Source organism: Diceros bicornis, chromosome 12, assembly GCF_020826845.1.
Source record: "Diceros bicornis minor isolate mBicDic1 chromosome 12, mDicBic1.mat.cur, whole genome shotgun sequence".
Taxonomy (NCBI): domain Eukaryota; kingdom Metazoa; phylum Chordata; class Mammalia; order Perissodactyla; family Rhinocerotidae; genus Diceros; species Diceros bicornis.
This window is the reverse complement of record NC_080751.1, coordinates 22,749,400-22,821,317: the sequence shown is the minus strand read 5'-3', so window position 1 is coordinate 22,821,317 and position 71,918 is coordinate 22,749,400. Positions and strand designations below refer to the sequence as shown.

Below are 71,918 nucleotides of genomic sequence, written 5' to 3'. Positions count from 1 at the left end.
GGGATCCTGCAGCTTGATTCCTGCCGCTACTCACTGCTAACCAGGTGTGTGGCCTTCGGAGAAGTCACTTACCTTTCTGTGCTGTTTCCACTTGTCATTTTCTAATTTTTGTGGAAATAAGATCATAGTCTCAGAAAATTTTGAAATGTGACTTTTGCAGTTTACTAAAAATTCTGCAGGCAGAAGGGAGGGAAATAGCCACCAACCCAAAGTGATAACTACTTTTTCTGGGTTTTTTTTTTTTTTTTTTTTGGTGAGGAAGATCAGCCTTGAGCTAACATCCATGCTAATCCTCCTCTTTTTGCTGAGGAAGACCAGCTCTGAGCTAACATCTATTGCCAATCCTCCTCCTTTTTTCCCCCAAAGCCCCAGTAGATAGTTGTATGTCATAGCTGTACATCCTTCTAGTCGCTGCATGTGGGACGCGGCCTCAGCATGGCCGGAGAAGCGGTGCATCGGTGCGCGCCCGGGATCCGAACCCCGGGCGCCAGTAGCGGAGCGCACGCACTTAACCGCTAAGCCACGGGGCCGGCACTAAATTTAATTTTAAAAGGGGGTCATGATTGTTAGAGAATTGCAAATTAAAACAACAATGAGATACCATGACACACCTATTACAAAATAGTTAAAATCCAAAACACTGACAACACCAAATGCTGGTGAGGATGTGGAGCAGCAGGAACTCTCATTCATCAGTGGTGGGAATGTGGGTGGTACAGCCACTTTGGAAGACAGTTTGATGGTTTTTTACAAACCAAACCTACTCTTACCATATAATCCAACGTTCGTGCCCCTTGGTATTTACCTAAATGAGTTGAAAAGTTACGTCCACACAAAAATTACACACAGATGTTTATAGCAGCTTTATTCATAATTGCCCCAACTTGGAAGCAACCAAGATGTCCTTCAGTGGGCGAACGGATAAATAAACTGTGGTACATCCAGACAGTGGAATATTATTCAGCTCTAAAAAGAAATGAGCTAACAAGTCATGAGAAGACATGGAGGAATCTTAAATGCATATTATTAAGTGAAAGAAGCCAATCTGAAAATGCTACATACTGTATGATTCTAATTGTATGGTGTTTGGGAAAAGGCAAAACCATGGAGATAGTAAAAAGATCAGTGGTTGCTAGCGGTTAGCAGGGAGGGAGAGATGAATAGGTGGAGCACGAAGGATTTTTAGAGGAGTGAAACTATTGTGTATAATGCTACAATGGTGGGTACACGTCATTATACATTTGTCAAAACCCATAGAATGTACACCAAGAATGAACCCTAGTGGAAACTATGGACTTTGGGTGATTATGATGAGTCAACGTAAGTTCATCGATTGTAACCAATGTACCACTCTGGTGGGGGATGTTGACAGTGGGGGAGGCTGTACATGAGTGGGGACAGTGGGTATACGGGAACTCTCTGTACCTTCCACTCAATTTTTCTGTAAACCTAAAACTGCTCTAAAAAATAAAGTCCATTTAAAAAGGGAGGGTGTCATGATATTCATTCAGAGTTTTTAACTTTTCGAATATCTGACATAAAGTTCTTTCAATTATGGTGTGTGTGGGGGGCTTACTTATTCCCGTCATTACCATGTCTTGCGATACTCTTTTAAAATACTATTTTAGTATAGTATAAATACTATATATTTATATAGTATAAAATGCTAGTGTCTAAATGTACCATGATTTAATTATTTTCCAAATTTTGCATATTTATTTCCTTTGTGTGTGGACGTGTGTTGCTATTATAAATAATACTGCATTTATAGCTAATACTTACTGAGTCTTCACTGTGTGCCCAGCATTCTGTAAGCACTTTACAAGCATTAACAAATATTTAATCCATATAACAGTGCTAAAACCTCTGACAATGCCCATGTGCGTAGATGGGGAAATTGAGGCCCAGCGAGGTTGAACAGCAGAGTCAGGGTTTGAACCATACAGTCTGGCTCTAGCACCTGTGCTCAAATCCGGCGTGCTAGGTTCAAATGTGTTATTCCTTCTATTCTAGAAGAGGACTTTCCAGATGAAAAGAACATGAACATTCTTCTCGTGGCACTTAATACACGTGTTCAAGCTGCTCTCCAGAGAGTGGCACAATTCACCGTCCTTCTGCAAGTTCATCCCAAGCAAGGCCCACATCGAATGTCGTTATTTGTTCATATTTTCTAATCTGATAGCTTGAAAAATGAGATTTCACTATAGTTTGAATTTTCATTTCTTTGATTTCAAGTGCAGCTAAGCATTTTTCTTAGGTCTACTAGCCAGTTGTATTTTTCTGTTTCAGCAAATAATCCGATGTGTCATTTGTCTTTATTTTCCGTTAAGATTTGAATGTTTTTCTTGGAGACTTGAGTAATTCTTTATACATTAAGACTAGCAAACTTTTGCCTGTTATATTTATTGCAATTATTTTTCTCAGCGTATGAACAGTTTCATTTTATTCAAGACATTGTTTCACGTTCAGTCATTTTTTTTTTTTTTGTGGAGTAAAATCTATTGATTTTCCCCTCGCTGTGCTTGCTTTATTCCATTACTCCTTAGAAAGCATTGGGCCAAAAAGGGACAGTTTTCCCCTGCGGGCAGGGCTTGTGAAGCAGGTCTGATCCTCCTCTGGATCCACAGGTCCTCCAAGACTCCACACTAACCTCACACACAACCCGCCTCCAGAGGTTTCCGCGCCCCAGAGAAGCCCGTGCTTCTGGCAGTGATGGTGAGCTGTAGGCTCCCTTGTAAGCCAGGTGTTTGTGAGTTGGGAACTGCCTATGTTCTAGAAGGGTTTTAACACAGATATTTGAAATGAAAAGGCATTTCCATCCTCTGAGGACCTGGATAGGCATGAAGGCCAGTTACTCCCCTAACTACAGGAGAGGCTGGGAGAGACGGCCTGACCTCATCAGCGGTCTTCTCATTCCCTCAAGTGATTTCTGCCTCCCACTCGTGTTGGATGGGATTTCCCGAACCTAGGGAGGGAGTCCAGACGCTGGGCAGCCAAAAATTCGACAAATGTCCCTTGAGAACAGAGGTCAGCCCCTCAGTCTCTGAGGCTGTGCTCACCGACCGGAGGTGGAAGGTATTTAAGGGGCGACAGTGGGCCTCCAATTCGGAGTAACAGGGTCTCCAGGAGGCAGCAAAGGGGGCTGGCACAGGAAGCTTTATCCTGGTGATTTCTAATCAGGGACAATTTTGGCAATGCCTCAGGACATTTTGGGTTGTCACAACTCAGCTACTGGCAGCTAGTGGGTAGAGGCCACGGATACTGTTACACCCTGCAATGCACAGTACGCCCCCCCCCCCAAACAAAGAGTTATCTGAACCAAAATGTCAACAGTGCTGAGGTTGAGAAACTTGCTGTACCCAGAGGTCCTCACAGGTCACGTCAGCTCACCAGGCATGTCTGCTCACAGAGGACAACAGCCAGGCACTTGGCCAGAATTCAGGGCCCAACTCCACTCCTGTGCTGGCCAGGACAGGAGAAATGAACAGTGTTTGGAAAGGGCAAAGTAGGCCCCCCATCCTGAGTGACTGGAGCTCCTGGGCAGGTTACGATGACTGAGACTCAGGAACGAGACTGGATAGGGATTTGCTGCTAACTTAACCAAATATGGGATGCTGGAACAGGCCATGCTAGAGAGGCTGGGGTTGGCTGGGACCAGAGGTGGGGGCCTGTACCTTCATCTCTGAGGAGAGAGACAAGGGGTAAGGACCCAGGTGGGACTGCTGGCTTCCAGTCAGACCTTAAAACCCACCACCGTTCAGTCCTTGAGTCTGATCTCAGTTAAAGTGGAATCTCCTTAAACACATCATGGCGGGCGGGGCCTGGAGAACAAATCGAGATCTCTAGAGGGGCAGGAATTTGTATAATTGGGAAACAAGACAAATACCTATTTATTTTCATAATGCAACAGGCAGAAATTAGAGATCAGCCTAATCCTCTTGTTTGGTGGGACATTGCTTAAAAAGTATAGAGAAGCCTGGTATGGACTTAATTTCTCCAGGTTCTCTCTGGTTTCTGATCGATACCCAGACGGTGCTAATTTTAATGGCACACCTTACGTTTATAAGATGCTTTTTCAAAAACTCTTTCAGGTGCTTAGCAGTGTTTTGCTTCTCAGCATCCCCGTGAGGTGGTTGTTAGCATTCCCATTTGACAGGCAAGGAAACCAAGGTGTGGAAGGCCAGGCGGCTCCCCCACAGCCGCAAGGCTGGCGGGTGACTGCTCTCTGCCACGTGGGCCCCCATGCTCTCCTTCTACAGGCAACATTTATGTCAGTTCCAAAGGACTTTTTAGAATACTCAGGCACTGTGGCCTGGGCACTTTTCCTTTTCTGTTGTTCCACTTTGTGGTCCGCCCTCTCCTACTTGGGTTTGGCACGCTTTCCCCTTCAGGGAAAAACAACCTCTTAGCAGCCGTCTACTTATAATTTGTCTCACGTGGCCAGGAGCTCCTTAGCAGCTGCTGCTCTTTGTGAAAAGCTGGATTAGACCAAAGCAGCAGTTTGCCTTAGACACAAAGATTCAAATGTGGGGAGAAAGCCCCAGAAATTGGCTTCCATTTAAGGAATTGTAGACTGTCCCAAACTTCATTTTACTAAATTGATGCTAATTGCTATTGGGAACATCTGTTTGTTTCATTTTTTTCTTTTTGAGATATATTTCTTGTAATCCTAGGTTTATTGTTAAACTAATGTATAATTATTGTTTGAAATTATTAATAATCCATTAAAGACTGTTCAAGGGGCAAGTATTTTAGCATTGGAAAATATCTATATATGTCTTAAGAGTTTATTATTCTGAAAGAGAGTGCTGAAAATATGGATGGTTTTGGTTAAAGTGGGATGTGGGAATTTGGGAATTTGGGAATTCAGAGGTGGTGAGGTTCCTGGTACTGATGGGTGGAGGGCACAAGGAGGTTGGATGATAGGAATCGGGAAGTGGAGGGAAGTGTCACTGCATGGCTTGAGTCTCAAAAGAGATATTCATTTACTTTTACTTTCTTTGGGGAAAAAACACTGAAATTTAGATGTATTTAGACTATTTCCTATTTTTTTTATTCATATTTTACTTTTATTCAATGAAATCTATCAATCTTTTCCTTTATGGTTTTGGGTGATGCTTTAGGGTGATCAACCAGCCCAATTTGCCTGACTCTGTCCCAGTTTCAGCACTGAAAGTCCCACCTTCTGGGTAACCTCTCTGTCCTAGGCAAATCGGGGCAGTTGGTCACCCGAGAAGCCGTGGATTCTCTCTTGCTTCAACAATTACAAATAGCCTCCCAAACAGTTCTCCCCTTTCATTCTCGTCTCTTTCCTCACTCTTGAATTCATTCTGAAGCCCAGCTCTGATTGTTCCACTGCTTATTATCTGCACTACAAAAGAACAAACCTCACAGACTGGTAGGAACCTACATCTTCAATCCTAGTTCCCATTACTCCCTTCAGGTACCCAACGTTCTAGCCAAATTGATTTAAATATAATTCCCCAAACACTCCCCACCCCAGGCATCTGTTCAAGGTCTTTTCCTTGCCTGAATTGTCTCTCCTTCTCAGCCTGCCTATATCCATTCTTTCTTTCAGACCCTTCTTTGATGCAACCTGGTCCAGGAAGGCTTTTGTGATCTGAAGTCTTCCTCCTTAGATATTCTTAGCACTTCGAGCTCCTCTGCTATTTTGTTAATTATAACAAAATAGCAAGTGACAGAACATCTGACACCAACTGGCTCAAACAAACAATTAAGCAAAAACCAGTCCATGGGTAGATCTACACTCAGGGATGGTTGGATTGTAAGAACTGAACCAAACCATCTAGATTCTCTATCTTTTCTTCCATCTCTCACCTCCAGGTGACCTCTTTCCTCAGGCAGGCTCACCCTTCGTGGCTGTAAGACAGCACCAGCAGCTTCGTGGCCTTCCTTATTCCAAGGAGTGGGAAAAGAGTGAGAGTCATTGTTCCAACACCCCCAGAAGTCCCGAGATGCCCTCTGATTGGACCACCTCATTCCATCCCTGTGGCCAGGAGGACGTGTAGGGTCATGCGGATGCGCAGGTGGTGGTCGTGCACTGCACAACTCTGGGAGGCGCCATTCACATAGACTGCGCTATTAGCTCTGGGACCGAGGAAGTCCTTTCACCTCTCTGGGTCTTAATTTCTTCATTAGTCAGGCAAGGGTGGCAGATCCCTGAGGTCCCTTCTAGTCCTACAGCTCTACCATTCCATCATTCTGTGACTCAGTTGAAATAGTATTTTATTGGCTTGGCTATGTTTCAATGAAGAGCTCATGCAGAGTCTCTTAAGCTCTATTTGGTCTATGGTCATCCTCTTCCAGAAAAGCAAGTGGGTGTGAGGTCTTTTTTAAAAGAAGAAGCAGAGAAGCCCAAAGAAATTAAGATATGAAAATAGTACATTGTGAAAATTCTCAGTTCCACATGGCCACTGGTTGTATTCTATTTTGGGCAACGAGTGATGATGTGGCCACCATTTAATGAGTGTTCCTTATGTGCTTGGTGTTAGATGTTCTATGTGCATTATCTGATCTAGTTTCTCCTGGTGACCCCCATGGAATAGGTACTACTGTATTTGTTGTTCCCATTTTATAGATGAAGAAAAAATAAGGTCTGGAAAGGTTATGGAAGTTGCCCAAGGCCACACATTTATTGCATGGTAGCATCTGGATTCAAACCTATGTTTGCTGGGCTCCAAATTTTTGCTCTGAATCAATATGCCAAATCACCATCTGTCAGAGTCTATACTGGAGCTCATAGATTCTCAACCAGGGCTCCTATCCCTAGGGAGGAATACTTCCATGTGTGCAAGAACATGGGTGTTTTTAAAGGAGGATTCAAGCTGACAACATAATTTTATATTTGGAAAGTGTATTTTTACACCAAAAGTACAGAAAATAAAATTCAACGAAATATTCTTGGCAAATGGATATACAGAGATGAGAGGTACTTCTTGACATATCATAATCTTGGGTGAGGAGTAACCTTGAGATTTTTATCTTGACCTAAAGAAGATACAGTTTTTTAAAAGTTAAGAAACACAGATCTATACAGTCACTGCCAGGTTTTATTTCAACCACTGTATGTGTTTGCCTTCAGTCTCTATTTCGCTGCCCAGGGCTGTGTGTGCTCTACTAACCTTTCACAGGGAGGCCTGGTCTACCAGGACAACCGGAGGGAGATTTCAGGGGAGGCTGGCCTCTGGAGGCAGCAGTATGTGGCCTGTGATGCAGGCAGCCTCTCCTTCCAGCTTGGTTTCCTGGTCTTCGTCCAACCCTGGGGTGACAGGAAGCACACAATGCAAAAATGATCAAAGAGACCTACCTCTGAGTCCCTGCAGGAGACAAGAGCTTTTTCATCTGAAAATGTCACATTAAGGAAGGAAGACCATGCAAGTCAATGGGTGACTGTTCCCGTAGCAAAGAGGAACCAAGGTAGTCCACGTCCCGGGCACGGGGCACCACTTCTTGGTAGTGATAGAATCACGGATAATGTTCTTGTATTTCGGCTCACTGGTCAATGGGTGGTTCACTGACCTCTTTATTTGCAGGCCTAGATTTTTCTGCATAAAAGTGGAGACTGTATTCTGGCCTTGGCTTGACCTGGTGCTTGCTACCCGTAAATCCCACCTGATTCTGTCTATGAACTTGGTGGGAGTCGTGAGTGTGGCCACCAGATACCTTTAGTCCTCCTCCTGGCACATTGGGAGGATTGTCCTTCCCTGCTCCTTGAAGTCGGGTGTGGCTCCATCACTTGTCTTGGTGAGTGAAAGTGAACAGAACCGAGGTGTGTCAGACAGGTGTGCCAGACAGGAGCTTTAACAGCCAGGGCACGACTGATCAATCTTTCTCACTCTGGCAAAGCAACTGGCAACACCTGAGATGGGGTGGCTCCGTCAGCTTGGGACTCTGAGTGAATGTTACGAGCAGAGCCCCGCCTGCTGACCTCTGAAGGACAAGAGGCATGAGTGAGAAATAAACCTTTGTTCCTTTAGGCCACTGGGACATGGAGATTCTTTGTCACCACAGCATAATCTAGTGAATCCTGACCGATACAAACTCCTACTCACTCCAAGACTGGTAACACCACACACCTCAGTAATTAATTATACACTATTTTCCTTTAATTTGCCGTTATTTCATGCATTTTAGGCTTGCCTCTACAACTGAATTGCCCAGTTGTTTGAAACCAAGCCTCACATCTTACACTTCTACGTCCTTCACGATAGTTGAGTGTAATGGTTAAGTGTACTAGCTTTAGAGTCAAGCAGAACTGGGTCCAAATCCCAGATCTACTCAGTGTGACCTTGAGTATGTGATGTAACCCGGCTAAGCCTCAGATTCCTTATCTCTAAAATGGGGATAACAAGGTCTTCCTAGAATTATTGGGTGATTGGGAGCTATTTTGTCTCGGGTGCTTTGCAAGGGGCCTGGCATGCAGCAAGAGCTTAATGATTTAATTATGATGGTGCTGAACACACAGGAGGGGCTGAAATGCTGCCTGACTGGTGCCTCCTTATGATTAGCAGGGCATTCTACCTTTGGGTCAGGATCCATAGCAACTTATAAGTCCTCCCTTACAACTGACAAGTCCTCAAATATTTGGAGACAGCTCTCGTGCACACCCTCAGTCATATTCTTTTAATATAATGGCATCAATCAAAGCCACAAGGAGCTACTACTTCATACCTACTAGGATAGCCACAATCAAAAAGGTAATAACAAGTGTTGATGAGGATGTGGAGAAATTGGAACCCTCATACACCGCTATGGGAATGTAAAATAGTGCAGTAGTTTTGGCAAATAGTCAGACAGTTCCTTAATAAGTTAAACAAAGAGTTACTATATGACCCAACAATTCAACTCCTAGGTACATTCATGCAAGAATTATTCATAACAGCCAAGAAGTATAAACAACTCAAATGTCCATCAACTGATGGATGTTTAAACGAAAGGTGGTATCTCTGTACAATCGAATATTATTTGACCATAAAACATAATGAAGTACTGACACATGCTACAATGTGGATAAACCTTGAAAACATTATGCTAAGTGAAAGAAGCCAGACACAAAAGATCACATATTGTATGATTCCATTTATATGAAATGTCCAGAATAGGCAGGTCCATAGAGACAGAAAGTCAATTGCTGGGGGTTGGGGGTAATGGCTAAAGGGTGTGGGGTTTCTTCATGGGGTGATGACAATGTTCTGTGAAATTAGTGTGATGGTTGCAGAACTCTGTGAATATACTAAAAGCCACTACACTGTATACTTAAAAGGGTGAATTATATAGTACGCAAACTTTATCTCAATTAAAAAAATAACATCCTCATCAGCAGCAGCACAGGTGGGCACCTATCTGTGTGGAAGGCTTTTCTACCTGCCTGACATTTAGTTATTCATGTGGCACATATCTTAGAAGCTTGCAACAGAAGGTAGCAATGAATTCTGCAGACATGGGTGACGGGGTAAACGGCACTTCTCCAGAAGAACCTGCCTGTCAGAAAGGGCAGCTTAGAGCCTCTCAGAAAAGGTCTGGGGGGAGCAGCCCAGTCCTGACTTCAACTGAAAGTCTATGCAAACACACTCATCGCTCGGCCAGAAGGTTCTGAAGCCAGTTTCTTGTGTGGGCTAAAAGAAGGGCAGGTGGGCTGTTGGAAGTGGGGGGATGGCAGGAAGGGCAAAGCCAAACTAGCTGACACATTAGCCACACTGAGGTTGTCTCTGCAAGTCAATGGCGATCACTCGCTGAATAAGCCAGGTAGTGTTCAGTGGCGGACTCACCCCCACTCTGCATATTTCACAGTGCTATACCCCAGGGTGGCAGACAATGCCGGTTGCCAGCAGTTCTCAAAGTGTGCTCCCTGGTCACCAGCATCAACTGGGAAACTGGTGGGGGAGGAGGGGAAGGGACAAAATCGGAGTATTAACAAGCTCTCCAGGTGATTCTGAGGCATGCTTAAGTTCAAAACCACTGGCTTATGTACCATCTGTTCTCATCTTCTTCCTCACCAACAGAGCCCTGGTTTTGTTTGGGGTGACAGATGTATGGACTGTCTTGCAGCTGGCGTGACCACGACACATAGTTCTGCCTACTGAGATGCAAATTAAAGTCACTGAGTGGGGTTTCTGAGAAAGCCGTGCTGGCCTGTGGCTTTTCCCATTGTCCTTCCTCCTTTTCCTCCCTGGACTGTGGACAAAATGCTGGAGGGCGTACAGCCATCTTGAGAGTGGGAATACGAGGCCACATGCTCAGGGTGGGGGAGCAGATAGACGGAAGGAGCCAGGGCCGCCAAGAACATGAGGGGTCACTGCACCTGCCCTCACCGCATACCTCTAGGCTAGACTTGTGAGGCTGGGAAATTTAAACCCCTCATTGTATAAGCCACTATTTCCCAGGTTCCTGTTATGTGCAACTGAACCCAATCTCTAACTGGTGTAGCTGGGGACAGGGAGTTCTGAAAACACAGGTTTGTCCTGGTTGGAGAAGAAGTGTGAGACTTCTCTCTTGTTGAGACCAAGCACCTGAGCCGTCCTCGTCTAGGTGAGGTGTCAAGGCTAAGAGCTGGATTTCTGGCTTCAGTTCCTCTGTGGGGCTGGGGGGGAAGTGGGCAAGCCCTGCGCAGGGGTTATCCCTGGTGCCCAGCGCCCCGTCCTTCTGTCTCGGCCTTGGCCGCTTTCCCCTACGTCCTGGCAGTTGGCAACTCTCTCACGTGACAAGAAGTGTGGCCCTGGCTGTTCCAGGGTCAGTTCAGTGGCTCAATAGTAATCATCCAGGACAGTGGCTTTTTCTTTTGATTAATTAATTCATTCAATAAAGATTTGTTGAACAACTGCCAGGTGCCAGTGTCGAGGTGGGGGAAAATCCCCTTTCTACCCGTCTTATTTTCTTAGGGCTCGACTAATAATAAAATTGACAAAAGAGTAACAGGAGAAAAACCCAGTTTAATATGTACGTATTGGAGACCATAGAGAAACGATGCTCAGGGAATGAACAAAGCAGGTAGTATACATATCTTTTACAAAAAGAAACAATAAAATTGTGAGGAATGACAGGACAAAGAAACTTAGATTTGAGGGACATAATTAGTGAGGAATTTAAGCGGCTTGAGGTAGTAAATTAGCAAAGTTTGTTTACGCAGGCTTCTCGGCTCTGAATTCCCCAGCTCTGGTGAGAAGGATACAGGGAGAGCATGTTTCTCATGGGAGATTTATTTCCTGCTTTCAGGGGAAACAGACAGGAGGGTCAGAATGCCCTTTTTGCTTCTCAAGTAACTTTAATGCAAAATAATCAATATGCTATTGTGGGGTATTTTGGGGTGGCCAGCCCTGGGCCCCAACACCAGGCACTGTGCTAGGTGCTGAGGAATTAAACAGGGTGCTTCTCTCAGGAAGCTCACATTTGTGTGTGTGTGTGTGTGTGTGAATAAACAGGTCAGAAATAAGTCCATAAAGTGTGAGGTGCCAATATGTGCTCTGAAGAACAATAAAGCAGGCAAAGAGAATGGGGTGATGAAGGTGGGGATGCATTTAGAAGGAGGGTGGTCAGAGAATGACTGTCTGATGAGGTGACATCTGAACAGAGAACTGAAGGAAATGAGGGAACAAGCCAGGCATCTGGGCTGAGAGCATCTCAGCAAAGCAGAACAGCCAGGGCAGAGGCTCTGAGGCTGGAATGTGCTGGAAAGATTCAAGGATCAGCAAGGATGCCAGAGACTGCCATGGAGGGATAGGGAGTGTAAAAGGATGAGATGAGAGAGGCAGCAGGGAGCCAGGTCACGTTGGGCTTTATGGACGAGGGTAATGACTTGGAATTTTATTCTTGGAGAGGCAGAAAGCCATTAGAGCGCTTTGAGCAGATGAGCAATGAGACCTGACTTAGGAATAGGATCATCCAACTACTGACATCCTCTGCTTTGCCGTTCTCAGTGTATTGGCTTAGCTCTTAGACTTGTGTCCTCATGGTCACAGGACGGCTGCCACAGCTCCAAGTGTTATATGTAAATACCACTCATATTTAGGCTGCTGAGAGCAGCAGATAAAACCACCAGATAACAGTATAGATTAATGTCACTACGAATTCACTGACCCCGACCTTATCCAGTCCCTCAGCATCGCTTAGAAAACCACCTCTGTTTCTCTGGCAAGATTTTTCCCTTTCTCCACAGCAGCTATTTCCAATCATCTTCATTCTCTTCAAACCTCCAACACAACTTCCTCTCCTCTCCCTCTCGGTCGATGGCCAACCCCTTACTTCACAGAGAAGTCAGAAACCAACAGATGGAAATCCGTCGACTGCCACCAAACCTGTAATTATGATCATGTATGCATCTTCCCATGTCTGTCTCCTTCCCTCAGTGAGAGAGGTGACCCCCCCACTGGTGTAAAGGCAGTCCATCCTGCACTCGCCCTCACCCCATCCTCCCCAGCACATTCTCAGGGACACACTTATTGGTTACCTCCTCTTTGTCTCCTGTGTTTTCAACTTCTCCTTCCTCTACTGGCTCCTTTCCATTGTCTCCTGTCTTAAAGAGAAGCAAACATATGCAAAGTGAAAGAACCTAGACACAGAAGGTCACAAAATGCGGGACCCCGTTTATGTGAAATATTCAGAATATGTGAATCCGTAGAAACAGAAAGCAGATTAGAGGTTGCCAGGGGCTGAGGGGAGCGGGGAATGGGAAGTGACTCCATATTGGTTAAGGCGTCTCCTCTGTGAGTGATGAAATGTTTGGAACTAGATAGAGGTGATGGTTGCACAACATTGTGAATGTACTCAATGCCACTGAATTGTATACTTTAAAATGGTTAATTTTATGTTACATGAATTTCACCCCAATAAAAGAAAAGGAAAAGAAAGAAACAAAAGAAGACTGAATCTCACATTACCTTCAGACACCTCAAACCCAACACGTTTAAAACTCCTCACATCCACCGGCCCCTCTGTCCTCTATTTCAGTCAATGGCGTCTAGACCACCATGTGTCTCTTTGTGGGTTGTGCTGAGCACAGACGTCCTCAGCTGGTAGGGAGTCACAGGCCCTCACCTTGGCAAGGGCTGCACCTCCCCTGAGGGCCCTTTTCCTAGCTCTCACAAAGGTATCTGTACTAGTCAGGGTTTTCCAGAGAAACAGAACCAACAGAATGTTGAAATGTTGAAATATGAATGTTGAAATATGTAGAAAGAGATTTATCATAAGGAATTGGCTCACATGATCATGGAGGCTGAGAAGTCCCAAGATCTGCAGTCAGCAAGCTGGAGACCCAGGAGAGCCAGTCCTGTAGTTGCAGTCTGAGTCTGAAGGCCTGAGAACCAAGAGAGCTGATGGTGCAAGTTCCAGTCTGAAAGCCGGCAGGCTCAAGACCCAAGAAGAACCAATGGTTCAGTGCCAGTTGCCTTTTCCAAAGGTAGGAAAAGACTAATGACCCAGCTCAATCAGTCAGAGAGGAAGAGTTCCCTCTTCCTTGCTGGAGGGTCAGACTTTTTGTTTGATTTGGGCCTTCACCTGATTGGATGAGGCCCACCCAAATTAGGGAGAGCAATCTGCTTTACTCAGTCTACCAGTTCAAATGTCAATCTCATCCAAAAACACCCTCACAGACACACTCAAAACAACATTTGACCAGACATCTGGGCACCCCATGGCCCAGAGAAGTTGCATAAAATTAATCATCACCGTACCTTATGGCCTAGCAGTGGGCTGGAAGTGAAACTGAATGACCCCACCATTCCCCTGCCAGTAAAAAACCTGGGCCTCATCCTAGACCTTTCTGTGAGCACACAGAATCACCCTCCCCCCACGCACTGTCCAGTCAGTTACTAAGTCCTGTCCATTCTCTCTGTCCTCCTCTCTCCAACTCCAACACCACCACCCTGGCCCAGGCTGCCATCCTCTCTCACCTGTGGCAGTGGGGAACACTGGTTGCCCATCCTCCTGCTTCTAAGACTAACACCCATGCCCCCTAACCCATTTACTCTCACCTCGGGTGACAGGCGTCCATTGGGTGGAGCTAAACAATGACAAGACCATAATAAGTGCTGGGCTTCAGCCTCTTCTTCCCCTCCTCATCCTGGACCAGAGTGAGGCAGCAATTCTGCAGAGGAGACCCAAACTGATGCTTGGGTGGGCTGTCTCCAGGTTGAGACTGAGGGAGCAACTGGCTGGGAGGGCTAGGAAGCCCACTTGGCTCTCATGACCAAGGCACGTTCTCTAACAGCTTGATCAGGAGTAAAGGGGATGTCCTACCTCCACCAGGAGGCCTCCTGCGTCTGTCTCTCAAACTGCTTCAGAACAAGGATGGAGAAAAGAAGGGCACCAGGCTTTAACTCTCTAAACCCCGGCAGCCTGGACCACTGCTCCGGACTTCTAACAGGTTTTGATTTCCGTCAGGCATTTACCGACAGCTTGCTGTGGCCCAGGCATGTTCTATTCCTTCCTGTACCTACTGGGGACACGGTAAGGAATAAAGGGTGGGGAGACCAAGTCCCTGCTCTCATCGAGTCTGCTTTGTAGTGGCTAAAAGGGCAATAAACGTATTTTTCAAAACGGGTCCATAGTACACTGGTGAAGACTGTAAGTACTGTAAAGAAAATAAAGCAGGAGAAGGGTGTAGAATAATGAAGGGGGTGGGTTGGGTGGGGATGTATTAGACAGAAAGATCAGGAAAGGCTCCTTTCGGGGAGGTGACATTTGAGCAGAGTCACAAATAACACAATAACACGAGGGAGTGAGTCATGTAGATATCTGAGGGAAGATCTTTCCAGCCAGGGGAGAGCATTCCAGAGAGCAGGAGGGAGGCTGCTGGGGATTGAGAAGCCCAACCCTGGGGCAGGTGGCCCTCATATGCGCTCCTGCCACACCCCCTGTGTCCCTAGCAGAGCACACGTGTACTAGTTAACACATGTAGGTTCACTTGTCTGCCTCCCCTCCAGACAGTAACTCTGAGGCCGGGGGCCCTGCTTGCCAGGCTAACAGGTTAGTTCTATATCCCCCGAGCCCGGCACAATGTCGGGGCTCAGTAACTACTGACACTGAATGTGCAATTACGGTCATAGCTATCTGGTAATTGAGCACTTAGGCGGGCCTGGCTGTGCACTCAAGGTTCTACTGGTATTTTCTCAATATTCCTAAGAGCGAAGTAGGTAGCTTTGTCGTCCCCGGTGTATACGGCCACAGGGGCCCCATCATGCTTTCTCTGTAGGCACAGAGAGTTTAAGTCACTCACCATGGCTATACAGTTGGAAATGTATAAAAAGTGTCTAAAAAGGGGTTACGTGGGGCCAGCCCGGTGGCATAATGGTTAATTTCGTGCACTCCGCTTTGGTGGCCTGGGGTTCACAGGTTCAGATCCCAGGCACAGACCTATGCACCGCTCATCAAGCCATGCTATGGCAGGCATCCCACTTATAAAGTAGAGGAAGACGGTCACGGATGTTAGCTCAGGGCCAATCTTCCTCAGCAAGAGGAGGAGGATTGGCAACAGATGTTAGCTCAGGACTAATCTTCCTCACCAACAAAAAGGGGGTTAGGCTTTGAACCCAGCCAGGCCGAGCACTTGGCCATCACAGCGGACGGCCTCTGCCATTTCTAACACGAGGTGGTGCTGGAAAAGTGCAGCCAGGCGCTCAGCCCAGATGCAGGGAGCACGGCCCCAGCTCGGTGTGATTCCTAAGATGGGCTTCTGACCAGAGGCTCCCAGAATGGCAGGGTCAGGAGGGACCTTTAGAAGATCCACCCCAACCCTCACATACCAGCACACTGAGCCGCAGGGCTGGGAGGATTTCCAGGCTGCCTTGCCGTTTGCTCTTTCCGGCTCCCTAGCCTAAGCTAAAACTTGACAGTGAGGACTGCAAAAGCCATCTGATCAGAGGCCTGGCACTGCCCGGCTGAGGAAACATGTTGCTATAAAGATGGTTATGTAAAGAGGATGCGGTTCACGGCCCAGCACTGCCCACGCCCAGCTGGAGCCCTGCCTCGGTGACCTCAGCGTCCTGGCCACACTGGCGAGCCTGGCAGGCTTGCTCGCTCTTTGCCTTAGCATTGTCGTTCCGCTTGCTGTGATGCCAACTGGCTCCCGTGTGCCCACCACTCCCTGCGCCCTTGGCAGTTTCTCTGGTGCTCCTGGTGGTGCCAGGCACTAGGCCGTGGTACAGAAGACCCAGAGTCATTGCAGTGAGAGAGGCTGCGTCCAGCCCTATTGTTTGACAGAAGTGGAAACTGATCCCAGAGAGACGCTGTGACTTGCCCAAGGTCCCAAGGCTAGTTGGTGGCAAAGCCTAAGCAAGATCCCCGTCTGTGGTTTCTTCCTCCTTGTCTGACTGCTGCCTCCTATCCAGCTCCCTTCTCCAGTGACCCTCCATGCTGCTTGCCTCTCCGGACCTGGGAGCCATCCCCCTGTGCTTGCCAAGGTCCCAGCACTAGTCCCGCCCACCGTCACTCACGCCCAACCCCAGCAGCAACCTCCTCAATGCCTCTCAGCCTCCACTCCTGCCCCTCCAATCCATTCTCCACCCTGAAGCCAGAGTGACCTTTCCGAAAACCAAGTCAGGTTATGCCACTGCCCTATTAAAAGCCCCCATGACTCCAGCTCACCCTGTGGAGGGATCCACTTAGCGTGGCATCTGGCCCTCCCCAGCCCAGTCCTGACCTGACTCAGCAGGTTTGTTCCCAGCACATCCCTTAGGCACACCTGACATTCCAAGCCGCACAGCTCACCTAACTCAAAGCTCCTGTGAGAATTAAAGAATCTGATTGTGCACAGTAAGAGCCCAGTAAACATTAGCTGCCCTGTAGGCTGGGCACTTCCCCACCAGCTGGCCTCTAGAGCCCACCTGCGCCAGCTGATGGGAGAGCCCTGTTCTGCTCTCTGAGCCAGGAAACGTGCCCTTAGCTGTGACCCCCGCCAGGCTCTCACTCCCCAGGTCCAGGTTACACACCCCAAGAGAAGGGGTACAATGAAAACACCTGCCCTGCCCACTATTTCTCAGGAATTTTTTTTTTTGGTAGAAAAAAATTGGGGTAGTGCCTATGGAATGACCACACAATTTATTATTATTTCCCATCCCGTGAGAGCAGGGGAGCCGCTGTCCCCTTGGGTCCCTACAGCCGCAGCTGCAGGTCTCAGCTCAGGACTAGGGAAGGATGCCAGGAATATTCACCCCGTGGCACAGGGGGCTGATAGGCAATAGGTGCTCTTTGTGTTCTAACTACTTATTACCACATGTAGGTACTTGTAGTTTGACTGGCGAAAGCACAAGGGGCCTAGTTTCATGAATGCGTTGTATTACATCCAGAGGTGAGCAGCGAGCACTCCCAAAGCCTCAGGGGACGGCCACTGTGAGCCTTCGTGATGAAGGCATATTCCAACCTGCACCGAGAACCTGACAGCCATTGGTTCATTAGGTTTATTATCCATCCACCCATCCTTCCATCCATCCACCCATCCATTTATCCATCCATCTATCCACCTATCTAGCCATTTATCCAAAGGACATTAATGTTGCCCCTTGCCCTTGTTTATTGCCAAATAAGACACGGTAGAAGAAGAAGATAGACTGAAAGTTTGTGTCCCCCCAAAAGTCATATATTGATGTGTGTGTGATGGTATTTGGAGGTGGGGCCTTTGAGGGGGTAATTAGGTTTAGATGGGCTCTTGAGGGTGGGGCCCCCAAGGTGGGATTAGTGCCCTTAGAAGAGGATACAGTAAGATGGTAGCCATCTGCAAACCAGGAAGAGGACCTTCCCCAGACACCTTCCTCTGGCACCTTGATTTTGGACTTCCCAGCCTCCAGAATCGTGACAAATAAATATTGGTTGTTTAAGCAACCCAGTCTCTGGTATTTCATTATAGCAGCCCAAACTGACTAAGACAAAGAATAAGAAAAATCGGAGAAGCAAACTACTCTCCCAAACCCATTTTGATCCTTCCTTCCTTCCTCCCTTTTTCGATCCCACATTTTTTATACCTGGAGGATGTATAGGGAGTTGCGAAGATGATAAGTTACAAATAAGGTATACTCAGTCCTTTTTCTCTTTATTGTAGTTAATGAACTTACGAAATATTTCAAACATATGGAAAATTATGGAGGATAATGTAACAGTCACCTAAGTACCCATCACCCTCTCCAATGAACATTAACCTTTGCCATATTTGCTTTGAGGTTGTTTTCTTTTTAGGAAACAGATGACACAGATCCAGTTGAAGTTGCCTCCCTCGATGCCATTGCACCTCCCTTCTCTAACAGCTCTCTCCAGCTAATGTGGAGCATTTGGGCAGGTTTTGGGCTTTTACAGCCTAGGTATAGCCCCATAAACAATACATAGTATTGCTTTTTGTAGTTTTGGACTTTATATACATGATATCATACTGTATGCATCCTTTTGCAACTTGTCTTTTAATTTTATTGGCTTTTTAAAAATTGTATGTGTAATAGATGCTGGTTGTAACAAGTCAAGCAACACAGAGGTGGATAAAGGAAAGTTAATCATCTGCCCCTCCAACCCCACTGCCTGAGGTAACCACTGTTAACAGGCGTCAAACGTCTTTCTGCATCTTTTCTTCGGCTCGCACAAACACGCACAATAGCTCCAATGCTGAGGGAAGAGCCAGGGAAGGTTCAGGACAGGCTGGAGCAGCCAGGGGTGGCTGCACCAGCAGATTGAGCGGATTGCCTCTCTCGTGCTGTAATGGTGAAAGGAAGGGCAGTCAGAGGCTGCAGAGGGAGATGCGCAACTTTCCTGGCCGTTAACCCACAGCCTGCCGGTTTCGCAACCCGCACTCCTCTCCTGACATGCCCTGTGGTTTGATGGGCGTCCAGGGTCAGCTGATGAGCAGTGTCCTTTCTTTTTTTTTTTTTTGTGAGGAAGATCAGCCCTGAGCTAACATCCATGCTAATCCTCCTCTTTTTGCTGAGGAAGACTGGCTCCGAGCTAACACCTATTGCCAATCCTCCTCCTTTCTTCTCCCCAAAGCCCCAGTAGATAGTTGTATGTCGTAGTTGCACATCCTTCTAGTTGCTGCATGTGGGACGCGGCCTCAGCATGGCCGGACAAGCGGTGCGCCGGTGCACGCCCGGGATCCGAACCCGGGCCGCCAGTAGCCGAGCGTGCGCACTTAACGGCTGAGCCACGGGGCCGGCCCGGCAGTGTCCTTTCTATTAAGTGTCGTTGGGCTGGGACATGGGGAGGGTCTGCCACTGGCCAGCTGGGTGACCATGGCAAGCCGTGTAACCTCAATAATGAAGGGACCACATGACCTCTGCAGTCATCCAGATTGTTCTAGCTGAGAGCTGGCCTGCTGGTGGGTCTGAGATGTTGGAGAAGCCTTTGGGAGGCCAAGCTGGCTTTAGCTGTGGTGGAGAAGAGGTTCACAGATGATACGTTTTCTGACCGCTCCATGAACCTGGAATGAGGACACGGAATGCCAAGAAAGTTTCCAAGCTTTTTTTCTTTAACTTTTTAAAAGTGCACAGGACCAGACATGTTATGCTTAGAGCTGGGCTGGAATGTTTTTTATTTTCCTTGCCAAAAAAAGAGACAATAATTAGAGTTTAAGTTTTTTTTTTTCAACATGAGTTTCATGTCACTGCAAAGCAGAAGGGGACCTGAATGTGAGACCGGATGCAGCGCCAGCATGGAGGCCTGAGCGACTTTTGACCCTTGGAGCCACAAGAGCTAGAAGAGAAGTATAAAGCTTGCTGGGGCTTAGAAACCAAGATTTGACTCTGACCCTAAGGACCCCTCCAGCTGTTAAATTCTATAGTAGTATGTTTTTTCTTTTTCCCATTCATTCAGTCAACAAAAAAAAATTTTTTTTGATTGCCTACTCTGTGTCAGTCATTGTACTAAGAGCTGGGGAAATCAACGAAAAATCAGATAAACCTTGCCCTCATGGAGTTCAGAACTCCTTACAAACAATCTCAAAACACAGAGACTTCCACTCTTTATCAATATTCCAATATTCCATTCATTCCTCTTTCAAAGTGAATTGATTCCCACCACACCCTCATGCCAATGGATAGGACAGATATTCCCAGCCCCATTTTCCAAAGGGGCAGACCAAGAACTAATAAATCTGAGAGAGGAGCATCAGCATGAATGTGGTAGCCTTTAAGGAAACACAGACAGAGGGGAAGGACCAGATCTCACTTCTTGAGGCCTCTATCTAGCTCCTCTCACAGGCTGAGAAAATTTGAATATGCACATCTTCTGATTTTTTTTTTTTTTTGCTGAGGAAGATTGGCCCTGAGTTAACATCTGTTGCCAATCTTCCTCTTTTTGCTTGAGGAACATTATCCCTGAGCTAATATCTGTGCCAGTCTTCCTCTATTTTGTATGTGGGTCATCACCACAGCATGGCTGATGAGTGGTGTACATCCCCACACAGGAGCGGAACCCAGGCCACCGACAGGGAGCATGCTGAACTTAACCACTAGGCCATGGGGCCGGCCCTAACATCTTCTGATGCGACGCCGAGAAGAAACCTTCGTTTCTAGACCGGGCTCAAGAAGCTGGTGATGAAATCTGTAAAAATGATACTGGGGTAAGAGAGGTGAGGATTCCTGATTCCTCAGGCAAATAAACGCTCCCTACCTTGCTCCATTTCTCCAAAATGTTTAAAACCCCATTTGGCATCCTAAAAGTTGAAAATGGCTCTCTCTCTTCATTCTCTTCTTTCTCTCCTTCTCCCTGGCCCAGTGTTAGCCCCAATGACACCCGCCTGCAGTCCCCATCCAGGCTGGGGTACTGACACCTCCTCAGGCCTCGGTAGAGGGCCTGGTGGCCATTCATTCCCTTCCGCGGATGCCATTCAATAGCCAAGCCAAGGACTCCCTAAATTGCCCACTGGGACTTTTATACAGGGCACTTAATAACTTACCCATGGCTCTGGTTGTCCCAGCTGCAGGCTCCCAGCCAAGTTTTCCAAATTGTTTTCATTAGCAACGAAAGGGCTTTTTAGCCTTGCAGCAGAATGCAGGGCTTTTCTCTCTCTTCCTCGCAGGGCTGTGAAGTCCCTTTCAGGCTGCTGTTCTCCCCCAGCACAGCCCATCCATCAGGTGTCCACATCCTGAATGTGGGCCTGCTGGGTGACAAGGTGGCTCCCAACAAACTTCCCTGGCAGCCTCAAGTTGGCAGCACAGGCATAATGGATTATCTGAATCCCATCTGTTCCTAAAAATATGCTGGGGAGTTTATAATAGTGTCTATATTTCATTAGTTAAAATGGGGAAAATGATAATGTATCCCCCACCTATCCAAAAACCTCAACCAATATCCTGTCAATCACTAAAACACTCAAACACATATAACAGTCCACCAAGGAGCTCTGAGTAATAGAAATCAATGGTTTCCAATGTATGATCCCAGGCCAGCAAGCATCAGCATCACATGGGAATCCAAAAATGCAAATTTTCAGAAGGCCAGCCTGGTGGCATAATGGTTGGGTTCAAGCGCTCCGCTTTGGCGGCCCAGAGTTAGCAGGTTCAGATCCCCGGCACAGACCTATACCACTCATCAAGCCATGCTGTGGCAGCAACTCACATACAAAAAAATAGAAGATTGGCACAGGTGTTAGCTCAGGCACAATCTTCCTCAAGCCAAAAAAAAAAGCAAATTTTCAGACCCCATCCTAAACCTACTAAATCAGAAATTCTGGAATGGGGTCCAGCAATCTGAGTTTTAGCAAGACCTCCAGGGAATTCTGATGCTTGCTAAGGTCTAGGAACCATTGATATAAAGCATTGAACAATTACCTAATTATTTAGCATCTAATGAGCTTATTAGTGGGGACATTTGTATGCAAGACATAATGATACTGGTTTGGATTATTGGATGTGAATTATGTTTTCCTTCTCCATCACAACAATGTAATACAAATAAATAATTAAATTATTTGTTAAAGATCCAAAATTAATGCACAGAATGCACAGAAATAAACTGCACACATGGTAGACGGGATATGTGCATGGGTTATGTCTTATGTTTTCACCTCTCACAATATACTTTATCATTTCTCAACTTCTAAGTTATGGGTTTTTTAGGCCTCGTAGGCTCAACTACTTAATTCACAGGCTTTTCAACTTTCTTACACCTTCACAATCCATATGAACAATGTAGGCATGTGGGGTGCTTCTACCGGGAGAAGACTGAGATGTGTTTATGGCACACCTTCCACTCGGGATTCCAGAAACCTCAATGTTGTTGTTGGATTGATGACAATTCTATAATGGAATGATTCTTGATTCACATAGTGAGTTTTGAGTAAAAGTGTTGCCAAGTCTTTGTGGCAAACATTTGGAGAGTGAGAGTTCCCATGGTGATGGGTATCAAACGATGGAGAAACGAGGGGTCTCCCTTTTTGAGGAAACCTCTGTGGGATAGACAGATGCGGGCCTTGACTCTGGACCTGCCCGTGTCCAGCGGGCCCATTTTAGGAGCTAACTCCCACTCCCTGGAAGGATTACAGACACTCCCAACCCATTTGTTCACAAAATTCTCCTGACAGTTGCGCACCCTTGCCTTATTTCAGATGCAAACATTACAAATGCTTCCTCCCCACAGGTCCACAGGGAAATGCCGAGCAAAGGTTTATCTTTCACTTTCACTTGGGCACTTAAATGAAGAACACAGAGCAGAAAGAAGTTAATTCACTGAATCATTATGGAGGCCCGTAGCGTCTGAGTGTGTGAGGGCAGAGGTGATTAAAACTGGGGATGCTAACTTCTGTGTGCTTATAATTTAGAGGAGTTGTAATAGAAACTCTGAAAACCCAAGTCTTTTGTCTCCTGGGGAAGGCTGTACCCTCTATGTAATGCCTCTCATTTATTATGCGTTAAAACAAATAATAACTATGATTTAATACTTAACCATTATAGATAATCATTATAAGGAATGCATTGTGTTCTTAGGATGCTTTTACTTTGTCAAAAAAACTCCTGTGTTCACCACTTCCCACAGGAAGCTGCATAGTGAGGGGGTCCTCACCCTGACACTGCTGCTGTCAGGTGACCTCTGGGGGTGAGGTACTTTGGAGGGGTCTTCCCATTCCACAGTCTGGGGTCTGTGATCTGGGTGGATGCCTTCTCCTTTCTGGGGTAGGAAAACCATGAGGGGCTGTGCAAATGGGTGACTTTGGCAGCTTCTCCTGATGAAGAAATCAATGGTGTCCAGTTTTTAAGGCTCATAGAGGAATATGTGGCACCCACCTTCCCACCTGCTCCCCGCCCCCATGCCTCTGTCCTGGAAGTAGGAGCTTTTCTTGCCACATAGGACAATTAATAGGCCTTTGTTTTCTAAAGCTCAGGCTCAGGTCGCAGACGGTGAGGTGAAGCTGAAGATTAAAGAGTGGATATGACCTGCCCAGAGGAGCAAAAAGCACTCTGGAGACGGAGGACCTTGGGAAGGAGGGGACGCCACAGTAGCGAGGCCTACAGGCACCCCTTGCAGAGCCCTGGGGGCCTCGAGACCTGGGAGAGTTTCCTTGTGAGCCCCCTAAGTCATGAAAGGTTTCTCTGAACCCACTCAGGGCAGCAGGTGCTGGGACCAGCTCGGCAGCCCATCCCGCAGCAAAGGGAGCAGCTGCACTGCTGGCCACTCCCCTGGATCAAGAGTCAGGTTCCTCACAGCTCTTGGCATCACGTAAATTCCAGGATCCCCATTGGGTCCCGTGGAAGTGGGGGCCGGCTCCAGTAATGGCCACGTTGGACTTCCATCAGTTGGCAGCTGGGCACTCACAGTTGGAGGGATTAGTTTGATTTTTTTAAAGGAAGAAATATGTTTCTTGCACCTGAATGTTGCAAAGCAAATTTATACCTATTAGACTTGACCATGAATAAATGTGACCCTGCAACTTCCTGGCAACTCAAAGGCATTGCAGGAAGGGCCGCAGGGAAGAGGCCTGCAGAGGCTCAAAGAACAAAGTCATCTAAGAAGGTGAAGAGACTCTCTCCTTGGCCAAAAATTAACAGAGAGGGAGACATACAGGGCACAGGCAAAAGGGAAAGGACTCCCTTTATCTCAGGAAAGTCTGCCAGTGCCATGTGGGGTCTGTGGGATTCAGAGAAAGGGAGGCAAGCAGTCAGGACTGTGGACTACAGACTTACAATCTACTGTGCTCCCCTCAGAGCTGGAGCTCGACAGAGGACTGGGTTGGAAACAAAACACTCCAAGAATACTATCCACTTCTCCAGCCATTATGAGTGAGGTAACAGGCTCTCCCAAGATGGAGAATTTGGCTGAATAGGAGGAGGAAGTGACCCTAATTCATCTACTAACCACATAATTCTTATCATTGTATATTCTTTTATGTTCACTAAACTTAATGTGACTGCATGCCAAGAGCTTGAGGGAAGAACATCTGGTTTAGCGTGATAGATATTCCCAAATGTTAAGATACTGTTTGACGTATATGCTAAGCCACTCCTCTCTCAGAATCAACTGTGTTTGTACCACTCCTTGCCCAGGCCCGATTGGATCAGGGGAGGTCACCTGACCAAGGATGTGCCAATCAGCTTCCCTTTCGTGGGAATATGGAATTAGAAGTGAGAGACTGCAAGTCATTCTCAACATGGGATTATAACATGTCAAGTAAACTCTGGAGCCATAGAGAGAGGAAGGCAATGAGCATATTCCACTTCATGGGCCAGAGAGAAAGAGAAACCAGGCTGTAGAGAGAATGAGGGTGAAGTAGAATCACAGAGAAAAGCAGAGACAAGAAAGAGTCCCAATGGCCTTCCAGTTCCTGATTCTAGTCCTCCCTGAGACCTCTTAGCATTCCTGCTCTTGGGTTCTGAGATACACCCCCGCATCCTTACAATTCTTTTTTGCTCAAGCTAGCTGTTATTGGTTCTGTAACTTACAACCATAGAGTCTTAACTAACAACCAAGAATAATACATGCCAAACTAAGAAAGTCAGTGATCACCATATTGGTTTTTTTTTATTGTGGTAAAATATACATAACATAAAATTTATCATTTTAGCCATTTTAAGAATATAGTTCTGTAGCATTAAGTGCATTCACACTATTCTACAACCATTACCACCATCCTTCTCCAGAACTTCTTGCCATTTTCTTAACCACGGTCTTTCATGATGCAAGGGTTGATCATCTAAGCTTATGAGCATGAGTGAGGTGGTGATATATGCCAGCACTGTGAGATGGCTTTGGGATTCCTTCGTTTTAGTTATATTCCTAATTTGAGTTTTTTGTCAGGAGACTTGCTTATTCCTCATAATTTCAGAGTTTAGAAAAAAGTTGTGATTACTTGGGGGTTCCAGGTAACCTAGTGTTTATTATAAAAATTTTGGCTGTTGTTTGGTAAAATTCATTGACAATGCTTTGATTTAATATCCTTTTGCTAAAGTCCCTCAGTTTTATGCTCCTTAAAACTATGCTAAAATATACAAAATTTGTATATTTCCAGGGATTTCAAAATAATATACAAAAATAATATTTAAATATTCTCAGGGATTTAAAAAGTATAATACCTCTTGTCTTTTGAACATAATTTTGAAGATAGATTTCCACTGTGTGTGATGGTTAATTTTATGTATCAACTTGGCTGGGCCATGGTGCCCACATATGTGGTCAAACATTATTCTGGATGTTTCTGTGAGGGTATTGTTGGATGAGATTAACATTGAAATCTGTGGACTTTAAGTAAAGGAGATTACCTGCTATAATGTGAGTGGGCCTCATCTGATCAGTTGAAGGCCTAAATAGAACAAATGATCAATCTTCCTTGAACAAGAGGGAATTCTGCTGGCAGATGGCCTTCAGGCTCGAACTGCAACATCCGCTTTTTCCTGGGCCTCCGGCCTGACAGCCTTCAGACTTGAACTGCAGATTTTGGACTGACCAGTCTCCATAATCTCATGAGCCAATTCCTTAAAATAAATCTCTCTATATACACACATGCTATTGGTTCTGTTTCTCTGGAGAACCCCGACTAATACATCATGTTACACTTTTTTTTTTTCATCTTGCTCTTTTCCTTCACAAACACAAAAGTCAGCTACCATAAATAGAACAAATATCCAAACCGAGGTTAACTATTCCTAGCATTCAGCATGCCTAACGATTTCCATCTTTGCCTTAACTGAATCAAGTTTGAGCTCCTCATTTTTTATCACCAGGATGAGCATATTCATTTTTCCACTTTATATGTGTTTTATAAAATAACCACTGCAGACATAATAAAATATTTAAATAATTGTCCCCAAACTGCCACGCTGACAAAAATGATGCAAATGCAGAAGAGAGCAGTTGGCTGGCAAGCAGCTCTGCTGTGTGAGCTGGAAATGTTCATTTTTGTCAGCTGATGCCTGAGGGCCTGAATTTGGCATATAACTCTCAGTTTGAAAGTGTCAGAATATAAAAAGGAAGTTTAGGTTATTTTAAAGCTCAACCATTGAAGCTGAGAACAAGCTATGCTATGTAGCAGTGAAGTATAATAAGTACACGGCTAACTCTAAAGCCGAATTTGACAAGCGACTGAAAAGGAGAAAAGGCAGGGCAGTGAGAGGGTGGACACATCAGGTCTTCTTTCAGCGGGAGGGGTTCCAGGGAGGGCATTTGGTCTGCGCCTTAAATGAAGGGGGAAATTTTGACACATAAATAGGAATTATTGGGGTTTTAGGAAGTCAAAGAAATAATATCCTTTTTTCCCTCCCCCCTGAGTTTTGAACTATTTGAGATGCAGCATAGGAGTCTGCAGACGGAAATTAAAATATCACTCTTATTATCTATAAAGCCATTAAGATAACATGGCTAAGGTCTATGCCAAGTGGGTTTATGAAGGCTCACCCTCTGAATTAGACACACTCCGCAGTCCGGGGCCCAGTTGGGTGAACGCTTTATACTGCACAGTAGAGGCATCGACCAGAACACAGGCCTATCCCAAAAGAGGAAGAGGCTGGGGCCAGTATGCCTAGGTCTTTCTCTCAGAGCCACCTACCAGATGTCACTTCTGAGGAAGATTGAGAGAGAGGAGGGCAAAAGGCCAGGAGTGTGGCTCTAGGTAGATGCCTCCGCAGGAAACGTGATGAGTGGGGAAAAAGTGTCCCCCATAACAGTATCCAACTATTTGTTCTCCCAATGTGTTGGGTTTCTCCATCAAGTCAGCCATCACCTAGGCATGTGGCAATCTCTCAGGAAAGACGAAGCAGCAAACTACCTAGACAGTCTTGCTCCCACCTTCTGGCACTGTGATCCTCCCAGGACTGCCAACAGGCAGTGTACATTTTACCCCCAGAAGGCTCTGGAATGGGTCACATGAACACATTAAGTCAACTGTGTTCCAGTTGTGTGTTGCTGCACAATAAACCACTCCAAATTTAGTGTCAAAAAACAACAGTCTATTCTTGCTCACAGTTCTAGAGTTGACAGGGCTCAGCAGGCAGTTCTCACTTGGGGTCTCTCATGTGATCGTCTCTCAGACAGTGGCTGGGGCCAGAGTCATCTCAAAGTCTTCCCACTCACATGTCTGGCAGCTGCACTGGGAAAACTCACACAGCTGGGGCTCCTTGGGCATCTCCCTATCTCTGTGTGACCTCCTCACATGGTCTCTCCTGCAAGGTGGCTTCAGCATAGCTCAGGGCTCCAAAGGTGCATGTCGAAATAAACAGAGCACCAGACAGAAGTGGTATCCTCTTCTATGACCGAGTCTTGGAAGTCACCCAGTATCACTTCTGCTGTCCTCTGCTGGTCAAGGCGGTCAAAAGAGCTGTCGCAAGGCAGAACACAAAAAGTTCAAGGGGAGCGGACACAGACTCCACCTCTTAACGGGAGAGTGGCAAGGTTCAGAAAGACTGGAAATAGTGTTATGGGGCCATTTTCTTTCTTTCCTTTTTTTTAAAAATTGTGGTAAAATATACACAACATAAAATTTACCACTTTAACCACTTTTTTTTTTGGTAAGGAAGATTAGCCCTGAGTTAACATCTGTTGCCAATCCTCCTCTTTTTGCTGAGAAAGATTGGCCCTGGGCTAACATCTGTGCCCATCTTCCTCTACTTTATATGGGATGCCGCCACAGCATGGCTTGACAAGTGGTGCATCGGTGCACGCCCAGGATCCGAACCTGCGAACCCTGGGCCACCACACCGGAGTGCGCGCGCTTAACTGCTACGCCACCGGGCTGGTCCCTTTAACCACTTTTAAGTACACAATTTAGTGGTTAAGTACATTCACGTTGTTGTGGAACCATAACTACCATCTGTATTCAGAACTTTGTCATCTTCCCCAAACTGAAAATCTGCCCCCATTAAACAATAACTCTCCTTTCCCTCCCCATCCCAGACCCTGGTAACCTCTATTCTACTTTCTGTCTGTATAAATTTAACTATTCTAGGTACCTCATATAAGTGAAATCATATGATATTTGTCCTTTTGTGTCTGGTTTACTTCACTGTGGGGTCATTTTTATAAAATATAATTTGCCACATGCTCCAAAGTCAAGTTGTGCCCACAACTTGAAAATTCACTCCTTATTCTATTTCCCATCTAAAATTATGTCTAGTCATGCTGTCTAATACTGCCTATCATTGGTTCTGCAATGAAATGAAATAATCACAAAAAGATGCTCCAATAATAAAATGCCAAAAAGTAAAGAAGGCTCAAATTTGAATTAAACCTTCCTGCCGTTATCAATTTCCTAGGGAAAAATAATTCCCTTAAAAATTGACTCACTTTTGGGGGCCAGCCGGTGGCACAAGTTGTTAAGTGCGCGTGCTCCGCTGCAGCAGCCAGGGTTGCAGGTTCGGATCCCGACGCGCACCCATGCACCGCTTGTCAAGCCATGCTGTGGTGGCGGCATCCCACATAAAGTGGAGGAAGATGGGCATGGATGTTAGCGCAGGGCCAGTCTTCCTCAGCAAAAAGAGGAGGATTGGCAGATGTTAGTTCAGGGCCGATCTTCCTCACACACACACACAAAAAATTGACTCACTTTTCAGTCCAAAGAACCTAAGTCCAAAATTGTTAAGCTAACTTCTAAAGGAATTAGAGTCCAAAATCAAATCATCATGCCCTTGTGAATTCAAGTCCAAAATTCTTAAATGAAGTCGAAGTTCAAATAAATCCCTCCTCACTTTTAAACTCTGCTCAAAGTGATTCAGAGACATCCTTGATACCTGGATAAAGCTGGGGTTTCTTCAGTCACTCCAGGCTCAGATGTCTCTCCCAAGAATGGACCTCAGAAGTTAATAAGACACTGGAGATTATTCCAGCACCACCTATAACACTTTGGGCTTTAAAAAATGTTCCTAGAGAGAATGATGTTCCCAGAACCCAATATTTGGTAGAATTTAGACTCAACTACTTTGTCAAAGTCTAGGGCAGAAACTCAAGGTGTTCTGAGGGAAGGAGAGTAAACAGAGAGAAGGCCCTCTTGTGTCAGCCTTGCCAGGATGACACTCAGTCATCCTGGGCACTGATACTCCATGGCCTGCAGTGGTGAGATAGTCGTGTAAAATTATTACCTTCAGATACCTGTAATAAAATGTCTATAGAACACAGGGCTCTGGGTGATGCAGTATTTGATGCTGTAGATTATTTTAATGAAATAAGGAATATAATGCTTCTAACTGGGTTGGAGAACATAGGGAAAGAAAATGATGAGCTTGAGACTTCAAATTCCCAGCTCAAGGTCCACATTAAGGATCTGGAAGCACCAATGACTGCCCTGAAAGAAGTCCTAATCTCCTGTAGCCGCAGGGAAACTAAATCCAAAGTCCAGTCCTGTGAGTAGCTAAATTACAACACAAATTGAATTCCCAACCACGTAGTACCTCTTTTGTTAAAGCTAGGGCATTGATTGGGATGGAAAGGGCCCTGAGAACTAGGATGGTGATATATGAGCAGATTCTAGTGAAGCTGGGGCCCCTGAACCCCAAATTCTGTTGAGCCCTCTTTGCCAGTAGAAGCACCCCTTCTACCATCAGAGGAAGCTGGTCCTCCTTGTAATGATCCTGTAATGATCTCCAAAGGACCGACCTGTACCACCTCTCCTTCCTAGATCCATAACTAGACTCAAGTCTCCGAAAGTCCCAGAGGGTGAGGTACAAATTATGATCCATGAGGAGGTGTGATATGCACCGAGAGAATTGTATGATTTTGCCAATTTATATAGAGACAAACTTGGGGGATATGTATGAGAATGAATCTTAAGGATATGGGATCACAGTGGAAAGAGCATAAAATTGGATCAGGTTGAATTTATTGACATAGGCTCAATATACAGAGATTCCAGATTCAATGTTAGCTTGAAGGGCTAGGAATAACTTTAACAATTTATTTGTTTGATTGGTTGACCGAAACCTGGACCAAAATATGACCTACACTAAATAAGTAGAAATGCTACAACTTGCTTAGAATGGTACAGAGCAGGAGTGGGCAAACTTTTTGTAAAGGCTCAGATAATAAATATTTTAGGCTCTGGAGTCAAGAGGCAAAATTGAGGATATTATGTAGGCACTTATATAACAAGAGAGAAAATTTTTGCCTCAGCCCTCCCAGTTTGCCTGGGGTGGGCCCACCCAGGTAGTGAGCAGCTTTGTGCCCATTTGCCAGTTGAACATAGACATTTTGGAAGGAAAAGCTGCTGGCCCAAGGGGAAGGGACCTGGGAGTAGGGAAGGACACGGGGTTGATGCACCATCTGTTTTACTCTATTTCAGTAACACCCAGATTCCTGCCTCTTGGAGAACTGGCCTTGTCACCTGGAATACCTCATGAGGAGCAAGGTGACTTGCCAAGTCATCAGCTCGCAGACTGAGATTCTACTGCTCGTTGCCAGCAATTACCAACAGTAGAGTCCCCAACACATAGATAGTAACCAGTGGGCCCTGGGCAGCAGCAAAGTGTGGCCACTGGCCAAGGAGGCAGACTCTGGGAGTAGAGTGGGGAACAGGGGCAGAGGGGGATGCAGCAGTGGCTGGCTCTAGCAGTCCCCACTGGTATACGGCTGGATTTGGCCCATGGGCTGTAGTTTGCGGGTGCTCATAAGCTCCCAGTTAAATTCTGCACATAAGCGGGAATGGTTAAGAGTTTAGATCTGGAGTCAGATGGGCTAGGTTTGAATCCTGGCTCTACAGTCTACTAGCTGTATGATCTGAAGAAGTTAGTTAATCTCTCCAAGACTCAGTTTTCCCACCTGTAAAATGATGATCATAAAGGTGTCTATCATATAGGATTGTTGGGAGAATTAAGCCATATAAGACTTGGTACCTTGTACACTGTAAGGCCCCTGTGAAAGCTAGTCATTATTATTAATAGCTCTGATATGTGGGTCATATTGGAAAAATGGTTAAGGATTTGCTGTTTTAGGGGACTATATGTCAACATGAAATAATGAATGTGGTAAGATAACTAAATAACAAAGAAAAATAGGTTAAGATGGAACTTTATTCAAATCTTAAATTATTATGGATAATAATTGGATAATAGTTGAAAAATTTAAGAAATTATTCAGCAGAGATTCCTCAGAGGGGCTAAGAACCAAAATATCAACAATGGAATACAGAAAGTTATCAGCCAAAAACACCATCAGCAGTTTGCAGCTGCTAAGGAACTATAAGGCCTGGTCAACATAACACTCCACTTGGAATCACATCCCGTCATTAAAGAAGCCTGATATTATTAATGATAATGCTTTATATGAAAGGAACAAAATATGAAGGCTCTCTCCATTCCTGCACAAAGTCCCCCACCACTAGGCAGGGCTCCATTTGCCTGGGCCAGGCAGCCATAAGCATCTAGAAGGCCTGCAGGACACAGAGCACTGGAGCTGAAGCAAGGACTTGACCAAGCCTTGAACCTCAAACTTGACTGAATCCACTGATGTGCTAAACCCGAAACCCAATGCCAACACTGCCACGCCTCATTTGCCTCTCATTTGGGGAGGAGATGTGATGTGGGATGTAATTTGGATAATCAAGTTTACTCCTTGTAAAGCCCTAAAGCTTAAAAAGAAGGTTCAATCATTTTGGATGAATTTTTTTTCCCTTAAATATCTTGCCTATTTTCTCGCCGTCTCAAATACACCATAAGAAACCTATTCAATTCCTGTTGGCATGGATGTATCATCACCCTGCACGTCCATGCCATCAATATAGGAGGTGAGAGTATTAAGGCTACTTTCCTTTCTACTAACGGCCCCAGAATCCTGTTAGTTTAGACATCCTTTTCCTTAGTTTATGCTCACCGTTTTACTGTTTCCTCTTTCATTGACACCAACCAATTATTATTCTCCAACCTAACCAATACCCTGGCTTTCACTCCATCTCATTCCCATATTTCAATAAAATGGTGACATCAGGTTTTATTCCTCTTCATTGAAGATGTATTTGCAGGATCACGACAGACTCCAGGATCCTGATGTAGAAGTGAGGTTTGATCCCAACCCCCATCTCGATAATAACAGCCATGTAACACGGGTGTTAGCTGTTTAGTATTTGCCTTTTTGTTTGTCAAGCCTTGACAAATATTCAGAATTGAACCATTTCTCACCACCTCCTGTGCCACCACCCCGACCTAAGTCACCACCACCTCTCACTTGGATAATTACGATAGCCTCCCAACAGGACTTGCTGCTTTATTCTAGTATCCCCGTTGCAGTCTTATTCTTAACACAGCAGATCATTTTAAACCAGTCAAAGCAGACCCCAAGCCTTGCAGGAGCTCTCCGTTTCACTCACGATAAAAGCCAAAGTCTTTATAAGAACCTACGAGGCCCTGTACAAGGTGGTTCTCTGACCACAGCTCCTATTATTCTCTTCTTGGTTCATTTCCTTCCAACCACACTGGCCTCCTTGCTATTCCCTGAATACACCAAGTACATTTCCAAGTTAGGCTTCTGCTGTGGCTAGTCTCTGTGCCTGGGATATTCTTTGCCCAGATACCCACCCGGTTAACCTCCTCATCTCCTCCAAGTTTTTATTCAAATCTCGCTTTCACAATGAGGCCTACCGATTTAATACTGCCCACCTCTGCTTCTCCTGAGCCTTTTTACTCTGTTCTCCTTTTTCTTTTTTCCATAGCATTTACCACCCTCTATGCAGTCTACTTCTTCATTAGGCTTATTGCATACTGAATCTCTTAGCTAAAACATAAGCTTCATGAGGACAGATTTTTTTGTGTTTTATTTTCTTTGCTGTTGTATCCCAGGTGTCTGGAATAATGCACATAATAGGCACCCAATAAATATTTATTGAAATAATTGGCTGAATTACTGAAGACATGAATTACTATTTAGGACTGGAACACAAGTTCAGATCTTTCTAGGATGATCTTGTCCCAAGCAAGTATTTGTTGGGCTAAGCTGAATTGTTACTGCCTGGTTTTGACTAATGGTACTTGGGTGCTAACTAAATCTTACTGTTGGGTGCATATGTTTGCTTTGGCATAAAGAACATTTTCTGCAAACATTATCAAAACTGATAATTGCCTTTCCTTGAATGTACTGTATTTTAGTTACTCCTTTTGAGTATCACTATGCACTCATGTTTTGCACAGAAATGTTTTTTTTTTCTTTTCAATGCTCGAGTTCTCACAATCTGGCCAACGAGAGTCCCAGAGATTGTTGCAAGCATTTTTGCTTTTTCACAAGATTTTCTAACCTATTTTGCTTTCTGTGCCGCAAACACAGAGTCATAGAGCCAGCTACTCTCCCAGGAGCCCTGGTTATTTTAGTAGAAAATAATAGTAGAGACCAAAATCAAGCTGATATAGGGATCCATACCAGATTGTTCCCTAGGAACACAGGTGGAGGCAACATCGCTACCAGACCACTGTATTGACAGACAGATGTGGTATATCTTTAAAAGATTTCATTAGTCAGGATCCAGTCAGGAAAACAGAAATTACACTAGGAATTTCCACCGGAAGAGAGATAATACAGGCAATTGATTACCAAGGAGTTACATAGCTGGGGGGAAAAGCAAAAAGGAATGGTGAGGTAAACCAGAGATTAATAACTGAGAGACTAATAATCCAGCAGCTACCACTGGGCTGGGGAGCAAAAGTGAAGAGGTGGTATTACTAGAAACAGGATGTCAGAGGAGGGCTGGGCAGGGCTGATGCCCAGATCTCTCTCCACACGTGAGCTCTTAGTCCCCCATGAGGGATGCAGCTCAGTGGAAGCTCTGGCTTCTGAGGAAGGTGTGGCCTGGCTGACAGTGGCACCTCTGAGGGGCTGTGTGAGGCTAGTGTTGGGACTGCAGAAAGAAGCTAGAAGCTAGAAGCTGGAGCTAGAGCTGTCTGCTGCTGCCAGCCATCTCCGGACAGGAGGCAGGAGCGGGAAAGAAGCCCTCTTTCCTTTCTTCCATTCTCCCATTTCCCACCAGTGCCTCCCAGAACCATAGAAAGCCAGCTGGCAAGGGAATGTGGGAAATGTGGCTCAGCCGCAACATCACAGAACCGAGAAGGGCGGCCTGGAGCGGGACCATAATAGATGGTTAACCAGCACAAAGGTCATGAGGTCACCCAGACTCTCCAATTAAACTCCAACTTCTTTAAGTCCTCTTTTCTAAAAAAAATCTTGTTCTGATATAAAGTATTTCCTGAGTTACCAGTTTCTCCATGGGTCATATCATTTCTTTTCAATTTTAATATGATATCAAATATATATGTACACGTGTTCATATAAACCTATATATTTAAATATCAATATAACATTAATGGAAACTATTATTTAGTAGTATCCATTTATATTTTAATCAGAGTCTGACCTAGGCTGGAATTACATTCCCTTTCTCTCTCTTTCTTTGTTTTATTGTGGTAAAATATACATAACATAAAAACCATTTTAACCCTTTTTAAGTGTACAGTTCAGTAGTGTTAAGTATATTCATATCGTTGTGCAACCAATCTCCAGAACTCTTTGTATCTTGCAAAACTGAAAATCTATACCTATTAAACAACAACTCACCATTCCTCCTCCCCCCAGCCCCTAGCAACCACCATTCTATATTCTGTCTTGACGAATTTGCCTACTCTAGGTACCTCCTATAAGTGGAATCATACAGTACCTGTCTTTTTGTGACTGGCTTATTTCACTTAGCATAATGTCTTCAAGGTTCATCCCTGTGGTAGCATGTCAGAATTTCCTTCCTTTTTAAGGATTTTTAGTATTCGGTTGTATATATATACCACATTTTGTTTATCCATTCATTTGTCAATGGACACTTGGGTTGCTTCCACCCTTTTGGCTATTGTGAATAATGCTGCTATGGATACGAGTGTACATTTCCCTTCTCTTTTATAATCTTTCTATAGCTTTTTGGCCCTCATTCTACAGGAGTGGTTCTTAACCATGTCAGACCTAGCAACTTCTTTCATCCTAAAATGAGGTTTGTAAGTAATATAGCCTACCTACCACATAATTTCAGGAAAATTAATATAATAAAACCACATGTGTTTCACTATGAGCAAATACCTGGGAATGACCACCCAGGGAATATAATGAAATAATCGAATGTTTACACACCGTATATGGTGGCCACAGCTACAAATGTAGACTATCTTAGGAGCATTGTATTGGTGATTCACATACCACAAGTAGTGTTGCCTATGGCATGATTTCCGAATATGGGTAACCAACACTCAGTAAAGTTTGAAACAAAGAAATCTTTCTTGAATGTCCACAACAATTGTAATCTTAGAAATGCAGTGCATATTCATATTGGGCAAAAAATATTTGATGTTTCTGTGTAAAACAGAATTAGGTTCTTGGCTTAAATAATTCTGAACAGATTATTCCCCTTGTGGATATCATATAGGATAGTGAAAAGTTGTGAAGGACCTGGGATGGTTTGTTGTGCAGGATGGTCCAGTGCATTGCAGGACGTCTGGCATATTTGGCCCATGCCCACCAAATGCCAGTAGCACCCCCCAACATGATGACGGCCAAGAAATGCCCCCAGACATTTCCAGAATGTCCCCTAGGAGGAAGTACCGCCCATATTAAGAACTGCTGTTCTACAGTAATAGAGACTCTATGCCTTTATCAGTTAAGTCTTACCACAATAACGCTGTGTAACTGTGGCAGCCATGAGAAAAAAACCTCGCAGACGTATTAGTCTAGTCGGCCAGTTAGCGTGCTCTGAAATCCACTGCCCAGTTTGTGCCAAGGCCATGCTTCCCACAGGTTGCTCCCAGGCAATGCTTGAGTGTAGTGGAGATGCTATGGCAGACCTGTTCCTGGAAAGCTCAAGTCTCCTCTGATAGCCAGCTTTGGCTTGAGGTTCACTAGTAGCCTTGCTGAACCTTCCTTAGACTGCACCACAGTCCAGGATGTTTCTAACCAACCTTCCTTCCCTCTCTCCTTCACTTGGGGTCAGACTTGCATTGGCTTCTGACAGCTCACTCAGCTTGCAGCTCACTCCCCATTTTCTCTCACATAGGGATTTCCCAAATACAATCCTTGTATGTTTTATCCCATCTTGGCAGTGGCTTCTTAGAGGACTTGGACGAACACAGTAACAAAGAACCACAAACCTTTTGTGGCACGCAACAATAAATGTTTACTGCTCACGTTTCTGGAGGGGCCGACTAGACAGCTCTGCTGATCTTGGCTGGGCTTGCTCTCATATCTGGGGTTGAATGGCTGGTAGTTGATGCAGGATGACCTCCACTACGATGACTGGGGACTCAGCTGTGCTCCACGTGTCTCTCATCCTCCAGCAGGCTAGCCCAGGCATGTTCTGAGGGCAATGGCATGGGCACAAGAGAAAAGCCCAATGTATAAGCCTATTTCAAACCTCTGCTTGCCTCGAGTCAGCCATACCCATTAACTAAAGAAAATCCTATGGCTGAGCCCAGACAGAGTTGGAGGGCCCTGAAAGTAACGTGACAGAGGGTCAGGACACAGGGAGAAGTGAAGAATGGGACTATTTTCATAATCTGCCACAATGTCCATGCATTCTTCTTATTAGTGAAGCACCACTCTTTCTTGTTTTTTTTAAAAAATTGTAACTTCTCTTAAATTTTTCTACAATGACATCATTGCAGAGTCACTTACTGATAGAGAGGAAGTCTGAAATGCTGAGTATTTATCAAAAGACTCTGAATTATCCACGAGGCTATTTAAACTGGAAAAGCCTTCCATTACATTCTCTGTCAAGTTAAAGCCATTTTCTCCCCGCAATAACCCAGTGCTGTGACTGCCCATGATGAAGATGGGATCAGTTACAGATAGCAAACAATCTACATTTTCTTTGTACAACAGAGTGATTTATTGAATTTTCAAACCCCTCCCACACAAAAGTAGAGAAGTTCGGACATTATTATTTTTAAAATAAATCTGAATGAATTAGAAGTTATCCCTATGATAATGTCACTTACTTGCAGGTCAACATTCTTTCTTAAGTAGGAGGGAAATCTGTTGTGCTACAGGTGGGTAGCCAGGAATTACATCAAAGCCTAGGTCCACCTGAGGCTGTGGGCACTGTGTATAAGCATTATTTATCATGTGTGTCCTAGCAGAAGGTGAGTGGAGAACCACAGTTCTAGCCACAGTGATCTCTCATGGCTCCAAGCTTCTGTAATCCATATCTTTCTACTAAGGTTGCTCAAATCTGTTGTGCAACAAAATCAAAGTTGGAGGCTGTTCCCCTCATGATTTATTCTCTCTTGTAAAAAAAAATAACGTTTTGTAATTTTGAAAAATTTTTAGCCTACGGAAAGGTTTCAAGAACAAAACAATGAACACCCATATACTCCTCATCCAGTTTTACCAGCCATTAACATTCTGCATTGCTCTCTATATTTACACACATTTCCCCTTTAGCAAGCCATCCAAGAGTCGTGTGCAGACACCATGACACGTCACCTCTAAATACTTCTCCATACTCTCCCAAAAATGAGGTCATTGTCCTATTATGCAGAACATTGTTGCCACACCTAAGAAACTCAACATTAAGTTCAACATACAATCCCCACGAAATTTCCCTAGTAGTCTCAAAATTATCCTTTATTTTTCTTTTAATCCAGATGCCGTTACATTTGGTTATTATATTTTATTAATCTATTAACTGGAAGAATTAAAAAAATATGGATGCATACCTGGGTTCCTACCCCAGAGCTACAAAACCAAAGTTTCTAGGGTTGGAGTCCTAGAATCTATCCTTTTTAAACTCTTTCTTGATGACTCTGATGGGAGTCAAGTTTGGGGACCACTGAGTTCTACTTGTAAGGTTAGTTCTCTTTTCAGGAGTCCAGGGCTGTTTCCCAAACAGACTTCAGTGAATTCTAGTGCCAGGCATAATAAATGCTTGAGAGAACTATAACTCATTCTAGTTGATATCCACTTCGCTACCCTCGCCAATCCCCCTCCCCACCAATCACACCTGCTTCCACCACTTAGCATTGTACTCAGTAAGGAGGACTTGATTGACAGGTTTTGAAGGTCTAGCCTAGATCTCATCTTGAACTTCTTTAATTCTAAACTGTGAATTCAATGCCCTTGTAAATACTTTTGATTGAGTAATCTGGGGGGTTGGGGGGGTGGTTGGGTGGGAATGCAGGAAGGGAGGATTGGTTTGTTGAAATGCAGGTTCCTAGGCCCTCCTCCAGGCTCAGGAATATGCATTTTAATCAGCTCCCCAAGTAATCCATGCTCCCCTTTTTTGTATTTCACTCTATGGGCCTTGCAGAGTGATTTACTCTTAGTAAGAAACTCAGTAAACATCTGGTTGTGTTGATGACTTAAATCACTATCCTTAGAACCCTTGCCCACAAAACAGAGACACCAAACTAACTGATATTCTCATGTTTGAACTCATCTCTTTCGATGCTTCTATTTTACCAGTCCTCTCTAAGAAGAAAATATCAGTTAATATAGCTTTAGCTTTTCTCTAAAACCATAGAAACAGACATCATAGTTCTGTTTCATCCTGCCTTTTACTCCCACTCTGACCAAATTCCCTTTCAGTATTGACTCAAATTGTTTATCTGAGTCTGGGCCTGACCTTTTGGTTCTTGGGGCATTTATGGCCCCCTTTCTTTTCTTTTTTTGTCTTTTTGGTGGGTAGAGATGATACTGGGGGGAACCCAGGGGAAGGATTGCAGACTACACACTCACCAGTATTTTGATTCCAGTATGCTACTATGCACCAAGTTGGCCACCACAGAAGAAAAAGAACTTTATTATTTTGGATTTTCACCTTGTTTGCTCTGTTTGCTCAGTAACCTAATCTATTTGAAAGACAAATATTCGTTTTTAAAAATCACATTGCATTGTCTGCAAAGCTGTCTTTTGCTGACATGGAAAGAAGTAAACTAAAGTTTAACCTTTTAATATGATTGTTAAACTACCTGGTGTCTCTCAGGAAAGGTAAGGAAGTACTCTAGAATCCAAATTTGCCTGTGATGAAGGATATAATTTTCCTTTTTCAGTCTATGCATGGCAGAAAACAATTCCTACTGTGTGATTCTAGTGATGCCACCAGTGATTCTAGTGAAATAACGTGGAACATACCAAACTGTCATCAGATGTGAAGTTAGAACTGAGATAAGCAGAAGCCAGCATTTGTGTATAATACAAACCATCCACAGTACGTAAGTACAGGGGGAGTGATAAATAGCCACTTTGATAAGGCAGGGAAAACACCATTCTTATCACTTCATAAGTAAAAAATCCATAGGATTGCTTTAATGAGGGAAACTGATTCTTCTTTACCATGGATGATGCAGTCATGGTTTTAAAAACATGACTAAATAATGCCAAAGGAACTTTCTAATAGCGTCTTCCAAAGAGACACTAGAGCTTGGGCACTTCTGGAAGTGGCGACTTATGTGTGCTGCTCTGGTCTAGAACCCATGCACATTTAAGCTTTAAGAATGTTACTGTGGATCAAAGACAGCTGCAAATTCTTTGCTACTCCCTCCTCTTAGAGGTGGAGTCTAATTCTCCTCCTTTGAATTTGGGCTGCCTTAGTGACTTGCTTGACTAACAGAATGTGAAAGAAGTGATGTTCTGGCACGTCAGAGGCCAGATCAGACGTCTTGCAGCTTCTACCTAGATTTCTTAGAACACTCATTCTGAGAGAAGTCAACTACTATGTAAGAAGTTTGACTACACTGAAATTACCATGCTGTGAGGAAGCCCAAGCTAGCCACATTGAGAGAGAGAGAGGTGCCCAGCCAGCCCCAGCTCTCCCAGCCACACTAGCCCAGGTACCAGGTGTGTGAATGAAAGAGTCATATTGGATATTCCAGCCTCAGTAGATGCAATGTGTAACAGAACCAAAGATCCCAGAGGATAGCCAGAACCGAGACCACAGGCATATGGCCCCAGTTGAGCTATGTCAGCCATCTCCAGCCATTAAGCCACCCCAGCTGACGCTCCAGTCATCCAGGAGCAGAGATGAGACCCCATGCTGTGTTCTCTCTGAATTCCTAGCCTACAAATCATGAGTGTAAGAAAATGGTTGTTATTTTATGCCACTACTTTTTGGAGTGCTTTGTTATGCAGTAATAGATAACTGGAACAGATGCTGAAGAGAGAATAATGCAGGGTAACGCATGCCTTGAAAACTCAGTGGGTTTCAACAGCAGCACTTCTTTTTCTCACTCATGGGTCTGGGCACTGCGTGGGGTGCCCTTCTTTAGGGCTGTGAGGGAGCCGGGCTTGCTCAAGGCTGCAGGCTGGATTCAGACACACTCCTCTGTCTTTGTTCTGGTGCCAGGCTGAAGGGACAACGTCTACCTGGGGCACGCTGAATCACACATATGCAGGAGCCCAAGCGCAACTCTGCAAAAACATTTTGATGTCTCTGCTTGCTTCACATCCACTTATTCCATTGGCCAAGTTGGTCACGTGGTCAAGCTCAAAGTCAAAGTGGTGAGTAAGTACACTCCCATCCAGGTGGGAGGAAGAAGAGAGGAAATACTTGCTGAACGATACTTTAACCTATCGACAGATTCAAGCATCAGATGATGGTGGTGGTGATGGTGAGTGGTGTCAGACTGGACCACTTTTAAGGTATTTCTAGTGGTATAATGATAAGATATAAGGTATCTTTTAAGGTATAATTTGGTACTTATACATCTAGAACCTAGACAGAACACATACAAGTGTGGTGGGGGAAGGTATCTAAATACAGGAATCGATAATTTTTTTTTGTACCAAATACCTACAAGCAGGAGGCATGTAAAATTATGAAAAGACAGAAGAAATGTGATGGAAAAGCAAAAGGAGAGGGATTTGAAAAAGGAAGAAGGACAGAAAAAGAAGGCAGAAAGTGAAACGCTTTACCCACTGTTGGGGAGGCCAAGAGCGAACACCTTTTTCCTGGTTTGCCTCACATGTAGGCAGAGCAGCCACAGGGCAGGCTAGTCCCCGAAAGAAGCCCCAAGAGACCAGCTCCTCCTTAAAGAGAGGTTTTGCTAGTTCAATGACAAATACATTTGGCATGGCATAAGGCACCCCCAAACACCGCTCTCCCACTCAGCACCACACTTATGTCCAATGAAAGTGCCAATAGCGCAGGGAGTTCTCCACTCCCAATTGAGGGTTAACTATTAACACAGCTCCGGGGTGCACGGGAACAGCACAAAAAGCTATAGGCAGCAAACAGAGTTGGAGCAAGGGGGATTAAGAAAGGCTTTGGGAGAGAAGAGGTATCTGAACTGGGACTGGATGGAGGAGCCAGAAAATGCGAAAGCAGCACACGGCCCCATTTATGTCGCACGCATAGAGGGCACAAGGCTGGAGAGTGAGCTGAGGCCAGATCACGGTAGGTCTTGAATGCCACGCTGAAGAGCGTATTCTTAATGCAGTGCGAGCCACTGAAAGCTTTTGAACGGTAAGTAATATGAAGGACTTGTCCTTCAATATCATTCTTTCCTGCTTCTTTAGTAACAGAAGCCCCAATTTTTAACTGTGTATATGCCTGTGCATAATAAAGATCACATTTCCTAATTTCTCTTGCAGCTAGGTGTGGTCATATGACTAAATTCTGGTTAATGAAATATAAAGGAAATGGTGTTTGCAACTTTTAGGAAGTGTTCCTAAAGGGAGAGGGCATTGCTCCTTTTTTCCTTGCTGGATGGAAGCTGAACCTAATCCTGACATGCATATTATTCATTAGGAAGATTGGCCTGGGGCAAGGCAAAATACAGGATGGTTGGAACAAGAGGAACAATGGAAGTGTGAAGGCTAATTAGAACATTTTGATAGTCAAGATAAGAAGGGAGGAAATGAGAACTGAGCCAGTATGGCAGCAGTGGGAATGGATAGGAGGGGTGGATGTGATAAATATTGCGAAAGGAGTGTCTGTGGGTCTTGGCAATTCATCAGATGAGAGGAGACACTAGAGAAGGAAGACTCAAAGGTCACTTTGAGGTTTCAAACAGAGGTGACTGGGAGGTCAATGATGTTGATAACAGAAATAGGGGAGTCAGAAGGATGAGCAGTCTTCAAGAAGGCAAGCGTGTGTTCAGTTTCGGACATGATGAATTGGGATCCCTGCCCGATATCCAGGTGGAGATGTAAAGCAGGCAAATGGAGATTCATTTCTGGAGCATGATTTGAGAGTCCTTTGCATAAAAGTGGTAGTCAAAACAAAGGGAGGGGCTGGTTGGCCAAATAGAGTGTGTCCTGGAAATGCCTCTTAGGTGCCTACAGAGTAACAAACCTCTTTCTGCAAAACCAGATAAAAATATGTACACCTTTTCACCGGACACTAGCTCCCTCCTTCCCTCAAAAAATCCTACAAGCTCCAGCCAATGGCTGGCTTGCTGGCTTCAAACAACTAATCCTCACTGTCTCAAGATTTGGACAGCTCCTCAAGTTCCTTACCAAGGCATTTTGATTTGCACAAATATCTGTCGTGGCATGTTTTAAGATGACTCCTTTTCAGTAAGACATCTATAGTAAATTGCCTTCCTTCTCAGTTCAGGTTAGCCACACACAAGAAGACTTCCCTTTCACAGAAGTCTTAAAAGAACAATTTCTTTCAAAAGCAGAATGAGAAAATATAAAAATCTAATAAATGTGACAGAGTAAAACGACTCTGCAGAGGTTTCTCATATCTGCGGTGACCAGAGCAGATATTAAATAAAAGTTGAAATAAAAAGGAAGTGAGTCGAATGTGAACATTAAGGAACCATCTTTGCAAGCTGACTAAACAGCTGTCTACACTGTTTTCATGCGACGGTTAAGGGTCGAGGGATGGAACAGGTTCAACTCCAGTTGCTTGTGTGTTTCAGCTGAAGTTACATGGTAGAAACACAACTATAAGCGGTGGAGAGAGAACTTCGTTTCTTCTAGAAGAGTTTTGCCTCTTCAGCCCACATACCGCAGACAGCTGCCAGGCAGCCCCAAGCATGCGCCTCGTAGTGCACTAGTGGGCCCGGACGTCGGGTTTGGAGCCACTGGGGACCCCGTTTCACTTAGGGGTGAAACTTTGTCAGAGCCCTTAATGAGCGTGTGATAAGGCTTTTCTAACTCATCCATCCATCCACCCACCCACCCATCCATCCTTTGTCTAAGGGCCAGGGCCTGCGCTGAACACCCCTGCGTCCTTTACCGCACGCAACCCCACGGGACTCCTGGAGGAGGGGACTTTACGCAGGAGGGGCATGAGACAGGAGGACGGCCCTGGGCCCCTTCACCGCGCGAGGCCCCTTCGTGAGAGGCCGGCGAGCTGGAGCTCGCCGGCCGGCCGCGCGGGGGCGAAGGCACCAACCCTGGAGTGAACCCTTCCCCTCCCCCAACCCCCAGGACAAGGAACACAGCCGCGTTCCACATTCTCCCGGGCTCTCTGACCCAAGGCCCCAGACCCCGGCCGGCCTGAGCGGCCACGGCAGGTGCCAACGAGCCCAGGCCGCCGCTCGGGCCGCGCCTCCCTGTGGTCGCCGGGAGCCGACCCCGGTCAGCTGGGCCTGGAGGAGGCGCGGGCGCCGGGATTGGCCGGCTCCGCCCGCGCCCCAGCGGCCTCAGACAGCGCCCCCGGCCCAGCCGCTCCTCCCCGGCACCGGAGGCCAGGGGCGGGGCGAGGGGGGCGCGCGGCCGCGGCTCCCGGGCGCTGATTGGCCGGAGCGGCGGGGGCGGGACTGCGAGTGTGAAGGGGTCTGGCTCAGGCGGCTGGCTGCTCTTTCCTTCCTCCCATCTGCGTCCTCGCTAACTGCTCCCGCGTTGCATCATCTGCAGCCTGCGGCCGCTGTGGGACAACTGGGCGCGGCGCGATCCACTCAGCCCGGCGCTCCAGCCCGCTCTCCCGCGCCTCTCTTGGCCCCCTCTGCACCTGCTTCTGTTCCCAGACCGGGAGCCCCCCGCGGGCCGGCTCCCAGAACCCGCGGGGCACAGCTGGCGAGCCTCGCAAGCTCCGCCTGATCCATTCATTGAGAGCCCTGTCTTCTTCCAGAGCCCAAGTACCCCGCGTCCTCCAGCTCCGAGCGGCGGGCAGCGCCATGGAGAAGAGCAGCGAAACCAACGGCTACCTAGACAGCGCCCAGGCGGGGCCTGCAGCGGGGTCTGCCGCGGCCGGGACCGCTGCGGGACGCGCGCGGCGCTGCGCCGGCTTCCTGCGGCGCCATGCGCTGGTGCTGCTCACCGTGTCCGGGGTGGTGGCGGGCGCAGGCCTGGGCGCGGCGCTGCGCGGGCTGGAGTTGAGCCGCACGCAGGTCACCTACCTGGCCTTCCCCGGCGAGATGCTGCTCCGCATGCTGCGCATGATCATCCTGCCGCTGGTGGTCTGCAGCCTGGTTTCGGGCGCCGCCTCCCTTGACGCCAGCTCCCTCGGGCGCCTGGGCGGCATCGCCATCGCCTACTTCGGCCTCACCACGCTAGGCGCCTCGTCGCTCGCCGTTGCTTTGGCGTTCATCATCAAGCCTGGGTCTGGCGCGCAGACCCTTCAGTCCAGCGACCTGGGCCTGGAGGAGTCGGGGCCCCCTCCGGTCCCCAAAGAGACAGTGGACTCTTTCCTCGACCTGGCCAGGTAACGCTCCCCGACCTCGCCGAGTGCGCAGTGGGAGACGCCCGCTCTAATACACTCCAGTTCGTACGCACACACATACCCTCATATACTCCTAGGAGTTAATTCTTAATTGGCTGCTGGTGGCCTTTAACGTTTTTTAAAATGCTGACCACACCTTTGCAAACATCAGCCGGGGCGCACCGGACAATCTCAAGGAGCGGGGCTGCATCTTTTAGCGAGAACCAGTCCTACCGTTAGGTGGGAGTGTGTCTTAGGGAAGATTGCAGCCGTCTCACCTGTGCTTCACTCCTTATATTCTCTGGCTGCCCTCGCCAGTAAAAACGTTACTCCACGCTCTGGTATCTTCATCCCATTTTCTTCCCACAATCCCTGAAAGCTTGTGAGAGCATTGGTTGAATTTTGCCTGTTGGGCCATCCTCACCTGTAATCTATGGTCGTCTCTGTTTCAGCCCTTTAGGAGAAAGCTGGCAATTTTTTCAAGTGTTGTCAGTGGACCCAAGGATAACAAGGCTGGGGATAGTTGTGTGGGGCCCATTGCCCAGAAACATGCCTCTCTTCCAGGCGTGGGGTGTGTTGCTGTCCACCCCACAGTCAAGACCACTGTAGAGCACTGTGAGTTTCAGGGGGCTTTATTTGTGGGAAGGTGTGTTTTAGAGGGGAGGGGAGAGAAGCATATTCACTAAGCTTTGCCTAGTTTTTGTGATTCGTAGAAGTTGCACTTCATCCCTTGAAATGTAGTGTAGTTTCTGTGGATTATTTAAAGCCTCGGCCTGGGCCTTTCTTGGTTTCTCCACTAGCCCAGAGTTCACAGATGGGAAAACTGCAGCCTGGAGGCATCTACTGACCTGGCCAGGTTCAGCTGAGTGAGGAGCTCAGCTGGCTCCCCCTCCAGGTTTCCGATAATTCTGGATTCCGAGCCTTGGAAGTATGTTTTGTCTCGAGTCACTGAGGCAAAGCTCCTCATTCCTGAGGCTGTGAAAAACAGCAAACCCTGGGCAAAATAACTTGACTTCCTGCTATTTCCATTTCTCCCTCTGGAAAATGTGATGACTGTCTGCCACTTAAGAGAGAGAGTGTTCATCTAAAACTACAACAACAGAAAAAACCAAGGCATTTACAGTGGAAAAAAAGAATCTCTGATGAGGAGGACCAAAAAGTTCTTACCAAAAAAGGCAGATGGAGGTGGTGTATTAGGACTTGGATGAGATCACAGTATTTGTTTAGTGTCTGGCAGCTTGATATTTGGAGTCTTTAGAGATCCTTAAAGTTTTGGGACTCACTTTTAGGTGGGTGCTGAAAACAAAGTCTACTGAGGTTGAGAGAGCCTTTCGCTTATTACTTTCAGTGTATCAGTCAGCTCTCCTTAGGAGGGAAGGTGATTATGGGGTTAAAGGATTCTTTTTTACAGGGGTCTGTGGTCTAGGGGAGTGTGGATGCCCAGGCCTCCCATAGGGAGGCTCAGTAGCATTCTTTTATCCCCAAGAGAGGGGCAGTGGCCCAAAAACAGGGGGCAGGGGGTGAGGTGAGGGGATACCTTATTTCCAACAGCCCTGGAAGAGACATCTTATTTCCTGATCATGGGTTTCTAGTTTTAGATCCGAGTCTCTTCAGCTCCTGCTTCTGAAGTGAATGATGACCTAGCCTCATGGCTTAGCGTTCAGTGTAGGTGCAGACTTTTCAGTGACTTGGGCTGCAGATACAGGGAAGGACTAAGAGAACCTTTGTCGTGGTTTGTTGGGAATGGGTAGCATTTCTTGCTTCCAATGGCCAACCTCATTTAATCCAGCAGCTCACGGATAAAGGTAGGGCAGGTGGTATGATCCTATTTTATGACTGAGGAAACCGAGACATGGAGAGATTGATTTGCTCAAGGTCACAGAGTGGTTTATCAAAAGAGGGATTAGAAAGTTCAGAGCTCTGTTTCTCCCACTCTCCTCTCCCCCAAGTCACCATGCCATGGTAGTGATGCCATGCTGCTGGGCTAGTCTGACGGTCCCAGAAATGTTTGCTCTGGGCCCAAAGAAGAACCGGGTAAGGGTATGATTGCATCAGCACAGATGCTATTTCCTCTAAGCAGAGAAGTTGAGCCCCTTCAGTGAAAGAAAGCCTGTGTGCAGCTGCTCAGACTTGGCTTTCACGTTGAGCAGCTTGTGAGAGGCAACTGAGTTCTGAGCCACGTGGAAATGCTTCCTAGGTCTGGAGACTCTCTGGGTAAAAATTTTAAAGTTGGTTCCTTCAAAGAAACCCCACGGGTGCCAATTTTATGTGACTCTGGGCATGTTCTTTAGCAAAGGCTGGGCACAGTCCTTTCTGCCTGTGGGCACTTGAGTGAAATGAGACTTGGCCAGTGAACACCGCAGTTGTCTAGCAGGCCCTCACCTGGTCTCTGCCCAGAACTTAAACATCTGGAAGGAGTGGGAAAAGTCTCTGGTGACCTAGTGCAGCTGCCACCAAGGCTTTGCTACAAGTCCATGACCTTTCCTGGTGGTGGAGTGCCCCAGAACTCCCACAGGGTTTCTCTGCCATGATTTCTAATTTATTTTTTCAAGATGGAACCACAAGTCAGGAAGAAATGAAGCTAATAGATATTCATTATGCCTTTTAGAAAATTCAGAATGCAGTTGCCAAGTGATTTGATTTCCCAACGCACGAGGGATTAGAAATAACGTAGTAGACTGGGGAGTGGGTGTGAGGCACTGGCACCAGAAGCAGGCCCTTTGATTGCTGAGGAGTGATGGCGGAGAGCAACCGGTGGGTGGGCAAGTCACAGACAGTCTCCTCCTGAGCAGCCCGGACTCTACGCCTGGGAACCTGGAACAGTACAGGACTCTCAGAGCTGGGTGTGACCCAAGTGATTTTTCATCAGCAATGAAATGGTTTGGGCACCAAAGAGAGAGACACAGATTGTCAGAAACCCAGTCATTGTGGGACTTCTGGGTCCCCAACAATGCTTACTGATTGTGGGTCCTAGGGCGTGTCCATAGCTTTCTGTGCCTTGGCCTCCTCATATTTATAATGGGGATCATGAGAGCACCTACCTCCTACAGGATGTTTTGAGGGTTAAATGAGTTATGTCTGTAAAGCTCTTAGAACAGGGCTGGCCCAATATGTGCTTGCTCTTGTTATAAATGATTGGGTTTTTCTGGTTCACGTGAGCTAATGTCAATGACTCTTTTCATAGTCTGAAATACACGAGAGTAAATGGGAATAAAAGGAATGTTTGGGGGAACCCAAGATGACTTGCAGCTAGTGTCATCTTTAGGTATATTGGGAACCATGTGTGAGTCGGAGAAAAAGAAGTGAATGGTGACTGACTACGTTTTGGACTAATAGAATCACCACTCTGGGAAATTTGGAAAATGGAGAAAAGTCCAAACTAAACACAGAAGAGCCTTCCGGTCTGAAATGGGGCAGAAGTCCTCACACATCCTCCCTGACATTGCAGTTTCTTTTCCCCTGCATTACGTGTTTATGGTCTCCAAAGTTGACCTCAGTTTTCTTCAGCTGTAAATGGAAAGGATTGGGGCAACCAGCTTCTAACATTCCTCTGGATGCTAAAATTTGTAGTTTTTGAATGGAAACCCAGAGGCTTATTTGCGAAGGAGGCAGGTAGGGTCAGCTCCTGGACTAGGGCTCTATGCACTGGCAGCCAGAAGTGACCCTGGGCCACTGTCTTTCGCAGAAGGTAGCAGGGTTCTGCCGTGTGCTTGGTAAACACAATTGAGATTTTGCCTGTTGCCCAATTTTCTAGGCTTTATTGTTTTTTCTTGTGCTCATTTTGTCAACAGTGGACAGTGCTATGAGCCTTTCCCTTCACTGAAGGAGATGTGAGGGACTTACTTTCCTCCCCAAGGACTGGCCTGAATGGGATGCCTCTCAAGCTGCAAAGAACACGTTTCTTTAATAGGTGCAAAGAAACCTGGCGGAGACTGAGAGCTACTATCAGCCCCTAGATCGCAGTCAGAGAGAGAATAGTGAATAATTTCTTTTAAATGTTGGCCATGGCAGGAGATTTGACCTAGGCCTAGGTCAAATCTTGCCTCTTCTGTAGGCAAGATGAAGACTCTTAGCAAATCTGACAAGGATCCAAATTAATGGAGGTTTCTCAGCCTAACTAGTCACTAAAGGGAAAAAATGGCAGCTTGTAATTAAAAAAATGAAAAAGTGGGGCCGGCCTGGTAGTGCAAGCGGTTAGGTACGCGCTCCGCTGCGGCGGCCTGGGGTTCGCCGGTTCGGATCCCGGGTGCACACCGACGCACCGCTTGGCAAGCCATGCTGTGGTGGTGTCCCATGTAAAGTGGAGGCAGATGGGCACAAATGTTAGCCCAGGGCCAGTCTTCCTCAGCAAAAAGAGGAGGATTGGCAGATGTTAGCTCAGGCCTGATCTCCTCACAAAAAAAAAAATAAAATAAGAAAAAGTTTTTAACTTGACACCGTTTCTTCTACCACCCAGGAGAATACCTGAATAGTTCAGAGACTGAAAAGAACGTAAACCCAGAGAGGCAGCATGGTAGTGACTAAGAGCAGACACTGCCGGCAACTACCCGGGTTTGAATCCAGCTCTACTGCTTACAGCTGAATGGACAAGTCATTTAACCTCTCTGTGCCTCAGTTTCCTTAGCTGTAAAAAAAGGCTAATGATAGTATCTACTACCTAGACTTGTTAGGAGGATTAAATGAGTTAATATTTGAGTGTCTTGCTAATATTCTAATGTGTCCCAGCCTCTCAGGGACAGCTGAGGGCTACTTGGTACAGAGAACGAGAGCTCTTCTTAGACTTATTTCCTAAAATGTCCCCCGCCCCAGGGGCTGACGTTAGCTTTTCTGGCTGGAATCTAAAACTGGATATGGGCCTTAAAAAGAGGGTAGATTCCTCCCCCACCCCCACCATCACCGTCGCATGAGCCCACCACCCTCTGCCCTTCCTCTGCTCCCAGCCTTGAAGTGAGTGCCAAGATCCGGAGGGGCACATCCCTGTTAACCGACTCTATCCCAATAAACACTAGGGATAATAAATGTTTATCAGGTGGGCCATATCCTGTTCTGAAGAGTCTTTGAAAGTTTCATAAATTCGGTAAAGAATTTTTAAACTTAAATAAAAGGAAATACTTCTGGAACAAAAAATATACATAAGCAAAAGTAAATTGTTTTACATTCTTCTCGTATAGAACAGGGAAATGCATACCACCCTTGACAATAGGATCAGAAGAACAAACAGTACCAGATGTGTAAAGAAGGAACATTTTAGAAGTTTTTCATCGTGTGAGCTACATGAATCTGGACAGTACCACTAACAGAAGTTCTCCCTTCACCAGTTCAACCTGGGCTCATACCAGTTTTTCTGTTTGTTTTAAGTAACGTATCCAAAGATTCCTATAGCACTGGAAAGCTTGTCCATTCTCTCCCAATTTGGATCTCTGGATTCAGTAGTATGGTCTTGGCATTTTTGCAAATGTTTTTGACTTAGAATCACGATAAGAAATACATTTTAAATTATGGCATCCCCACATATACAACTTGAAACATAAATTCCACAAAACAACATTTTAAATGTGATATATGCTGATATTTTCTATTCTGTCTAATGTTTGACATCTTTTATAAAATGCTGGCTAGAGCCAAGAAATTGATTTCATGGCCTAGTAATGTTTGAGAAACTTTGGTCTAATGTATACCTGGTATTATGTAATTCAAGTAAATTTCTCAGAATCAAATAAGAGAAAAAGGAAATATTTGAGGATTTGAATAAGATGGAGAGCTCAGTGGTTAAAAGCACCCTAACACCCAATGAAATTGATGCTATGCAGAGGTAAACATGAGGAGACCATTGCTCCTTCTGATTTCCAGACTCTGGATCTCAAAACTCCAGATCTGCACTGTCCAATGTGATAGACACTAGTCATAAGTGGCTATTTAAATTTAACTATTTTATTATTATTATTATTTTTGTGAGGAAGATCAGCCCTGAGCTAACATCCATGCCAATCCTCCTCTTTTTGCTGAGGAAGACCGGGCCTGAGCTAACATCTATTGCCAGTCCTCCTCTTTTTCTTCCCCAAAGCCCCAGTAGATAGTTGTATGTTATAGTTCCACATCCTTTTAGTTGCTGTATGTGGGATGCGGCCTCAGCACGGCCCGACAGGCTGTGCGTCGGTGCGCACCCGGGATCCGAACCTGGGCCGCCAGAGCGCGTGCTCTTAACCGCTAAGCCACAGGGCCGGCCCCAAATTTAACTAGTTTAAATGTAAATAAAATTAAAAATTCAGATCCTCAGTAGCACTAGCCATATTTCAAGTGCTCAGTAGCCACATGGCTACTGTATTGGACAGCACAAATATAGAAAGTTCTATTGGCCAGTGTTGGTCTAGATGGAGCATGAATGGGAGATGTATCAACTCAATGTCTCTAGGCCTTGGTGTCACCATGGGCTAAATGAGGAGGTTGAACTTGATCACCTCTAAAATCCCTTCCAGCTCAAATGTTCCTAATTTTGAAAGCCCACAAAGTTACTGTGTGAATGTGAGGATTTGGGAAAAGTGCCTGAAGACAGAGCTCTGAGAAGCAAAACTGCTTGCATGTTGAGCAACTGATCCCTGAATACAGGAGAGCTCAGGAGTAAGAAAAAACACCGCAGCGTCAGTGTTTAAAAGCCAAAGGAGGGAGGGGTAAGATGAGTGCAGAGAGAAGAACAAAGTTGGAGGACTGACACTGCCTAATTATAAGACTTACCATAGAGCTACAGTGATCAAGACTGTTGGGCCGGCCCCGTGGCTTAGCGCTTAAGTGCACGCGCTCCGCTGCTGGCAGCCCGGGTTCGGATCCCGGGCGCGCACCGACGCACCACTTTTCCGGCCATGCTGAGGCCACGTCCCACATGCAGCAACTAGAAGGATGTGCAGCTTTGACATACAACTATCTACTGGGGCTTTGGGGGAAAAATTAAAAAAAAAAAAAAAAAGACTACTACTGATGAAAGAATAGACAGATCAATGGAACAGAATAGAGAGCCCGGAAATAGATCCACATCAATATCAGTGTCAACTGATCTTTGGCAAAGGAGCAAAAGCAACACAATGGAGCAAAGATAATCTTTTCAACAAATGGTGCTGGAACAGCTGGACGCCCACATGTAAAAAAAATGAATCTAGACACAGACCTTGCCCCCTTCACAAGAATTAACTCAAAATGGATCATAGACCTAAATGTAAAACGCAAAACTATAAAACTCCCGGAAGAGAACACTGGAGACAACCTAAGTGCCCTTGGGTATGGCAATGCCTTTTTTGATACAACACCAAAGATACCATCCATTGAAGAGTGGAGAGAAATCTTTTGCTTTGCTCCCACAGCCTCAGCTCCTTGTCCCTTGGAGCAGGCGGGAGGGGACTGGTCCTGCTCCCGGGCTGTCTGGCGACCAGAGGGACCAAAGGAAAGGAGTGGGATTTTGTGGGTGGTTGGAGCTTCAGCTCACTGCCCCCAGGCAATTCCTTCCCAGGGATTAACATCTGAGAGCTGAGCTAAAGAAAGTTCAGTCATCCCATTGAAGGTTTTTTTATTTTGGTTATAAAATCTCCTTTCCAGTTAGCACTGCATCTTTTCTTTTTCACTTTTTAAGCAATTTTGAGATATGATTTAGGTACAGTAAAATGCATCCAGTGCAACTATGACATACAACTATCTACTGGGGCTTTGGGGAGAAAAAGGGAAAAAAAAGAAGGATTGGCAATAGATGTTAGCTCAGGGCCAGTTTCCTCAGCAAAAAGAGGAAGATTGGCATGGATGTTAGCTCAGGGCTGATCTTCCTCACAAAAATAAATAACTAAATAAACAAATAAGTAAATAAATGTTAAAAAAAAATGCATCCATTTTAGGTATACAGTTCAATGAGTTTTGACAAATAGATAACTCATTTAACCCGCACCACAATCCAGACACTGAACATCTCTGTCACCCATGACCCTTCTCAGCAATCCTCACTCTCTACCCCTGGCCCCAGGAGGTTTTGGAGAGAAAGTTTTGCTTTCTGTCACTATAGATTAGTTTTGCTTTTTCTAGAGTTTCACATCAATGGAATCATTCAGCATGTACTTGTCTTTGTCTGGCTTCTTTTGCTCAGCACGATGTGGCTGAGATTACCCATGTTGTGTCTATCAGTAGCTGCTTCCTTTTTATTGCCAGATAAGATTCCATTGTATGGATTTATCATAATCTGTTCATTCATCTGTTGATGGATGTTTGAGTTTCGGGCTGTTATGAATAATGCTATTATACATACAGGTCCTTTTTGCAGACATATATTTTCATTTCTCTTGGATAAATATCTAGGAATGGAATTGCTGGGTCGTATGGTAAGTGTATGTTTAACTTTATAAGAACCTGCCAGAATACATCATGTTCTTCTTAGGAACTTGATTTTTTTGGCAGGGGTCGCTATTTTGCCTCTAGTATTATTTGTATCCCTCTACTCCCCTTAGATTTCGTAGACTACATACTGCAGACTATCTGAAAACAGGTGGGTGTGTCCATGGCTGTTTGGTCTAGAATTTCTGAGTTAGGGTCAGGGTCCATTCTGGGTGAGAAGATATTGGGTTATTGCTCATGCTAAAGAGACCAGGCAGGCCAGATAGAAGAGTTTAAACAAATAATGTGTGCTCTTTGGAAGAGTGCTTTTCAAGGCTGTGGGAAAGGCTGTGCTTGCGCCAGTTGAGGAAATGGCTAATCCTTGAAGGATGCAAGATATTTGCAGGAGAAATTGTTCCCTGTGGGGAATATGGAGGGCTTCTAACCCAGCTCTTTCCTTAACTTCCCTGCCCTCTTATGGAGAGAACCCAGTGGCCAGCTCAGTCTGGGAACTACTGAGAGCTGTGATACGGTCAATGTAGAACAGGGAGACGTTGGCTCACAGCCTGTTTCTGCTTCTAACTAGTATAGCAAATGGAAATGAGATACCAAACCTATGCCACAGGATTGAAATATGTAAGAAAGGTGCTTTGTAGTGGAAATAATAGGCAAATGTAAGTTGCTATTCCTTTATACACTGAAGAACAGCCAATGCAAATTGCTAGTCTGTTTCTACCTTTCTTTTTAAGTAAATATGTTTGTGATAGGAATCAAATTTCTGATCGCCATTTTGCAATGGTTAATTCAACTGAAGATCACATTTCATCTGCTTAAATGCAGACGTGTACTTGCTGGTATTCTCTAAGTATGTTCTAAGCAATTCTGGTTTCATAGCCAAGTAACTTTGGGAAACGCCATGTTGCAGTCTCTAGATGCTGGCTGTCTTGTGGAAGTACCCTAAGTGTTCTAATGATGTCGTTTTTGCATCTCATTAACCGTCTTGGCTGGTGTATTAGTTATCTATTGCTGTATAACAAATTACCAACAATTTAGCAGCTTAAAATCACACACATTAATTATCTCACCGTTTCGGTGGGGTCAGGACTCCTGGCATGGCTTAGCTGGGTCTTCTGCTTCTGTGTCTTACAAAGCTGCAATTAAGGTGTTGGCCATGGCTGAGGTCTCATCGAAAGGCTTAACTGGGGAAGGATTCACTTGAGGTCACATGGTTGTTGGCAGAATTCGGTTCCTTGAAGTTTAGACTGGGAGCCTCAGTTTCTAGTTGGCTATTGGCCAGCGGCCACCCTCAGTTTCTTGCCATATGGGCCTTTCCAACATCAAACATGTAAGCCCAGAAGGAATAAAGAGAGTTTTCTAGCAAGACAGAAGCCACAGTTTTACGTAACCAAATCACGGAAGTGATATCCCATCACCCTTGCTGTATTCTGTTGGCTAAAAGCAAGTCATAGGCCCCACCCACACTCAAGGGGAGGGTATTACACAAAGGTGTGACTACCAGGAGGCCATCTTAGACTCTGTTTGCCAAGCTGGGTTGTAGTCAGACCCACCTACCTCTGAAACTGAATGCACTGCAAACAGTTGCCTAGAGATTCTAGTGCTAGGTGAACAACTCAACCACCAAAGTAAGAATTCGTGGATAAGTTTGGCACAAATTATAAAGGATGATCCAGAGTCTTTTACTCTTCTAGACTTATTTTTACAGGAAGTGGGTAGAACAAATGGACTGTCAGTGGGATTTTCCTGTATATCAAGACCAGCATCCTGCACAGAGTTTGACCCAAAGAAGGCCTTCAGTAAAAACTGCATGAATAGATTTTGGCTTCAAAATATAGCTTCACTTGAACAGCTCTATTATCATGCTTTTGTAACAAATATTTCATAATATCCTTCATCCTGAAATGAAATCCATAAATAGAATTTATCTACACACATAATTTCAAAACATCAATGACTTAACTGTAATATGAAAGACAAAAGGAGAGTAATTTATAATAAAAAATAATGTGTTTCAATATGTAAATGCTCTAAAACAAAGTGGTTAGGTGCTTGCTTCTGAATTTAGATTCACCATTAATGAGACAGCTGTAAATGCAGATGTGTGATACTGGTGTGTGCAATTAAGGACCCAGGTCTTACAATTTGCCATTGGCGATGTGATTTTTCCATAAAAACGAACAATTCTTGGAAACATTCTGAACAAAACAAAAAAATAATCATCCCACTTTTTACACACTAGTTGCATACCTAGAAAATTCAGTATATGTTCAAATTGTGCAAAAATTACCTTGTTTTGGAGTTAGTTTAGGCTCAGGTAATTATAAATAAGGCTTTCATCTACAGGTATGTCACACAGGACATTGGAAAGCATGAGGGACTTGAGACCATTCATTGTACAGGACTTGGCCACACTCAGCAGAACAAGTGGCTGGGACCTGGCACTTCTCCCTATACACACTCCCCCAGTTCCAGGAATGCCCCCCACTTATTGCAACAACAAGAACATTCCCTTGGATTTCACTATGGGCAGCACCGCTCTCTACTGAAAGCCACTGCAGTGGGGCTTACCATCTTGGGGAGAGGAAAGTGATGCAGTTATTCTGATTTGGTTGGACCCAGTTAAGCCTAAATATCAAGGAGCACCATGAGAAAGAGGAGGATAAAAATTGGTGCATTCAAAGTCTCTATTGTGGCCCAGCAGCCCAGGCGTAGTTGGGTGCTTGGATCAAGCAAAAGAACCAGTAACTGCTGAGGTGGAGGGAGAGGAAACACTTTATTAGGCTGTCAGGATGGGCGTCTTAAAGCAGACACTTCGGGGACCGGCCCGGTGGCGCAGCAGTTAAGTGAGCGTGCTCTGCTGCGGCGGCCCGGGGTTCACAGGTTCGGATCCCAGGCGCGCACCGATGCACCGCTTGTCAGGCCATGCTGTGGCGGCGTCCCATATAAGGTGGAGGAAGATGGGTGCGGATGTTAGCCCAGGGCCAGTCTTCCTCAGCAAAAAGAGGAGGACTGACATCGCATGTTAGCTCAGGGCTAGTCTTCCTCACCAAAAAAAAGTGGACGCTTTGAAAGCTGAATTTTAAGAATACTGATGAAATGTTCTCTTTTCCAACAGAAACCTGTTTCCCTCAAATCTTGTGGTTGCAGCTTTCCGTACGGTAAGGTTTGATGCTTTGCTAAACATACAAAACATCGATGTGGGGGTGGTGTATAAATTGCTGTTATCAAGTTAGATAAGGTAGAACGGTGTGGGGGAGGGGGATAGCGTCATTAACAAAACTTGGCAACATTGGCCTAAATTTTTATAGATGGGTCCCTGGAGTAAAAACAAACAAAACAAAACAACAAAAAATCCCCAAATTTTTCTAAAATATCCCACTGGTTCCAACATCTTTTCATATCACCTGAGAAATACCCTCAAATGGCATTTTAGGGATCTGTTAAATATTTTAGAATTTTAAAAAAAATAGACTGATATGTTTTTTTCTGATTATAAAGGTAATATATGCTCATTGTAAAAAAATAAAGTACAAACAGTGGAAGATAAAAATTACCCATAATCGCTACCTAGAGCCACCTGTTAACATTTTGGTATACATCCTTCAGATATGTTTTTTCTATGCATGTGCACACACATGTTTTAAAAATAATTATACACACATATTAGTATATACACATACTACACACATTGTTTTGTCACCTGCTCTTTTTTAAGACAATATATTGTGAACATTTTCTCATATCGGTAAATATCCTGCAGAATGTTATTGGCTATATTCCACTGTATGAGCAGACTGTAATTTTACTCTCTCAGCCCCTTCTTGCTGGACATTCAGGTTGTTTCTAGTTTTTCCCTAATTTTAGCAATGCTGCAAGTAATTTCCCGGTTACACAGACAAGGAATATAAAGGTCTAGATTAGATGGACTAATCTGATTGCCTTTTTCAAGCTAAGACTTTTCTGTTTCTGCTCACAGCCTCTCTCTCTTTAAAAATCTGCATATAAGCCAAGCTGTGGCTTGTATGTATAATATGAAGTAGGAGAAAAATAAAAGGTTTATGGGGCTTTCAGTGCCTGTAATAGAAAGTGTGGGGTGGATTTTGTTTCCCCTGCCACCCTTGATCACAGGACATCTGAACACCTGTGCCTATCTGAAAGCTTGGCAAATCAAAGCCGAGAGAGACCAGAGCTACTCAAAGGCAGGCATAAAGCAGGCCTCCAGGGCTGTACCCCTCAATGGGCTCCCACTGACAGTTCAGAAGCCAGGTGTCCTTAGAAGGGGTCGGGAGGGGGGTTTTATAACAGACTGCACTGGATAGAGCATCCTGCCACAGGGAGACACCTGTGTGCCTTGTGCAGAAGTATGTGAAGTCAACCGTCAGACCAAAGTTTGCAGAGACGGTTCACTTCTAATAAGCAAATCTCCCAGAAGACTCAGCCCGAAAATGCCATCTTGCCTCACATCGTGTGCTTGAGAGAGGGAAGGCTCTGGCAGATTAGAAACAGTTGGTGAAAAGCAGTCAAACTCAAGTAAGTTCTGGAACAAGGTGGAGCACAAATGAATGAAAATAAAATGACACATTGGAAAGTGAACTTTGGCATTATGGAATTAATACCAAGATTCTCCAAATAGTATCAAACTATGAGCATGAAATCGTGCAGACTTTCTCCTCCAAATCATTGTCCAAGGGACAGAAGGAAATTCTCCCTGCTTTCTTGGGTCCCTAAATAACCCAGAGGCCTCTTAGAGTGCATGCTGTCTCGGTCTTAAGAAATTGTTGTACAGTTCTCAGAGGTCCTTGTCAGGCCAACCAAGTGAGGAACACCTAGAAGCCTCGGAGTGGACAATGACGAGTAGCAAGAGGCCCAGCAGTGCTCTCAGTTCCTCTGGGTCAGTCTTCACCTGTGAACTGACGGTGGGTTTTTCTTTCTCTTGCTCACAGTATGCAACCGATTATAGAGAGGTGTCTCACAACACGAGCTCTGGAAACGTAACCTATGAAAAGGTAAAGCTCTTTGTAAGATCGCTTGTGACAAACGCTTATAAAGCAAATGATGCTTCTTCATTGAAGGAGCATCCACAATGCATCTTTTTCTCAGCAGGGCTGAAAACTTTGGGATTTGAATGAACTATTTGAAGCACACGGGTTAGGTTTGCTCCTTGCGCTGTTTACCAGGATGGCCAGAGGCCAGTGTCTGTAGCACTGGAATCTTTAGTGAATCCATTTCATCGAATTGGAACTAATGTCCCCTTTCTTCAAAAAATATAACACCCTTCTGCTACCCTGAGATATAATTAATAGATGATTTAACCTACCCCTACACATAGAACTTGTCTTAGGGCTTAACTCACTATAGCCGTCATTCATTCCCCATATTTTTTGAGTACGTATTGTTTTCCAGACGCTGGGCTAGGTCCCAGCCTTCATGATAGAGCTGGAAGGGACGAGGGACCTCAAGGATCATTCAGTCCAGCCACAGAGCTGTCGTGGGAAGAGGAGGTACTTGGCCCTTCCCCCACCCCCATACGTACACCTCCCCAGAGCTGAGGGGCTCTGAGTTCTACCAGCCTTTCTTTGATGGAAGGAAAAGTTCCTCAGACTCCATCTCCCTGTGAGTTTCCTACTCCTTGGTTTATGAAATGGCTGAAGGTTAAAGAAAATATGAACCTTTTCTCATTCTGGGTGTAGTGTTTCAGTCTGGTGGAGACACCAAGCAAATGCATCTTTAATTTTCACTCATCTGTTGTAAACTTAGACCCTCTGTCCCCTCTGATCCTACAGATCCCCATTGGCACCGAGATTGAAGGGATGAACATTTTAGGATTGGTCCTTTTTGCCCTGGTGTTAGGAGTGGCCCTAAAGAAACTCGGCTCTGAAGGAGAAGAGCTCATCCGTTTCTTCAATGCCCTCAATGAGGCAACGATGGTGCTGGTGTCGTGGATTATGTGGTGAGTGTCGCCCTGCTGCCTACTCTCCTTCTCATTTCTCCTGCCATCCAGACAAGAACCCGACTCTGCTGTTCTAGATTAACCCTGTGGGGCCACCTGGCTCAGTGCTCCATATGTGGTTGATGCACCACGGGCCAGTCTTGGTACAGTGGGTGGTGGAGATGGAGACAGTTTCTCCTCTTGTCCAGGGCCTCAGAGAATCAGTCACTTCCTCAGCACCCACAGTGACCCCTTAAGGTTCTAACATCGATGATTTATTTATGAGTTCCCACCATCATCTCATATTATATGGGGTGCCCATATCATCTTGTGGGGCAATGAATTCCATAAGTCCCTAAATCTGCTGTATAAAATAAGGCTCATTTATCTTAAAACAATAGACTTTAAGCTTCAAAGGGGCCCCTTGCTATAGTATTTTACATCATGGAGGACAAACCCAGCCTCACTCCATGCATATATAAACTGGAATGGTCTTTTTTTACATAAATGTTTCATTATGTAATATCAATGAAAGGACGATTGTTTAATAAAAACCATTCAATTGAAAACTTGACCAGATCTCTCAAAGTAACTTCTCAGAAATCATACCAATTCCAGTTCCAATGCCTCATAAGCTTTATCCTGCTGTTTTGCTGAAGCCTAACTTCTGTGGGTTTTAGCTTCTACCCCTTTGTTGTTGAGAAACTAGTTTATCCTTTCATGCACAAAGCGTTTTCTTTATTGTTGAGCCTTAAACATCCCAGAACTTCTCTCTCTCAAGTGGCATTGGGGAGGCAGCAGGACTGATTTTAAGGGAGAAGCCTGAAATTTGGTAAGAAAGTTTGGAATTGAGTGGGAGGCGAGTGCTGAGCCCCCACTGGTGGTGGTGATCTTGCTCAACCAAATTTTCTTGCTCAACCAAAAATTCCAGAGTCTGACTCTCTACCATTGCAAACACAGCTCTTCTTATGACTGTTGTTGTTCTGGGGAGAGAAATATTTTCAGAAAGGAAAAAGTGTTTTCATCACATCAAGTTCTTTTCCTGGCTTATTTTTTTAGTCTAAAATCCTCCCAAAGTTTGGATTAAAGGAAACTCTTTGCAAGAAAGTGATGTTCCTATGTTAAGACATTCATTTTCAATCTGGAAACCAATCTACAATTGGATGTACTAGTTACATAGGCAGGTATTCATTCGGTAAGGCAGACCCTGCTGAGGGTCTAACTGCAGTGGGAGATCTGTTGCCCAGAAAGTGCATCTCACACAGAATTGAGGTTTAAAATGCCTTAACTGGTGAAAGAATCTCAACCAGGTGTGGGCGGGATCTTCAGTACTAGCTTTTTGCTTTCGTTCCTTCTCTCCCTACTCTAATGTCAAAGCACCTGCCCACCTTGCACTATTCACAGAAATAGCTTCTCGATGGATTAAATACAGGGTCGGCAAACTTTGCAGGCCATATGGTCTCTATCACAACTACAACTCTGCCGTTGCAAGACAAAAACAACCAGAGACAATTTGTAATCAAATGAGCATGGCTCTGTTCCATGCATTAAACTATCCAGGGAGGAAGAAAGGAAGAAGGAAGAGAGTCCTCTAAAAGTATTAGAAGAAAATATAGGAGTAAGGAGTCTTCCTCAACAAAATACAAAAAGTAAAAGCCATAAAAAGCTGCTATGATTACATCAAAATAGAAAATGTTTGTATGCAAAAGTACCTTGAACAAAGTTAAAGATAAGACACTTATTGAAGGGGCCGGCCTGGTGGCGCAAGCGGTTGGGTGTGCGCACTCCACTGTGGCGGCCCCGGGTTCGCCGGCTCGGATCCCAGGCGTGCACCAACACTCTGCTTGGCAAGCCATGCTGTGGCGGTATCCCATATAAAGTGGTGGGCACGGATGTTAGCCCAGGGCCGATCTTCCTCAAAAAAAAAAAAAAAGACACTTATTGAAAAAAATTGATATATATTTACATATAGTATGTGTGTTCCCACACACACGATCTAGAGGCGTTAGTATCCAAAGGACTGGTACCAGTTCGCAAACTGTTTATCTGTCTGCAATGAGATTTATAGGGAAAATTGAGAATAAGTGTTTAGAAACTTTTATTGCAATTTCGTATTGCTGCAAAATTCAAGCCCATGATCATTTTTCTAATGTTTTATTTTTATTGTCTTTTATAAGAATATTGGTCCATGACCGACTGCATAGAAATAAACTGGTCTTTCACCAAAGAGAGTTTAAAAAAAAAAAGCAAAGAGTTTAAAAGAAGCACTAATAAAAAGAGTTCTGATTGCTGAAAAAGAAACAATACTGAATAAACGATTAGAAAATGGGCAAAGTATGTGAGCAGACAATTCATAGAAAAGGAAATCTGAATGACCAGTAAACGTTTTAAGAGATGCCCAACTTATTAGAAATCAGGAAAATGAAAAGTTTGGTTTTATCAGGCATTGATAACAGTGAGGATAGGGTTTCTCAACAGAAAGGCTAGTGACATTTTGGGCTGGATCATTCTTTGTTGTGGGGGGCTGTCTTGTGCACTGTAGGATGTTTATTAGCATTATCCCTGGCTCCACCCACTATATGCCAGCAGCACCCCCTCGCCAAAGTTGTGACAACCAAAAATGTCTGCAGACATTGCCAAATGTCCCCTGGGGGCAAAATCATCCATGGATGAGAAACAGTGGTGCAGGGAAAGGATTATTCTCCTAGACAGCTGGCGGGAATGTGAATTGTAACAGCCATTTTGGAGAACAGTTTGTCAGTAAGTACTAAAATTTAAAATATGTGCACCCCGTAACTCAGCAGTTCCACTTCTTGGTGTCTCTCCCTCGAGAACACGGGCATGTGGGCACAAAGAGGCCTGCTTGCAGCATGGTTTGCAGTGATGAAAACCTGGGGACAATTTAAGTATCCATCAGCAGGGCAATGGCAGAATAATCTATAGTATTTCAGTTCTGAGGCTGATATTTAAAAAGAATGAGGTAAAGGTGGAAACACCCCACATGTCCATTGACAAACGAATGGATAAACAAAATGTGGTCTATCCATACAATGGAATATTATTCAGCCTTAAGAAGGAATGAAATTCTGACACATGCTACGACATGGATGAACCTTAAAGACGTTACGCTAAGTGAAATAAAGCCAGCCACAAAAGGGCAAATATTGTATGATTCCACTTATAGGAGGTGCCTAGAATAGGTAAATTCATAGAGACAGAAAGTAGAACAGAGGCCACCAGGACAGGGGGAGGGGAGAACAGGGGGTCATTGTTTAATGGGTACAAAGTTTCAGTATGGGATGATGAAAAGTTCTGGAGATGGATAGTGGTGATGGTTGCACAACAATATGAATATACTTAATGCCACTAAACTGTACACTTAAAAATGGTTAAAATGGTAAATTTTATGTTATACATATTTTACCACAATTAAAACAGAATGAGATAGTTTTCTATGTATTGACGTGAAAAGATCTCAAAGATATAATGTGGGGTTAAAAATAAACATACAAATTTAAATACATACCTAGGTATCTAAATGCACAGGAAGTAGGAGTGGTTATTGAGGAAGGGTCTGGCTTGAGGATGGTGCCTAAAGGGGACTTTGGCCTAATCTATAATGTTTTATTTTTTTGAAAGAAGAATGTATTCATGTATTGCTATGGGATTTAAAATTAATAATACTGCTTAGAATATCTCTGGAAAGAAAACTCAAGAAACCAGTGACATTGGCTATCTCCAGGGAAGGAAACTGGGTGCTTGGGGGGCAGAGGTGGGAGGGAGACTTACCCTATTCACCCTTTTGTACCCTTTGAAATTTGAACTATGCGACATTATCATCTATATAATTAAAATTTACAAATAAAGTCAATGGTTGCAAAATTCTTTCTCAATTTATATTAAATTCAAAACAACTGACTTTTGTTCTTTGTAGCTCCCATGGCTCGTTCCTTCCCTTCCTTCTTCCTGTCCTGCCATTAAAAAAATCCTCACGCTCCAGGAGTGTTCCCAGAGGGTCATTGTTTATGACTTTTTCCCACGGAATCATGTTTTCCAAGCCACAAAGAATTTAAAACTTCACAAAAGTCCCAGCTTTGGTTCAATGTTGTATCACAGCAATTCTGCGTAATAGGTGTTAGTCTTTTGTGTTTCTAAGTTCTCAGAACAAACCTGAGCAAAGTTGAAAGTCAAGCTCACAGCCTCAGAGGCTTTGATCCTGAAGAGCCCCTTGCCTTTCCGCTTCGGAGGAGCCCATGGGGTTGGTAGCATCTATGTGTTAAGAACATAATATATCCAAGGCGAAAGAAGTCTGGGTTCTGGTCCTGACACCATTACCCCTGGTGACTTATCATGTTAATTTTACTCAGTTTCACAGCCTGTAAAATAGGCCCATCCTTTTCTACTCCTCAGGGTCATGCTAGGGAGAGACGAAGACCGTCTAGTTGAAAGTCGCTGTATTCTGTATCGGGAAGGGCCTGCATCTCCCAACCCCATCACACCACTCTTATTGACAGATACCCTTGCTCATGCTCTAGGTACGTGCCTGTGGGCATCATGTTCCTGGTTGGAAGCAAGATAGTGGAAATGAAGGACATCATCGTGCTGGTGACCAGCCTTGGGAAATACATCTTCACGTCTATATTGGGCCATTTCATTCACGGAGGAATTGTTCTGCCACTTATTTATTTTGTTTTTACACGAAAAAACCCATTCGGGTTCCTCCTGGGCCTCCTCACACCGTTTGCAACAGCATTTGCCACCTGTTCCAGGTGAGTGGGTTTTGGGTGCCCTTGGCCGCTCTGAGCCATATTAATGTGGAACCAGGTAAGCCCAGTGGTGGATGCACAGCTAGTATCTTGACATGTTTTAATTCCTTGAAAACTCTAAAAATTGGTCTCATCTGATTTTTTTCTATTACCAGCCTCATAGCTCTTATGGAGGTAGATTTCTGGGATTGCCTTGCCAGAATGAGGGATTGCCTCATTCCCTTTTCCTTCTCGCCCCTTGGAAGTCAGTCAGATCATTATTTAGCCCAGCTGTGGGTCTTCACTCTAATTAGTAAGACCTTTGCGGAGTAAAAGAAGGCAACCATTTAACTCAAAATGCATCGCAGGAAAGTTTCTAGAATGACACCTACCCAATTTTCCCTCTGGATGCGTGCATTAGAAAATAAGACCAAGACATCATGAGGAGGGATGCGTGCTCAGCTCTCTAGGAGTCCTCATATTGTGGGATTATCTAATTTAGCACAAAAGATGCACCTTGTCCTTATTGGAAATCCTTCAAAAAAACTGGGCTTTCCAAATACGTTAAAGAAAACTCTCAAAGGATGGCAACACATCGTTTCATGCACACATTTAGTTTTTGCCTCTCTACTGGGTGTTTCCTTCCATCCTGAATGGCTATTTATATGACAAGATAGTGGTGGTGAAAAGAATTAGGGAGGTAAGTTTTTCTGGCTTAGACAGAAACGAACCTACTTCTGAGCTGCGCCAGCCACCCTCCACGGAGCCCGCAGAGCTGGCTGGAGAGAGCAGGTCTTGTTCTCCAATTATCAATAAACAGTTACTCTTTCCAAACTTTCAGAGCCATTTTGTGTGTGTGTGTGTGTGTGTGTGTGTGTGTGTGTGTGTGTGTGTGAGGAAGATCAGCCCTGAGCTAACATCCGTGCTAATCCTCCTCTTTTTGCTGAGGAAGACCGGCTCTGAGCTAACATCTATTGCCAATCCTCCTCCTTTTTTTTTCCTGAAAGCTCTAGTAGATAATTGTATGTCATAGTTGCACATCCTTCTAGTTGCTGTGTGTGGGATGCGGCCTTAGCATGGCTGGAGAAGCGGTGCATCGGTTTGCGCCCGGGATCCAAACCTGGGCTGCCAGCAGCAGAGCGCGTGCACCTAACCGCTAAGCCACGGGGCTGGCCCTCTCAGAGCCATTTCTGCTCCTTGGCCTCAAAGGAAAAAAAATCATAGTTTGCCTTGTGCATTTGGGGGAAAAACACCATTCAAGAGAGGAGATGCACATAAAAGGTAAATAGTTCTTTGTTCTCTTGAGAACATTTTACATCACGAGGCAATGTGTGGTTCTTGAGAAATTTGGAACAGGTGTATCCAGGTAAATAACATAACAGGTAAATCTAGAGAGTCAGATTGTGAATATGGGAGTTGACAAAACCCCTTGTTGTAACAAACTTTGAAACAATCAGATTTTTCTCTTATTTCAAGGGGAGAAAGCCAAAAACTAGGATGGTGCTAATTGCTCTGTTCTTAGGTCTGAGCTGAGTAATATGTTAGCCTGGCTGGGAAGGACTATTCTCATAGTTGGTTGTTTTTCCATTTCTAGTTCAGCAACTCTTCCCTCTATGATGAAGTGCATTGAAGAAAACAATGGTGTAGACAAGAGGATCAGCAGGTTCATTCTCCCCATCGGGGCCACCGTGAACATGGACGGAGCAGCCATCTTCCAATGTGTGGCCGCAGTGTTCATTGCCCAGCTCAACAACATAGAGCTGAAAGCAGGACAGATTTTCACGATTCTGTAAGTTCATTTTTCTTTCCTTCATCTTTAGGTGTGGGTCAAAACTTGAGGTTTTTCTCATGATTTCCTTTGAAAAACCTTGAATACCAATGTCACCATGACTCCGGTGTCTCATTTGTAAAATGAGGACAGTGTGACTTCATTGCTTGAAGAGAGTGAATCATTTCTCTAGGGCTCAGCTGGCAGAATCTAGGGTTGTGTGATTTTCAGTTTCCAAGCTGTGGCCGCCGTGTTCTGTATTTCTCTGTGTCCACTCCATGCTCTGTGTTAATTGCTGACCCTGCTGTGCCATCCCCTAGAGTGACGGCCACGGCGTCCAGTGTTGGGGCAGCGGGAGTGCCAGCTGGAGGAGTCCTCACTATCGCCATTATCCTGGAGGCCATTGGGCTGCCCACTCATGACCTCTCTCTGATCCTGGCTGTGGACTGGATTGTGTAAGTAGCAGGTCCTAAGGGCACTGAATAAAAGAAAGTCTGTATTGAGTTCCCTGGGAGCTTGGCACTCCACTGGGCCTGGGGCATGTGGAGAAACTAAACATGCTCCCTGCCTGGTGAAGGAGCCTACACACAAGACATTTGCCATTTACTAGTTGTGTGATAGGAGCTGTTCTGTGCTTTGGTCTGCTCCTCTGTGAAATGGGAATAATAAGAGAACCTACACCAGTGTTGTGGTGGAGATTAAGTGAGTTAGCACATGCACAGCACATAGAAGAGTTCTCAGCACATGGTAAAACGTTCAGTAAACATTAGTGAAGAAAGACACTCCTGGCCAGGCTAGTCAGAGCGAGGCACAGGATGACCTGAACACTGGAGCCTGGCACTGGACTTGTAGCTGTGCCCCCTGTGGTTGGGAAAGGTGGTTTCCAACCTTTTTTTTTAAGCCCTAGAAACTTGAAAGGGCTTCTCAGAATCCTTATGGCAACTCAGAGCAATGAAGGTGAAATGTACAGCATTGTCCAGACAACTCGTCAGGGGGAATTCAGTCCCTGAGCTGGTGAGTTAGACAGGACTGGAGCAGAGAGCCAGAGGCCCCGTCTCCTTCCTGAGCCAGTTGCCTCCTCTGCATGGGGAAGGCGGGCATCTAAGAGGCACTTAGCCAGGAATAGGGAAACAAGGCACCAGCGGGCTGCCCAGTGGAGACCTGAGGTCACATGAGCCCTCCACCACCCTGTGGCCTCTGATTCCACTGCCCTCAGCTTCTCCAGTGCCCTCAGGCAAGTGCACATTTTTTCCCCTCTCTTCAAAATGGGCACAATGCTTCCTCTGAGCTCCAGGGACGAAGGATGTTTATTGGGCCAATCTATGGGAAGACGAGCTTCTGGAAAGGACAGTGCTATTTTCTGTGAGATGATGTTTGCCAACAGCCATGGAATGCATATGAAGATTAATATTCAGTAGAGATGCAGTGTGGAAATGAGTAAAAGAAGGGAAGCTCCCACACCGTTAACAGTGAGTAGGAGAAAACTGGACGCAAAACCATGTCTGTGTTATCATCCCAGTTACCTGTGATTTTTATATGATGGGGTCTATTACACATAAAATACATGCATAGAAAGTGACTGGAAGGAAACAGATCAAAACATTAATACTGATTCACTCAGAGTTGTAGAGTATGGGTGCGGCACTTTTGTTTCTTCTTTAAGCTTCTTTTCCTAAGTTTTCTACAATGAAGGTCTATTACTTTCTTAAGAATAAAACATATTTAAAGAAAATCAATTTAGAGTAAAATGAGGCCTTATGCCCTCAGTAGCGTGCTCTGCAGGAAACAGCAGGGCCCCTCAGGGTCACAGCTTTGCCAGTGGCTGGTCAGCCTGCTGTGACAGGCTGCCGCCCTGGTAGCTGCAGGCAGCATCGGCTGTAACACTTGCCTTTTTCTTTCTTTCTTTTTTTTTGTTTTCTTGAGGTCATATGGCTTATAACATTGTGTAAATTTCAGGTGTACATTATTATGTGTCAGTTTCTGTATAGACTGCATCATGTTCACTACCAACAGTCCAGTTTTTATCCATCACCATACAGATGTGCCCCTTTACCCCTTTCACCCTCCCCCACCCCCTTCTCCTCTGGTAACCACTAATCTGTTCTCTTTATCCATGTGTTTATCTTCTACATATGACTGAAATCATAGGTATTTGTCTTTCTCTGTCTGGCTTATTTCACTTAGCATAATACCCTCAAGGTCCATCCCTGTTGTCGCAAATGGGACAATTTTGTCTTTTTTATGGCTGAGTAGTACTCCATTGTATATATATATATATATATATATACACCACATCTTCTTTATCCATTCATCCATTGATGGGCACTTGGGTTGCTTCCACGTCTTGGCTGTTGTGAATAATGCTGCGACAAACATAGGGGTGCATAAATCCTTTGAACTGTTGATTTCATGTTCTTTGGATAAATACCCAGTGGTGGAATAGCTGGATCATATGGTATTTCTACTTGCCTTTTTTTTTTTCCTCCCAGGGACCGCACCACCACCGTGGTGAATGTGGAAGGGGATGCCCTGGGTGCCGGCATTCTCCACCACCTGAATCAGAAGGCTGTGAAGAAAGGGGAGGAGGAACTGAGCGAGGTGAAAGTGGAAGCCATCCCCAACTGCAAGTCGGAGGAGGAGACGTCGCCTCTGGTGACCCACCAGAACCCCACTGGCCCTGCAGCCAGCGCCCCAGAACTGGAATCCAAGGAGTCGGTTCTGTGATGCGGCTGGGCTTCGGGCTTACCTGCCCACGGTGGTGCCCCGCCCTGTTAGTGCAGCCGCAGGACACTGGCACGCCCTCTCCGACTTTTAGCCTCCCGAGCAATGCTTTGGCCCCGTCACCGGTTTGAGGATTACTTCTCCGCACAGGCATTGGGCTTCCCAGTGGGAACTGGTTACCGAGGACCAAGACGCTCTGACGTTTGGCCCGATCCATGTCCAGGTGCAACTGTGTGTGCACCAGGGCTCTGTTTGGAAACATGCCCTTGGGCTGCCAGGCTCGTGGAGATAACAAGTCACGGGAACCTGGTGGTTAAAGCTTGGGAAAATACTGGTGTACTCCTCATTGTACCCAGTCAGCTCTGCACTGGGCGCTCTCCTGGCAAACCTAGTGGGTTTGCAGTCATCTGTCACATTGCCTTGTGAGCCGAAGTAATTGGAAAAGTTCCTAAATTCTTAGCCTTGGCTGGAATTTGCTGAGCTGGGACTGAGGTGTTTAGTTTGTGCTACAGCTAGGTGTGGCTGGCTTCTGGGTCCCTGGTTGCCAGTGGTGGGCTGGAGGCGCGTGCTGCACATTGTCAAGTTAGAAATACTCCAGATGGTGTTAGCACTGCAAGGGTCTCTGGTCAGTGGCATTAAGTAAACAATGTAGATTCTGAGGTAAAAGGAAGGATGGGGAGCACAGCCTGCAGTGGGAAGGGAGCACCCTAATCAAGACAGGATGACAGGACACACACACACACAATTGTCCCCGCTCTCCTCCCGGCCCTGGCGATGTTTTCTGCTTCCATGACCGGGGCCTCTGACAACGCTGTGGCTTTATCCCCATCCACTCTGATTCGGCAACAGGCCAGAGAAAGGTCTCTTCTTCCGGGGAGGTGTGATGTGGTCATCACATTCAGGACCCTTGTTGGTTTATCAATCTATTATTTTAATTCAACTAGACCCTCCCTAAAATGCTGCATTGCAGCAAAAAATAAAAATAATAAAAATTAAAAAACATGAACCTACCCACTAATTGGGGTGGGGTACCCCCATCCCCAGATCCCCAAGCTTTGGCTGATTTCCATGGACTTGGTTTCCTTTCCTGCCAGTAATCAGTGTTTAAAATTAGAAGCCCAATGTCCACGTGCCCCCAGATACCTGTGGACTTGGTTTGAATCTAGGTGAAGGGGCGTTGTAGAGAAGACCAGCGTTGCCAGTGACAGGGAAGACCTAAAAGGCACAAGACAGCTGTTTCACTGTGGTTGTTGGTGTGTATCCGTGGTATGACCTGCAGCAAGTCCTGGGCCTCACTTTACCCCATGTGTAAAATGGGGCTGATGTCACCTGTCTCTTACCTACCTCAGAGGGATTCGGTGAGGCGAACTGAGTGAATCTGTGAGAACAACCATCTCACTTCTTGGATATCACCCCCATGCTCTTCTGATTTTGTACCTAAGTGATACCTTTCTCCCAGAGGCCTTGTTCTCCTGGTCAAGACAGCTTTGATGAGCAGGGCTTTGTCCTCAGTGTGCATTAGCAATGTTATCATGCCACTCATTCTCCTTCTAGTTATGTGAGAGCGTCAGATGCAGCCTCTTCCTGATGTCCTTCAAGTGTTGGTGAGTTGACTACCCCGCCTTCCACCACGTGTCCCGGTACCTGACTTCCATGACTCCCAGACCCAGGCAGTGTGTCTGCCACCCCACAACAGGCCATTAAAGCTCCCACACTTTCAGCCTCATTCGTTCCCTTGTTTTCCCTGTTGCTGTGGTTTTGCTGTCACCCAGGCCCTACAGAAGGGGAGTACACTATTGAGCTGTATGCCCCATTGCAATGAGAATGGGTGGACAGGACAGAGACAGTCAAGCTCCTCCATTTTAAAATTAGGGGCCTGCGCCTGAGCAGAGCGGTGAAGAAGAGCCAAGGGCACAGAGCTGACCCGGCCAGTGGGAAGGCCCAACTCCCTCCAACTCTAAACCAGCTAAGCCACTCCCATCTCCTGTGAAGCCAGGAGGGACCAGGAACTGAGCCGAGAGGTGCCTGGAATCAGCCTCCGGTAGAGCTGGTTGCTGATACCCTTCTGTTTTCAAAGGGGAAACAATCTCGTTGTTTGATTCCAAACTGCAAATGAACACTCACTGCTTTTCAGGTTTCAGTACATCTTATCTTTCCTTCTTCCACATATATATTGCTCTGTAGGCACACACACACATATATATGTATACATATGTGTGTGTGTGTGTATATATATTGTTTTAGCTCCAATCCGAGCAAGTTTGAGTGTGACCAGAGGTGAACTAACTCTAAGTTGTGTGGCTTGGGTATCCTGAATTTCCTGTTTCTAAAGGTGAATTTCACAAAATGTGGAAATTAGAGCTGAACAATGAGACCCAGTGACTGCACATCCTCTTTCCTGGACCTGGAAATGCAGTGAGGCGAGTGCAGGGGCCTGGAGAAGGGATCTTTGGTATAAAATCCCGATGATGATGAGCACGCCCCTTCCCCTGGGAGGGACGAGGTGCCGTTTTTCAGCCCACAGGAGGAATCAGACCCAGCTGGGGAAAATCCCACTTTCTCATTGTCTCCCCCGCTATTCTCTTCTAACATGTCGTAAATACTGTCGAGTACTGTTCATCTCTGTTTTGTATGTGTGACATTTGCCTTAAAACATAGCAGTCTTCAAAAATGAATATAGTATTTCTACTAGGATCTGCGTGTTCCTTTCTTTCTTTCTTGTGTTTTGAAGTGGCATTTGCTGAGGGAGCTCTACTAGGGGATGGCCTACGGGTGACTGAGTTGATTTTTTCTAGCTGCTTTTAGCCAGCATGACCCTGAGGCGGAGTAGGCCTGCTCAGGTGGCAGAGCTGCTGCGGGACCGTCAGTGGTGTGGCTTCCTGCTGGTGAACATCCAGCTGCTTGTGGGCTCCTGTTCAGCACTGGCGGGGCTCTTGCAAAAGTGAGTGGTTTTGCCACAAACCTCCATAAAGTTAAGTCTTGTTAGAACAAGTAGGTGAACAGGCCCTAATTGAGCCTCGCCTGTAAGCCGAAAGCCAAGCTGGCAGAATGCCCCGGTCATAGAATTGCTGAGAAAATCCCTGCATAACGCAGTTGCCCGTGCCTCTACCATCGTCACCCCACACCCTGCCCGTTCTTTTATATAATCTCATTTAAAGTGACACCACATTCCAGCAAAATTAGGGAATTTAGAAGCCTCTTATAGGATTATCCTACACGCTCACACTGGAAGCCTGAGTTTCCAGACCCTGGAGCCTCTGAAGAAACAGGTCCCTGCTCTGACCTGGACATTTCCAGCTCTTCATGTCATACAGAAACCGGTTTTAATTTCTGGGCAAGGCCCAAAGGGATGAGGAGAGAGTTTGCATAGATCGAGGGCCTGATGGGGCCTGTTATTAATGCCAGTTTGGGTACCCACCTTGGAGAGTGGCTGCCTTGATTCTCTGTTGTGGAGAG

At 45.3% G+C, this 71,918-nt stretch overlaps 1 protein-coding gene across 2 annotated transcripts; it reads left to right on the top strand.

Annotated features, from left to right (window-relative positions):
• The first annotated feature begins 44,119 nt into the window (after window positions 1-44,119).
• Window positions 44,120-71,156, top strand: SLC1A4 (solute carrier family 1 member 4). Of its 2 annotated transcripts, XM_058551084.1 has the most exons (8): window positions 44,120-44,941; window positions 56,415-56,457; window positions 58,243-58,305; window positions 59,083-59,249; window positions 63,764-63,997; window positions 65,568-65,762; window positions 66,062-66,196; window positions 68,231-71,156. In XM_058551084.1, exons 1-8 carry the CDS (start codon window positions 44,415-44,417, stop codon window positions 68,463-68,465), a joined length of 1,599 nt encoding a protein of 532 aa, XP_058407067.1. In that variant the 5' UTR covers window positions 44,120-44,414; the 3' UTR covers window positions 68,466-71,156. The 2 variants fall into 2 exon arrangements, with proteins under 2 accessions (XP_058407067.1, XP_058407068.1); XM_058551085.1 differs by lacking the exons at window positions 44,120-44,941; window positions 56,415-56,457; window positions 58,243-58,305 and adding an exon at window positions 58,682-58,800.
• The last annotated feature ends 762 nt before the right edge of the window (window positions 71,157-71,918 follow it).

Excerpts from the sequence above, each read along its gene's own strand:
- SLC1A4 (XM_058551084.1), top strand. The coding sequence starts at position 44,415 with ATGGAGAAGAGCAGCGAAACCAACGGCTACCTAGACAGCGCCCAGGCG. Across the intron at positions 63,998-65,567 it reads GCATTTGCCACCTGTTCCAG|TTCAGCAACTCTTCCCTCTA; the intron begins GTGAGTGGGTTT and ends TTCCATTTCTAG. Across the intron at positions 66,197-68,230 it reads CTGGCTGTGGACTGGATTGT|GGACCGCACCACCACCGTGG; the intron begins GTAAGTAGCAGG and ends TTTTCCTCCCAG.